This window comes from Protopterus annectens, chromosome 3.part1 (assembly GCF_019279795.1).
Source record: "Protopterus annectens isolate FY-2018-M chromosome 3.part1, PAN1.0, whole genome shotgun sequence".
NCBI lineage: Eukaryota > Metazoa > Chordata > Ceratodontiformes > Protopteridae > Protopterus > Protopterus annectens.
In genome coordinates this window covers 1,833,784,725-1,833,856,813 of record NC_056732.1, presented here as the reverse complement: position 1 = coordinate 1,833,856,813, position 72,089 = coordinate 1,833,784,725, and positions in this window count along the sequence as shown.

The window sequence follows — 72,089 nt, the reverse complement described above, 5'->3', positions numbered from 1 at the left end:
AAAAAATATACATTTGAGTTCTATGCAGATTGTCATACAGCGAATGTGGTTTACTTGGCATGCTGTAAATTATGTCTGAGTTTTTATGTTGGAAAAACTAACTGTAAGTTAAAAACAAGAATATTGCACCACTTTTCATCTATCAGATAGAAAGACAAACATGATGCATTGTATCAGCATGTTTCTAGCTTTGCAGAACATACTTTTGTTTTTATGGTTCTGCATGTTGCACAGATGAAATAAGGGGGGAATATTGTTAACTCATTAACCCCGAGTACCTCCTCATGGAATCTATGTGTATAACACCGAGCACGCCATGAGAGGATTGGAATTGCAAGCTTTTACCCTCAAGTGCTTTCAACAGGTGAGAGAAACTTTAATGCACACTTGCAATTGAGCTTTATGCAAAACACGCTGAAATTGTAACTTAACTTGTAATTTGCCATCAATAGTTACGATTCAGCATGTTGTTACATGTTGCTCACATTACACTTTTACTAGAAAATGTGGTTTTAAATTGTCAATAAAGCAAGTGGTGGCAGCCATTCGGATTCTTACAATCCACGCCACCCAACCTAATTTTCTTTTGTTTTCTCCAGATAAATAGAGGGTCCAGCAGCAGGTATTTCCTTTCTTTTTCTGATATTTGGAGATTTGCCTACTACTGTATCCCTCTATTTTACCTGGGCATGGATCGCTGTTAGAGAGCTGCACCGATTTGGATCTTACAAGCTTGGTCTGTGAACAGCTTTATTTTTTCAGGTAAGCTATTGGGTGCAGGTTGGGCAGCAATCACGTAGTTTGGTAAGAGGGAGGAGGGGAGGCCAGGTGAGGGTACTTCTTGGTGGCCAGTTGTTCGATGGGGCATAGGTATCTCCAAAGACATAAGTAAAACTGCAGTATCGGAAAGTGTCTCATACTCTTATTACCTAAGGAATAATCTGTTTTCATTTGCCACCAATGAAATTTGTTCTCTAAAATATGTATCTCTGAAGACCCAAGGATAGTGGGTTTGATTCTTGTGTTGTTTGGGCAGAGATTGCAAGTGGGTGGGGAGAGAATGAAGTGTGTGTGTATGAATGTAGAAGTGTGTGTGTGTGTGTGTGTGTGTGTGTGTGTGTGTGTGTGTGGGTGTGTGTGTGTGTGTGTGAGAGAGAGGGAGAGCAAACGGCAAAGGAGTGAATAAAGAGTGTGTGTATGAATGTAGAAATGCCTATGTATGTGTATGAGAGAGCGAACGGTAAAGGAGTGAATGAAGAGTGTGTGTATGAATGTAAAAGTGCCTGGGTGTGTGCATGAGAGAGCAAACGGTAAAGGAGTGAATGAAGAGCATGTGTATGAATGTAGAAGTGCCTGCATGTGTGTATGAGACAGCAAACTGTAGAGGAGTGAATGAAGAGTGTATGACTTTAGAAGTGCCTGTGTGTGTGTATGAGAGAGCGAACGGTAAAGGAGTGAATGAAGAGTGTGTGTGTATGAGAGAGCGAACAGTAAAGGAGTGAATGAAGAGTGTGTGTATGAATGTATGAATGAATGTAGAAGTGCCTGCTGATACTACTACACCCATCCTGAGATTGGTAGATTGGTCTTTCTTGTAGTGTAGCAGCAGCAATAAGAAGGGTCAAAGACAGGCACTACTTCTGGATTTCAGTACGTCTGCGTTTCTAGGCATGGCGGCTCTGTTGGTGTGTCTGTTAGCTTCTAGCGCGCACTGGTTTATAGTTGTGATCCCCAATACTTGTTGCCCTTTTCCATGCCCTGTAGGGCTATGGAAGGTAGGGATGAATGGGTCCTTGGAGTTGGATCATCGTTTTAAATGGTCATGTGTGGAGGTGGATGTCAAAAATAATATTGACTTTTGGACTGCATAAATATGTTTAATATATTTCCTGGGCATGAAGATAAACACAGTAGTAAAGATAATTCTGCATTTCTGATGGCATGTTTACAAATGCTGCACTTGTGTCTTTAAAGTCATGCATATTTTGAATTTGTTTGGTGCTTGTCATTCAACTTTTCCTGCTCACAGATCCTTTGAGTTTCAGTCCTGATTTCTTTTTATTGTCTTTGTGGAGTCTGGATGGATTTCTTCTTTGTGGATCTTCTCTGTGTGCTGCAGTTTCCACGATCTTCCATAAAAACTTAGTGGTTAAAATAGCTACTTTATGTGCCTGCGTGGCTGTAAAGGCTTCATAATGAACTAGATTTCTTTCATAATTATCAAGTAAAAAATATATATATATACATACATACATTATATCTGTGTGTGTATATTTGTATGCATATGAGGCGCATGTTCAAAACATTCAGTGGTAAATTGTCATGTCTGTTCAGTAATAAATTTTGTAAAATGATTTTCAGACATATTACATTTGTGCAGTTTGCTACTATAGCTATGTTCAGAATGTTACTTGTGGCACTCCATTACATTTAGTGGTGCTGTTTTACTTTTTGGGAGTGATTCTGTAGTGTAGCATTGCTGCCCCACTGCTTAGTGTAATTCTGCATTTTTACCTCCCATTCAAGCATTAAGCCTGCAGACTTTCAGTGCTGGTACCAACTACAGTGAAAAGAGGCAGGAGCAGAGTGACATTGGGGCCATACAGCCATGATACCAGAGAGCTAATGATCTTATTCTGATTATGTGCTAGCCATGATTATCTTCCTACTCCTGAAAGGCAGAATGCACATGAAAATTCTCATCTGTGTCTGATTAATGTCCTTTGATGAACATTTTTAAAAATCTTTGCTCACCATGACTGACTGTTTACCATCACCAGTGCCACCACCAGAGAAAAGAGGCAGTGTTCTTTGAACTGTATCTGTGAGACAGAAACTTTCAATAAGAAGCCACCATACAAATTCGAAATGTGTTGTGTTCAAAACTTTTCAGTGTGATGTTTGGAGAAACGCATCAAAGTACAAATATTTTATTGCTGTTTCTGTTAATGTCTACCTTGACCACTAATAAAACCCATGTTAGCTGTCAGAATGACTTCGGCCTTGGCAGTGACACAAGTTTCAGTGTTATTGGGCGTTCTTGTTGGGTTTACTTCTTGTCATGTCTTGTGTTCAGCTTCTTGAAAATTACAGGAGATGTTGTCCAACCCCTTTGCTTGCTGTGATATGGTGGTTCTGCTTGGGATAATATATTTAATCAGGCAGGTGGCTGTAGGAGAGGTAAGGGAAGAAATTGTATCTAAAGGGTGTAATCTCCCAACTTTTTTGAAATTGTCTGCAACAGATGATTTTAACAGTATTCATCTGTTTGCTTTCTCTTTTTGTCCCAGGTGCAGTATGTTTTAGCAACCAAGTTCTTTTTAATTTATATGACTTGTAATATATGACAGGGACTTCCAAGATGGCTGCACACTGATCATCAGGTTGATAAGAGCTTTCCCAGTGTGAAAACAGCAACTGTGATAATAAACCAGTTGTAGCTATTCAAATTGGTAAAATTTAGTTAGTGGCCAGTAATTATGCTGCCTGGATGCCAACAAAGAACAACTTGGAAGAAAGTAAGAAGAAAGCAAACAGAACAGTGGCAGCGGTTCTGATAAGAAGAATATTGCAGCTGTTCAGCAAAAGAATTTCAGCTTTTGGTACAGAAGATGGCTTCCAGTATTTTAGAGAGAAAATTAATCCGATATACTCAGATTTGTTTAAAATAAGTAAAACTTTGATAGAATACATTAAGGCAAACATAAAAATCCTGACAAACAGAAGAAGCTTTAACTAGCTATTCAGATGAGCTGATGAGTACAAAAATCAGAGGGTAAAATGAATAAATAAATCTGGCTGATCACGAGGCCTCTCATGGAGAGCTGCTTCAAAAAATGAAGTTACAAGACAGAACACACAGAGAAAAACCTAAGATCTTTTGCTGTAGCAGACAAACCCGAAGGAATGACCGTGTTCATTTTATGACAATGCAAATAAGCAACTGGACTGGTGCTACATAGAATTTACTAATTAAGGGGGACTTTGTGTGCATGCTCCAAATCTTGCTGGCAGGAAGATCTATATTAGTAAAGATGCAGTTATATCAACAGGAAGAGTTGCTTCTAACACAATTGTGGCATAAGGGAAAAATATTTAAAAAATTAGGGACGGCAGTGTGTGAAAAATTGTATTCAGTGTACACCAGGCCGAAGAGAATCAGGTTTATCCCACCAACCGGGGAATGTTGAGAGGCAGATGCAAGATTCAAGTTGCAGTATCCGGCTTTCTTTACAATATATATTTCCTGGAGGGTCATGGACATTTCTGGATGAAGAACTGGCTAAGAAAGAAATAAAAAAAAAAGTTGAGCCAACGGAAGCAGAAGGGGACTTAGCTTCTCTTTCTTCTGACAGTAACAAAGCCCATAGACAGACTTTGTCAGTGAAACCTTTTCCATTGTTCAAAATAATGTTTCAGTGACAGAAAAATACACATGAGCTGAATAGAAGAACCAGGAGCACCTTTGAGTTGAACAAGACTGATGTTTGGATATGGAGAGGATCAAGAACAGTAACATTGTGAAATTATTGAATAAATAGGAGACTTTAAAGCATCATTCCTATTAAATATTCAAAAAGACGTGAAATATGGCTTTGCAAGAAGTGGCTGAAGAAAGACTGGAATGTTGTGAACTGTGTTAAAACTGGTAGGTGGACTATAAAGCATATACTTACCCTGTCATTAATATTTAAAATAACACTGAAGGGACTGTAGAATTAACTGTAAACAACTACATTTTTATTCTTACTAATATTTGTGTAAGAAGTTCACGATGTAAATTGCATGTCATATTGTAAAGTGTTCTTACTGAACTGTCGGGTATTTTTAATGTGACCTGTGGATGTCTTATCATTGAGTACTGTATATATTAAAAATAACAAAGTGATAAAGTACTTTTTCTTAGTTTCAAGCTATTGAATACTGCTTCATTCTTGGTCATTTGTATTATTTTATCTTATTTTATTTTTTAGACTGGTTGTTTTGGCTCTTACTGTTGGGAGTGTTAGTTTTAAGCATTGGTCATTATTTGTACTCCTGTTTGGGCCCAGATTCTGGACCTGAGCAATACGTTTACAGTTTGGTTATCTTCTTGTGCATTGTTTTTTTGTTTTTTGTTTCTTTTATTTTTAGTACTCTTCTCTCTTAAAATGGGTTATGCTCATTTTTTGCCACCAGGTTTACTTGACTTTTACTGTGTTCCCCTCTGGTTCTGGCACATGGTGACTTGCTTTTGTTAGCATAGGCATGTGCTCCTTTTGTACTGCTAACACAGATAATGTATCTCATTGAGTCTGAGGTTCAGGACTGACCTTGAATTTTGGCCTTTTGTTGTAACATACCTTCAGTGGGATTCACTAAACTCCGTGTAGGCTTCCCGTGAAGCGTACACAGAATTTACATGTGTGCTCTGTGAGCAGCAGTATCTTCATGCTGCGCACTGTGTGTAAACATAAATAAGTGAGGTTTTGTAGCTGGCAACAGGGTTGCCGGCCAAGGCACCGTGTAAGCGAGCACAGATAACAGTCCACTTTAAATCAGAGCACTGAAGGTCTGCAGCACCTCGCTCATTGCATATTCATACAGTGCACTGCATTTAAATGTAAATAACCAAGGTTTTGTGACTGGAAACAGTGTTGCCAGCCAGGAAACCATGTAAGTGAACACACATACACTCCTGTTTAAATCAGAGCACTGAAGGTCCATGGTTTTGTGCAGAATGCCACAATGTTCACCAGGGCTTCACATATAGCTCTCAGGCTCTTAGTGCAAGATATCTGGACAAAGGCCAACATAGTGGGGGGACAATGACCCAAAAGTAAGGACATATTTGCTCTATGGAAATTTGCTAGAATAACCAGGGGTTTGTGTTAAGATACATATTCTAAAGGATTGAAACTCAAGTATATGAAATTATTGAGTTACATCATCCTGAGATTATCCTGGTGATATGACAGAAAGCCACAAATTTGGTAAAGAACACATCTGGACATTCTGGTCCAAATTACAGTACAGGACAGTGTATCTACAGTGCAGAGTATTGTGAAATCTCATTCCTGGCATTCTTCACTGACATGTACATTTGTAAGACTATATGGACTGCCATGTAAAATAAACACTCAGGGGAAGTGTGTGTATTGAATAGGGAAACACAGATGAATTGTAGGAATGAACACAGGGAAAGAGGACAGGTGAAACAACCTAATGTACAGCAAATGAGGCCATGTCAATGGAAGAAAGTTACAGCACCATCACCAATCACATGTCAATATGGTACAGTAGAGACTGCACAGTAAAAGTGTTTTATGTGACTGTAACACAAGGTGACATAACAATGAGGAAGATGTCTGTGTGAGATAATCATCCTTACATATGCAATACAGAGGACATCTGTCAGGGATCTGACCTACACTTGGGTAGGGTGCATATTGTGAAGATGTGCAAAATGAGTTGCCTGAATGAGTATAATCTCAGCAGACATCTCCAGCAAGTGGGACACATCATTTAAGGGTTCTTACTTTTGGTCTGCCTATGGATTTACTGAAATATACCTGATGTTTAGCCCTGGCAGTATCAGTATTGAAGTTGAGGTAATCTCCAAAATTTCCCCTGTCTGGACTACTGTCTTCGGGTTATGTTGTTTCAAGATCTTGTTTTTGAACACTTGAGTATATTGATTCCTTTTTGGACTTCTTGAGATTTACCATCAATGAAAGGAAACCACACTTGGTTCCAGCTCAGAGGTAAGAGATACTTTTGTGGTCTTGAATTTTAAGACAGGGAGAGTTGTTCTTGTCACTCGACTTGTACATCAGAATAAGACAAAGAGGCTGGGTGTTCATTTAAGTCTTTTATTACATACAAACACATCAGGATGGATAGCAGTAACAAATGAACTCTCTGACTACTACATACTTGGATATGCTTACACATCTTGCCTGCTTGTTATTTGTTTATGGCTTTTGTACTCACCTGCATTATATGGCTGGCTGAGAAATCAGCTAGCTCTTCGTGTATTTAAAATGATTTTTTTTTGATAAAATAGATAGGTGAACTAATGTCAAAACTACCGCAGTCTATAGCATATCACTTTCTGAAAGAAAGGAATGTATTTTAGGGTAATCCTTTGTATGTATAGTTTGTAAGATTTGGGATTTAACAAACTGAAATCATGTCCCCAAAATCAACCAGATATTTCGGACAATATTTCTACCTTTTTTAATTCTGTGTTTTATTGTAACCAGAGGGATGATTAGGCGAGATAAATGAATTACTACTTTTTGCAGCAATTCTAATACGACTCAACTGGCTAGGTTACACATTTGTGACTTTATTTCTCTTTCTGATTATACTCAGTAGTTGCCTCAGTGAGATGAAGATTATTACTTGCAGACTACAACCAGCATGGAGCTACCATATATTTTGGGCAATATTCCTGCCTTTGTTGGTCATGTATGGACTTTAGGTGGGAGGAAGGGCTCAGTAATATAATAATGAGTCTGTGTTACATAACACCTGCACCAGGAAATATAATGAAAGTCTACTCAACAGGTTATGTGCAGCAATTATCACCTGTGTCTGAGCATGCAGAACTTTGCAGCAATGATATGCAGGTCATTATCACATTAACAATAAGTGCAGTTACAATGTAACACTGAATCATTCTCACTTTTTATGTAAAACTATCAGCAGCTGTTACTGATATTCACATAAGTAGAAGTCGTTATCACATTGATGAATACATAAGCCACATTCAGTTTTTTGTCTACTTGGAGCCTACGTAGAGTCATTTCAATCCCCCCCCCCCCATTTCTTCTGTCATTTTTTCAATTTGTTGGATACACAGTAATGTACCCGTTGTAGTTACATGGATCATATTTTATATACTTTATATGTTATGTATGTATATTTATGTGTGTATATACTTACAGATATATGCATACAACCATAGAAGAAATAACATCAGTGCAGACGAGAATGTTTTCATTTAATTTAACCAGGTAATGCACATGACACATATATTAGTCTTCTAATACATCTGTCAAACATGAGTAGTAATCTGTTTGCATTTTCTTTCCTGTGCAGGTTCGTCCACCTTCTGACACTGACATGGCCTCAGGAGAACAAAAAGTGAGTGTGTGGGTATGTGGCCATTCCTACATTCACTGGACTGCCAGTCATGCCTCTAAGTGAAATCCACTACAACTTGAGCATCCCCACATCTAGTGTGAAGGTGTGCTGGATTGCCAGAAGAGGTATGCATTGGAGCAGAGTACTGCAGTTGTTGGAAGAGAAGTGTTCCATCTACCCTGAGCCCGACATTCTTGTGCTTCACATTGGAGAGAATGATGTCATCAGTCAACCATTTGGAAGGCTATGGTTTCAAATCAGAGCAATTTTTGAACACCTGCAATCATGTTGTCATTTTGTGAGGTCTGACATAATACCTCACCAGATATGGAAAACAGTAAACAGTCAACGGGCAGCGCACAAGGCCAAACATTTACCGAATGGGTTCATGCATGGCTTGATGCACAGGGTTGGTGGACCTACAATATGCCATGACAGCATCACCACAGAAGATGTTCACCTTTTCAGAAGAGATGGCGTTCACCTTACTGAGGCAGGCATTACGTTGTTCTTGACTAACCCCCACAATGGCAAGAGGAGAGCTATGCAGAATTGGTAATATGCAGCTTGTGAGAAGAATGGAAAACACTCATGACCAAGCAGGACCAGTATGGTAAGTTAAACTCTACTGTTATATTTATGAACACTGTTATCAATACTTACAACACAGAAAAAGACATGCTAGGGAACTTGTACACATGCTGAGTAACATTTCATTTTCAGATTGTAAAATAACTATCTGTATGCTGTGCATGGGTACAAATTTGGCTCTTGCTTATGATTTGTGTTGTGTAAAATATATTTTTCTAAGTTTGGCAAATAACTGTGGTAAGGAGCTGGTGAAGATGCCGAGAAAGAACTATTTCAGGAGAGTGCTACCATGTACAATCAAGTATGTCAGTAACCATCCTGCGATACTTATTTTTTTCCTTCTGCTTTTATCAGGCATGTGTAGAGTTTAGATTACAGGAAGGGCTTAGTAATTCAAAACTTGATCCCTTAGGTCCATTGCTGAATGGACACATGTAAAGAGAAAAGGCATAGGTAAGGCAACCTGCTGACAATGAAGGAAGTCGTGAGACTGTAGTGGTATCAGCTGTCTGAATGGGTAGCCAGCACAGTTGTCACACACATCAGATGCCCTTGAGTGCCACTGAAGTCCTATGCCTGTCCTGGGTTCATTAGTGGAGTGGCGGTCCTTATCTTGCTTTTTCTCTTTAGATGTACCCATTTAGCAGTCTGTTGGCTACACCAAGACTGTGTATATTTACAATTATATGTGTCTATATGGTAAAACAACTGGGTCTGAACGCTGTACACATGTATAAATATATCAGTTTGTTTAGGTTATGGAAATTATGATTTTTTTCATATTTTGGTAAATAACTTTGGAAGGGAGCATCAGAATGTGCTAAGTAATACCTCATTTTGAAGACAGTATTGATATCTCCAACATGGTAAAATAACTGTCCCTGTATGTTGTACACATGTGCAGATATCAAAGTTTGTTTCAGACTTAGGTTATGGAAATTATGATTTTATTTTTCATATTTTGGTAAATAACTTTGCAAGGGAGCTTCTGATCGTGTTAAGTAATACCTCATTGTGAAGACAGTATTGATGGTTCCGACATGGTAAAAGAATTGTGCCTGTATGTTGTACACATGTACAGATATCAAAATTTGTTTTGGAGTTAGGTTATGGAAATTATGATTTATTTCATAATTTGGTAAATACCTTTGCAAGGGTGGATCAGAGTGTGCCAAGTAATACCTCATTTTGAAGACAGTGTTACTCCTTTCACCATGGTAAAAGAACTGTGTCTGTGCACTGTACACATGTACAGATATCACTGTTGGTTTAGTCTTGTACGATTATGAAAATGATACATTTCCAATACTTCTCATTATTATGCCCATATCTTTGCAAGGGAGCATGGTGATCACACAAATGATGCATCATTTTGAAGCTAACATTGAGATGCACAACTTCTATACTGATATGTAGGCCTGTCTGTTACAGGTGATGAGATATTATGCTTTGTTTATCAATTATGATAAATATTATTTTAATCATATTTCTGTAAGTATCTCCACAAAGGAGCATCACACAGTAATAGTTAAGGTATCATTTTAAAGCTGACATTCATACTAACAAATTGTATGGGTCTACAAGGTACATTGACCAAGATGTTGTGCTGTGCTTTGCTTTTCCAAAATGGTAAAAATATGCACAATATCAACATTCCTTGCCAAATATTTAATAATGACTTTGATATGCACTATCAACATTTACACTGCTGGAAAGGTCAGTGTCTGCTGAACAACTTTCGCGTTTACAGTTTTAGTCTAGCTCTTATAGTTGAAGTGTTATGAACATTTGTTTTCCAGGACAATTGACTACAACTTCATTGTATGTTGGTGCTCATTGGTCAAAATGCTATTTGAATTTGAATGATAAAGGATTGTTTAACATTTTCTGACTCTGAAGGTGCCCCATTTTGGGTGAAAGCGCTAAGTCAGTTTTGAGTCTACTTGATACTTCATTTCACTTTGTTTCATTAAAACCTTTGGTGATTTTACCCCTGCATCACCAGTAGTTTCTTCTTAGAACTGAATCTAATCCAGCAGCAGCAAGTAATTTACGTACTAACAATGTGTCTACTGAGCCCAGTGATGTTTTTCAGAATGTTAATGTTCAACAAACTGTGAACAATGCCTCTGTGGCTACAACTACAACAATAGAAGGTTCTATGGTTGCCATGGATCCTAATAGCAGCATCTCCACTATGGCTCGGGTTGATGACATCATACTGGGAACCAAACAGCCCAGTACCAGCATGGGAGCGAGACCAAAAACCTTGCTTCCCTCTTCTTCATCTTTTTCTTTTTTTGCAGCAAGGAGCAGCTCTATGACTTTTCCAACTTTCCCAGTATCAGTAAGGAAGAAAACAGGTGAGGTCGCTCTGCACAAAGGGATGTGAAATGGCGGAGGAGTCACAAACTGAATGATTATAATGATTGTAATGTATTTAAATGTATCTAAAGTTCAATTTACTAAAGAACAAATTAATGTTTTAGGTAAAGGATTATCGTTTGTACCAAGTAAGGTTTCAGTATTAAATGAAGTCATACTGGATTTGCACATGTTTGGGTGGGATGTCATTCTAAATAACATGTTTAATGGAAGTAGCCATTATACTAATGTTATGAAACATCAGAGTACTTTTGTACCAGTCATGCACCCCAAAGTTCATACTTTTTTAAAACTTGAGAGGATGAAATAAGACTTTATCTTGACAATGCAACATGCAGGTTTAACAGTTTAACTTATTTGGAAAGGCAAGCACTGCTAGATTTAATGAATTATGATAGACTGGTTATTAAACCAGCTGATAATGGTGGGGCTGTTGCAGTTATGGATACCACAGCTGACATACAATCTTTGGATGCCCTAACTAGTGATAACAGTACTTATAGAAATATCTCACCTTTGATGGTTAAGCAATATATATGTAATGTTGGTAAGAAGTTAAGGGCTTTAAGAATAAATGGAGTGTTAGATGATAACTTGCATGCATTTTTAAGCATTGAACATCCAGTAATTCCTGTTTTTAAAGCACTACCAAAAATACATAAAAGTACCCTACCCCCATCGATGAGACCCATAGTTTCAGGGAGGGGATGGGTTACTGAATATCTATCTATGTGGGCAGAAGCAGAGTTAAAAATCTGTTTGCTCATTTTCCTAGGATTTTGAAAGACACTGCACAATTTTTATCAAAATTGTATGATGCTTGCCAAACTTCAGATATGAAGTGTGTGTTGATGGTAACCATGGACGTTAATAGTCTGTTCACGGTCATCACAGATGAATTTGGGTTAAAGGTAGTGGAAGAGGTACTGCATACATTTAATATATATGATGAGAAAACCAACATTTTAATCCTGGAAGCATTAGCACTGGTGTTAGAAAATAACATTTTTCTTTGTAATGGAACACATTACAGGCAGGTACAAGGTGTTGCCATGGGCACACCCTGTGCCAACTCTTATGCTAATTTAGTGTTAGCCTTCTGGGAAGATAAAAATATTTTTAAATGTTCAGGTAAAAATATTTTAAATGTGAACATCCATGGAAAACTTCAATATTTTTTTATGCCAGATTTGTTGATGCTATTTTCTGTTGTGGGCACAGGGCAGTGATGAACTGTTGAATTTTGTTGACTACCTGGAGAAAACTACAGATTTTCTCAGGTTTTCAGTAGATTATAGCAATGAGATGGTTGCCTTTTTAGATGTCACATTAAATAAAAATGTAACTGGCAAGATATATCCCACCTTTCATGGAAATAATGTTGGAGAAATCATTACTTGAATGCACGTAGCATGCATCCTAGGCATACTTTTCATAATATTATACAAGGGTACAGAGTTTATTGGCTGTGCACAGATAATAATGAGTTTCACAAAGAAATTGATGTGTTAAATGAACATCTTAAGGAAAAGGGGTCCCCAAAAAGAAAACTTAGAAAAAACTAAAGATAGCATAATATCTAACAGGGAAGCCAGGGCTAGACCATGGTTTTCTAATAATAAAGAACAGCAGGGAGACAAACTGAAGTCATCCAATAAATATGATATAAAACCCAAGGTAATGCTACATTACAGTAATAATGTGTATGGGATATGCGATATTATTAAGCAGAAGTGACAATCACTTGAAGGATATTTTAGATAAGAAACGTATATGAGAACAGGGACTTTTCCCTGTAGGCACTGCAAAGCATGTTCAAATGTGAATGGCTTAAATTATTTTTATACATCCTGTTACAAGCAAAAAATATTAATTTGCGTTCTATGCGGATTGCCATACAAAGAATGTGGTTTACTCAGCATGCTGTAAATTATGTCTGAGTTTTTATGTCAGAAAAACTAACTGTAAGTTAAAAACAAGAATATTGCACCACTTTTCATCTATCAGACAGAAGTACAAACATGATGCATTCTATCAGCATGTTTCTAGCTTTCCAGAACATACTTTTGTTTTTATGGTACTGCATGTTGCACAGATGAAAAAAAGGGGGGTGGGATACTGTTAATGATTCAGAGTATACAGAATTAGGATGGATCATACAGTTGGCTTTTGATAACCCTCCTGGATTAAATAGCTCTGTACTTTTATAACCAGCCTTAAAGAAAAGGAGGGTCAAGTATAGAAAGTAATTGGTTGCTTTTAGAACTGTTTTAATATTTAAAGACTGTAATGGTTATGTGAAGTTTGCCTGATGAAGGTTTTTTAACCTGAAAGCACTTATGTTTTCTAATAAAAGATTTGTTTTTGGAACTGTTTCTACAAGAGGTTCGAGAGGAGTCCTTAAGGGAAGCTAAAACGCTTGTGTTTGGTATATTTTGTATATTAACGCAAGGAACTGAGTCAAAAAACTAGAAGACACAAAAGTCAACCCACAATACAGGCTCAAAACTCTCTTGGATAAAGCCCACGGAAAAAAAGAGGTCAATCAACTCACTTGACACAACCGACCCCATTCAAACCACACTACTTCCTTTTCCCTATCAACAGGTGATTCCAAAAAATACTTTAGTGACCTCCCTAATTATGCCAGATACCCCCACCCACATTGACTGAATATCTTTCTCTCTTCCATTTCAGATGGATTTTATCGAAAGATGATATAAGACTTCTACAATAAGCACAACTAGATGGACCTCCGGGTAAAGACAGCCTCCATCCTTGGTTTATTTATCACTGTCAAGACTAAAATTACAAAACTTCTACAACACATCTTTATTCTCTATCCAAATACTAACATCATGTCTAATATCTGGAAAACTGTCATAGTAAAACCACTTCCTAAGCAAACACTTCACCATATTCCCAATCTCTATACTCCCAACCTTGTGCAAAATCTTTGCAAAGTTGTCTATCTCCAATTTAAAGATTAATATCTCAAAATAAAGTATCATTCTCTCTCTGTCAAAAACAGCATGGGCTTTGGTCAGCTATGAGTACTTCCACAATCAAATGGACACTTACAGATGACATTCTAATGTCAGTTGACAAAGTTATGCCATCTGCACTCAATTCCACAGATGTCACCAGGGCCACCACTCCTCCCTCAAAGTCCATAACCTGTCAGCCCTGATGCCACACCCTGCTTTCAGAACTATCTTACAAATATTTCAAAGTTAATTAGAACTCCGGTCACTCCCACACTTACACTCCACACAAAGGAGTTCCTCAAGGATCTACTTCTACCCCTGTGCTAGTCACTCTCTCTCTCACTGTATCCATCTATCCATCCAACCATCTATAACTTCTTTGTCCTTTTTTTGCTCATGGGGTCGAGATGTCATTTTAACAGTGACAATCATCTAGAGACAAGGTTTAAACTGCCAGGTGGCTAGCCTTGCTGAAGTAGTTCTTCCACACCACACACTTACACCAACAGCCACTCTAGTGTGTGCATGTCTTTGGAATGTGGTAGGAAATGGAACACCCACAGGAAATGATGCAAACACAGGGAGGACGTGCAGAGTCCACAAAGAATGCACCCCAGCCAAGACTCGAACCAGAGAGCCTCTTGTTGTGAAGCAACAGCACTATCGACTGCACTACTGTGCCACCAAATATAATACATCTATATAGATATAGGTATATATGGATCCCATTCAGAAGCTTGAGTTTTCAGAAACTTGAAATTCATATGGTCGAGTCCATATGATCGTTTCTGAAAACTCAAACTTTGGAAAACAACAAAAAAACTAACTTTTTTCTATGCTTTTGGGGGGGGGGCAAGCTCCCCTGTGCTCTCCCACCCCCTACACATTATATATACCAACTCTGAGATCACACTACAGTGGGGGAAAAGGGTAAATTCCCCTGATCCTCATTCTATCATGATCTCCAGTCAAACGATTTGAGTATTCAAGAAACTGATGTATGGATCTCCTCACCTTTTTCTTCTTTTTGTACACTAATTACATGGTCTTCTACTTCTCTAACCACTCATTAGACAGATTACAAGATGACCTACAATCTGATTAACTCCACTTCAATGAATGCATCAGTAAGGAAAAGCTCATTCTTAACATAAAAAGTGCTTTGACACTCATCAGATGGTCTGCAGATCCCCCAATACTATAAAAATCTATGACCATAACTAATCTTCCTTGGAGCAAGTTTCTTCTTTCTACTACCTTGGTCTCTGGTTAGACCCCTTCACTCAATTTCATCATTCATTTAGACACAAAAACACATAAAACTGAATCCCCTTTTACTCTGGATACAAAATACATTCCCTTTCTGTCACACCCAACCAGAGCTGCAAAAGTGAAAGGAATCCCACTTTATCAACTCAATTTTTGTCTCCCTCTTCTCTCCATAGCATCTGCTAAAAACTATACTATCATTAAAACACTAGAAAACAACATATGCAGATTTATCACACATTTCCTGAACAGATGAACATCTCTGTATAACTCTAAAAAAAAGCAAACTGGCTTCCAGTAGAGTAAAGAGCAGATCTACTTCTAGAATGCCAAGTGTTCAAGCTACTACATAAATATACTCTCCCTCCTTTAACCTCTAAACTAATAAGATAAGCTCCCCCATACCTCCTCAAAATCTGAATCCTACTGGTCCTTTAACACAAAAATCTTTTTGCCTCTAATCATGCATTCTCAATTCTTGGTCCCAAACTATGGCAGTCCTTCACACCTGAACTTAAAGACACTTCTTCATCTTACACCAGGTTCTATGGACCACAAAACATTTGTCAAATTAATCAAGATAAATGTTCCAGCAACTCAACAGGCCACATAACTTCAATCAAATAATCTCTCTCCACTACTGTGGATGCTTTATTAGTTTCCAATGCTTCAACTCTCCCACCTCACACTTCTAAACAGCAAGCACATGCATACACACACACTCACACACACATATATATATATTACACACACACACACATATATATATATATTATATATACACACACACATATATGTATATATATAAATACAGCTAGATAAATCTACATGCATCTATAGTCAATCTTCAATATAGTCAATAGGAGGGAGGGCGATCACATGAACACCCTGGAAACCTTTGAATTAAGGTGGATTCTAAGGCTAAAGGCTCACATACCACCAGGTCTGAATACTATAGTCAATCTTCGTCCGGCCTTAACAGGACCTAGTTAACACTTGGTCCACAATATAATGGCCACCCAGCTTTTTTAGCTTCTTTAGCTCTCTAGCTTTTTTTAGCTTTTCAGCTTGGATATGTTTAATACTTTTATGATGTAGAAGTGCATTACTTTATTTATAATACTTAAAGACCTTATAGAAGTGTCCACCATGATAGAATCTATGTAAATAAAAAGTACTGAAATAGAAAAGCATTGTAATATAATGGCCATTTAGCTTTTAACTTGGATATGGTTAATATGAATATCACATAGAAATATATTATCCTTTCTAATAACATCTAAGGATTTTATAGAGATGTCTGTTATGACAGAATTTACGTAAATAAAAAAGCACGGTTTTCCATGCTTATCAGTAACTATCATGTATATTGCATCCTAACCTAATGTAAAAATTTTTCCTGAAAATATGATGGGAACCTACATACTAGTCTTCCGGACCATCAACCTGAATGCCTGGTTTGATTTGTGCTGTAGTATAATGCATTACTTTAGAATATGTTCTTTTACATGATCATGTTTTTTTGCCCGGTTAAGAAAAAGGGGTATTATAATAGTATCAGGATAGTCAGCTTTCTGGAAAATAGGAATGATTAATTTTACTTGATATATTTTTTGGAAAAATTAATATTCTATTCTCTAGGTCTTGTATTTTCACATTTTAACTTTATGTATTTTTTGTATAATGTGAAATTATCAATTTCTTGCATTAATATGCCAGCTCATAGACTTGTTTAAATTTTTCCATGTTTCTGGACAATCGGCCAACATATATTTTTAATGGCGCTGTCTTTGTTAATGATTTTTGCTAATGATTTTCAGCATGGTTTTTGCTATATTTCTTACACAGCTGATTTTTACATGATTATATAGTTGCATATCAAATATGCCATAACCTACCAGTATAAATAATTGTTCTTAGGTTATTTAATTAATATAGTTTTAGTTAACTACGTTTATTCTTTTTTATTCTTTATGGCGATTTTCTATATTATGTATTCTGATCTGAGTTTTTTACATTTCATAGCTCTGGTATTATTTATAAAATGTATAAATTTAAGGTGAAAGCAAAGGCAGACCTAAATGGTAAAATTACTTACCTGAAATGAGACAATATCTCAGAAAAAGAACGCTGCCATGTAAGTATTCATTATTCATATGATGGCTATGTACGCTTGTTTTTCATTATTACTTTATATTTAATATTATGTATAGCTTTGGCCTGTCCATAGCATTCATTCACAATTAATATGGCTTACTTTATGATACCAGTGGATATGATACTCAGTTCTATGAGTATAATCTCCTTATATTAACAGGAATGTTTGGTTCCCGGTTTATTTTGACATAATTTTTAATCAGCAAGAGGCCAGGCATTACACAAGTATTGCCTAAGGCAATTGTAAATGCTTTTGGCGAATGTTGCGTTCTATATTTAGATATTTAAGCTCATATTTTTTAGTATTTTTAAGTATTTATCATTCTGCAATGGTTGATTTAACTATGTTATAGATTGTGCTCACATGCTCTGAATCTTGTTTCTTTAAATAGAATGACAATGAATTATAAATGAGCTTATGAAACTGGTGCCCTAACTTCTGGGAATAATGAATGTAAAGCATAAACGTACTAACAGCTTTACTTCTTCTAAAAATGGGCATTACTTCCTGTTAAGTAGGATTGTATTCAGCAATCATGCCATCAATTAAGGGAGGTTTATGCACGTTGATACAAATTTATTGCACAAACTCTGATATTATCATACTATTGAATTTATGAGTAGTTTCATTATGTTGCTTGTTTTTAAATGTTATATTTAATGTACTTGGACTAGGTATTTAGATGTTGATTCAGTAAACTAATATTGTAAATGAGTTTAAGTTAATTAACATAGTTAATTGAATTATTGTAGGTAATGGACTAATATAAAAGATGTTGGTAGCTTTGAAAGATTGTAACCTGATGAAGCGCAATTTTATTGCGTGAAAGCGCTTGTTCCTGTTTTATTTTTTGCTATTAAATGCTGTTTGACTCAATTCGTGGTGGTTTCAAGCAATTTCTTCAACATCTATAGTCAATCTGCTAATCTGTGTGTGATAGCATATATATATATATATATATATATATATATATATATATATATATATACATATATATATATATATATATATATATATATATATATATATAAAATGAGTCTACCTGAAATGTTCAAAAACCCACACTATCAAATCCAAAATGACAAAGACTGGATAAACAAAACTGCAGAAGAAATAACGAAATCTTAAAATAGCGGATGTCACAAAGTCAAAAGTATGTTAGAGACTTTTCCTAAGTAGAATCACTTAAAAAAAGAATGGTGACGCTATACGTGCATACTCCATCAGGGGGCTGTCACACAGATGTGGGTGTGCCATGGGTGTTCATCCTTTAACCTTTTCTTCAATGTAGTGCAATCACGGAGTTAATATCTTTAATTTGCAGGTGGTGGGGGGGGGTGCAGTCTCCCTGCAAAAAGATAAAATAATGTAGTTTACGGTTCAGGACTGTTGGGCGGTGGGTGTGATTAAGGGGAAGTGTGTGTAATGGTCATATAAATTTGCCAGCCGTTTTCTGTTTTTTTTTTTTTTTTTTTTTAACAGTTGTTTTTTTTTCTGCAGTTACATTTATTTCGTCTTGGTAATTTCAGATTCAATAGTATGGGTTTTTGAACATCTGAAGTAGACCCATTAATATGTATTTTATATACGTGTATATATATATATATAGAGAGAGAGAGAGATAGTTGTCTTTCATGTCCTACATATAAAGCAAGCTTTGTATTTAAATGTATATTGATATCAGTGTTATTTTATCCTCTCACTTTGCCAGTTTACATATGTTTGTATTTTATTCGCTGTCACTCCATATTTTTGTTATCTTATGTAGTCTGTATAAGTGATCATATTAACCCCACCTGGTCAGGATTGATCACTGCTCTAACCCAGTGAACACATTCAGTAAATAAATGATTCTCAGCAATATATTATTTATTTTTTTTTTTGCAGTGGTGTTAGTATTGCTGTTTTCATTTGGTTCATAGATTCATAGATAAGTACTAAGCTAACTGCCCTTGCAAGTCATTTTAAGCCTAGCCAATTATTCCTTGTGAGACTCAAACCCTACACTTTGTGTTTGTAAGGCAAACACCTTAACCATTAGGCCATCCTCCCACCCCCAGAAAACAGCAGATTGGTTTGTACTTTTTCTTTACATTTTTTTGTACGTCTTTTGAGGTTTTTCTGCTTGAGTGTAAATTTTTAGTTTGTTATAATCATATAACAAATTTGATATGCTGCCGCTGTGTTCCTTTTTAACATACCTAAAACTTTGCAATGATCTAACCCACTTTTGCAGCCTTCTAATAGTGATAATTATTTTCTTAGCCACTTTATATTTCTCTCAAAACATTTACATGGCAACACTCTACTTTCTTATTTACTATTCTGAACTTTTGTGATAATATTTATTAGTTTAGTTGCACTGTTGCATATTTAAAAAAAAAAAAAATGTATCTGCTTTTACTGTATTTGTGTTTTTTCCTACTTTATTTTGGTTTTGCGTCATCATAAAAGTACTCAATTGTATTTATTACTGCTTGGTGTAACTCATTGTAAGCCTTTTAGTTTAAGCACCTGGGCTTCAGACCAGTTTTACATTAGGAAGCTTTGTGGTCTGCACTGTAGTGGCAGAAGAGGTAGCTTACATCCTTCTAATTTGGGAACTGCTGATTGAGGGCTCAGTGTCTGTTATTCTAAAAGTGTATTAATTCTGGTTTAAGCACTTGGGCTTGAGGCCAGTTATTTTACATTAAGAGGATTCGTGTTCTGCACTCTTGTGGGAGGAGAGGCTGGACTCTGTCCTTCTGAGCTGGGAATTTCTGGTTAAAGCTTATAGTGCCTGCATATTTGAACTGCTTCTTACTGAAACTGGTACACCTCGTTTGCTGTAACATAGACTAGATACAGGCCTGCTGAATCTAGCTTTGTTTGTATAACTTGAGCACTAATCCAGGCATTCTTTAAAGTATTCAGTTGTATTTATTACTGCTGGTAGTAACTTGATTAAAGTGTAGCTATCATTTCTAAGTCTTTTGGATTAAGCACTTGGGCTTCAGACCAGTTGTTTTACATTAGGAAGGTTTGTGGCCTGCACTGTGGTGGCAGGACAGGTAGCTTACATCCTTCTAAGTTGGGAACTGCTGATTGAGAGCTCAGTGTCTGTTATTCTAAAAGTGTATTAGTTCTGGTTTAAGCACTTGGGCTTCAGGCCAGTTATTTTACGTTAAGAAGGATTGCGGTCTGCACTCTTGTGGGAGGAGAGGCTGGACTCTGCCCTTCTGAGCAGGGAATTTCTGGTTAGAGGCTTATAGTGCCTGCATATTCTAACTGTTTCTTACTGAAATTGGTACACCTTGTTTGCTGTAGCATAGACTAGCTCCAGGCCTGCTGAATCTAGCTTTATTTGTATGCTTCTTGTTTGTTTATTTCCCTGAAATGCTAATTCCACCTAAAACGTGGCCTTTTAGCACTTCTGTGGATCCCTAGTGATATCTGCATTGCTTACTGTACATATTTCCTTGTTTCACTTGAAAGAAAGTTACTGTTTGTCGTTTTTGCATTTAAGTTACCTGTAACACATTGCATTTAAGTTACCTGGCACTTGCTCACTAAAGCAATTATATAAGTCAGCTCTAAAAAATTAAAAGCACTACACCCTCACAAACTCCCCTTGAGTACCTTGTTCCCCATTGGCCCTTTTTTTCAATTATAAAGGAATTCCCAATACTATTCTAGCATGTCCAAAGGTCAGTTGTCAATCGCCTCTCCGGTCCAGCTGGTGAATCTGGGAATCTTGAGGCAATGTTACAACTGCCTCATGTACACAGACAACCCTCTCCTCCTCCCAACAAATTCCAACACATGTGAGAGATGCAACCATATAGCCAAACTGGAGGCTAAGCTCTCTCAACTCAGTACTGGCGTAACCAGTCAGGAGGAGAAGGAAACCACACTCACTACAATTCCAGTCTCACATAGACCTACCACGACAACAAACCAAACACATAAACACACAAAACATACTGGAGACTTTAAATAAAAATCTGCCTAAGGAGCAGAGACCTCAAAGCAGACACCCAAGCAACCGCTACCCCAAAACAAAACACGTGCAACACATAGCTCATAAAGCCAGTGTGCCGAACAGTCACAGCCCTTAAGGCTAAACAACACACCTGATACACTTGTAATAGGTGACTCTATCGTCAGGCACACTGCCGTCCCACTCACCAGGCTGAACAAGGAGAAGGTCACGGTGAGCTGCCTGTCGGGCGCTAGGATCCGCCACATAACACAAGCACTCAGGTCACTCCAAGGCAAGTACAAATATGACTCAGTCATTGTCCATGCTGGCGTGAATGACCTGAGACGTACCTCCCTGGACTACATGAAAAGAGACATAGAGGAGCTCTCTGAGCATGTAGCCCAGGCCGGTATGACCCTGACCTTGAGTAGCATCTTACCCTCACCAAGAATGATGCCACAATATGAAGACAAGATGATCAATTTCAACAATTGGCTTAAGTGTTGGTGTCATTCAAAGGGGATCCAATGCCTGTCAGCCTGGGATGACATGCTCGACAAGCCACGATGCTTCGCTAGGGACGGCTTGCACCTGTCACCCCTGGGCTTTTGGATATTGGCAAAGGCTCTTGCTACCCCATAGTGCCTTTTTAGTCAAGGCTCAAAAGACAAACCCACCTCCATAGGTATCACAAGGGATAAGAAACTAAGAGTAATGCTACTCAACGCCAGAAGTCTAAACCTCAAGATGCACGCACTCGAAACTCTCCTTAGCATGGAGAACATCGATATCTGTGCAGTAACAGAAACCTGGTTCAAGGCTCCCGAGAGCACCCCAGCACTACCAGGTTATACCTCATACCATGCTTTTCGCCCCAAAACTTGGACCGAACCACAAAAGGAGGGAGTATCAATATTCACAAAGATACCCACACCTCCAGGTTGGTGGCACAGCACGAAGCATCAGAGACTATCCATGTGCAACTAACTGTGGGTAAAACTGCCTTCCAGTTTATAGCCTGCTACAGACCACCCTCCCAAACACAGGAACCCCACTTGGCCTTCCAGAGAATACTGGAAAATATGAAGGTCTCTCCAAACACCATTATATTGGGCGACTTCAACTACCCAAACATAGACTGGGAGCATTACTCTAGCTCCAACACCCTAGCCCAAAGGTTCCTGGAATTTATAAACTCAAATGCTATGGAACAACTTGCTACCACTCCCCCAAGAGGGGAAAACATACTGGACCTGATCATCACCAACATGGGGACACTATGCTCCAGACCAGAAGTGTATCCCTCACTGGTAAGATCAGACCATAAACTAATCTCCCTGGATATTCACGTCCCGACCCCACCCCCTGCCCAGAAAACCACAGTGAAAAACTTCTCTAAAGCAAATTTCACACGCCTCAAAACCAAGGCGAAATCCTTCAAAGCCCCCGGGCCTGTGGAAAATACGGCCCAGACCGCAGAATCCTTTATAAACGCATTCTATGAACACCTTCAGGAATGCATGGATCATCCAATCCCAAATAAAACCAAGACCCAATCCTCCAAAGGCAGACGTCCTGTCTGGTGGACCCCAGCCATAAACAAACTATACAATAGAAGGAGGAAGCTACTACATGATAGAGCAAAATCCCAAAAAGGGAAGGCATCTCTGATCAGTATTAGCAAAAAACTACGGGCACTCATAAAATCGTCTAAGGCCAGCTTCGAGAGAAAAATTGCACAGGACACTAAGGATAATCACAAGGCTTTCTTTAGTTATGTTAGGAACCTGGGTGGGAATTCCCAGATATGCTCAGAATTAGTCCAAAATGACAAAAAATACACCAAGCCCACAGAAATTGCCAACATCCTAGCTGACAGGTTCAGTGCAAACTTCTCCCCCCTCCCACCAAAGGGCAAATATCTATCCCAACAGAGTGCTGTCCCCCTGACATCTCAGATGCTCAGGTAAGAGCCGCCCTCTCCAAAGCAAAAAACACAGCATCAATGGGACCAGATGGTGTCCCGGGCTGCTTCCTACATGAACTCCAAGAAGAGCTAAACCCAAACATAAAACTGCTGTTCAATCTTAGCCTTACTACAGGATATGTACCCAAAGAGTGGCGTACAGCAACAGTCGTCCCTCTCCACAAAGGTGGTGCCTCAACGGATCCTGGAAACTATCGCCCCATAAGCCTGACTAGCTTGGTCTGCAAAGCTATGGAAAGGATCATCATGGACCTCATAAATAAAGATATTGGGGACCTACAGACACTGGATCCTACCCAGTTTGGCTTTGTTAAGAGCAGATCCTGCCTCTTAAACATGGTCGATTTCTTTGAAACAGTCACCAAGGCCATTGATGAGGGGAAGGTGGTCCACACAGCCTACCTGGACCTCGCAAAAGCCTTCGATACAATACCCCACTCGGGCATTATAGATAAGCTCACTAGCTTAAATATAAACCCCTATGTCACTAGATGGGTTGCACACTGGCTCAAGGACAGAACCCACATGGTTAGAATTGCTGGAGCCTTGTCAGACTCCAAACCAGTTACAAGTGGCGTCCCACAAGGCTCAGTCTTGGGACCTCTCTTGTTCGGTATATATTTCTCGGCGGTACAGGCCAACACAGAAGGACTGTGGCTGACCAAGTTCGCAGATGACTGCAAACTTGGCGCCATAATCAACTCTCCAGCCAACACAAGCATCCTCCAAAAGGGCCTCATAGAAACAGACAACTGGTGCCAGAGCCATGGCCTCAAGCTAAACGCCAAAAAGTGTATAGTCATCCCCTTTGGCAAAAACAAAGTGCCCACAAATTACCACATAGGTGGTAATCCATTAAGTACAGAAGAAGTCATTAGGGACCTGGGGACCCAAGTTGATAGCAATCTCTCATTTGACAACCACGTGGCCAAAGTGGTTAGAAAAACATTTTATATAGCCCACCTAATCATGAAGGGATTCACATCTAGATCAGGGGAGGTCATCGTGCCTCTTTACTCATCCCTCATCAGGCCCATAATTGAGTACAATGCCCCTTTTGGGATGTACCTTACCAGACACCTGCAGCAACTGGAAAGACCCCAAAATTACCTCACCAAGAGGATCAAAGGGCTCAAACAGATGCCATATGCTGCCCGGTTAAAGAAACTCCAGCTCTACTCACTGGCATACCGCCTGTTCAGAGGCGATCTGTGCCTGACGTATAAAGCCATGTCCAACCCGGAATTAATGGACATGCTGCACCTCAGAAAATCCAAATCCCATCGAGCTACGCGCTCGAGAGACTTGAACCTCAGCAATGAAATAAATAGGACATGCTGGAAGGACAGATTCATAACCCAGAGGCTCCCTTCACTCTGGAATAAAATCCCAGTCCAAGTTAGGCAGAGTCCCACATTGACTCTCTTCAAGAGGAATCTTGATGAGTGGATGGGAGATCGTAGGTTTACCCCGGCTATCACTTCTGTGTCACTGTTAGACAGAGGCACAGTATACTAACCTCAAAAAAAGGCAGAGCAAAATTAATTTAAAATGGGTGGCGAAAGCCAAACACACTCTGGCTAGGCTTATAAATGCCCTAGGGCAGATAGCCTAGTATGAACCTATGAACCTTATAGAATAAGCAGATCCGTCTTAATTGCCTAAATATTGTCTTCATCTCCTTTACAAATCCTCTAACTCTCTAAAAATCCTGCTGATCATACAGTTTCTGGAGTTCTTTCTCTCATCCCTCATAAGCTAGAAATCCATTTCATTATATTAAGTAGGTAACTGTCTTCCTCAGTAAGGATTTTCTCTTTGTCAGGAGAAATTAGCTGAAAGATCACTTATGGTTATCCCTGTGGTGAAAGGAACAAGAGATGGAGAACAAACATTATGAAATCCTGATTGGTGAAATATCTTTAGTAAATGTCCTGCTTGTTTTTGCATTATATTTCATGAGTCATTGCATTAGGAGGAAGCATACTGAACATGTCTGCTATTCTAAATCACCAAATTGTTCACCTTTTAATATATATATATTTTTTATTTTTATTTTCTTCTTTTCAAAAATTTACATCTTTCTTTTTCTCTCATTCATAGATATGTATATATCATCAAATTACAAGTTAGAGTTAATATTATTTTATAGGCAAATTGCACTCTATGAGGGCACATTTTTGTTTTCCTAATTTCATGCTTTCTTATTTTAATAGCTTCCTTTTTGAGCAATTTGTATTTTTTCCCAGACCTACTGTTTATTTATCTAGATAATGATCAGTTCTGATCTGCTCAACTGATGTTCTTATTATTTATGTAGTATTTTACACTTTTCTCATTTTCTTACTCATTGCATATCTTGAGCCCAATTCCAAAAGACTTGCTGTCATTTTAAATGACCACTTAGGCTGAGAGCAGGTCTTTTGGAATCTGCTCTCAGCAGTGACACTGTTGGCAGATAGGGATTTCACTGAAGTAAGTCACTTACACCAAGAGCAGATCTTTTGGAATCGGGCCCCTGGTGTAAGCTTGTTTAAACATAGGCCTTGCACCCATGTAAGAAACTTTTACACTGAGAGCAGGTCTTTTGGAATCAGAGCAGACTTACTCTGAGAGCAAGCCTTTTGGAATCTGGCCCAATATTTGTAGACATTTTGGGTTTGCTACCCAACAGATGGAATTATTTTTTTTCTTTTATCCTCAGCTGTCAACTTTGCATATCATCCAGGAATTTTTCTTTTGTTTTTGTGGACTAGTAATTTTATTTACCACAAGGGACTCTTTCATGGCCTAAGCTAAGTGGTGCAGCGGTTAATGCTGGCGACTCACAGCAAGAGGTTCTCTGGTTCGATTCTCAGCCGGGGTGCCTTCTGTGTGGAGTTTGCATGTTCTCCCTGCGTTTGCGTGGGTTTCCTCCCACATTCTAAAGACATGCGTCTGGAGCATTTCTCCACGGGCCTCCGCTGAAAACAGGATCTGTGGAACCTAGTTGGACTTTCCCAGTCAACGAATGTTAAATAAATAAATAAATAATCTTGTGGTAGGAATGTTGCTACTATCACATAATTTCATACAGTCTCTTTTTCCAGACATGGTTCTGGCCCCCTTGTTTTTTGCCTGGAACCCATCATACAAACAGTCTCTCTTTTCACTTTCTGCCATGTTGTTTTGCACAATATATGTAGTACAGTTAACAGACATATATCAGTAATGCAGTGGTACATTGCAACAACAGAAGTCGGCATATGAAGACACTCAATGAATCTTCAAGATGCAAATGTTCTCTTCCTATGTCACTGAATTACATCACTCCATTTAAAATATATTTGTGTGTGTTCATTTATGCGCATTTCTGAATGTACTAAAAGGTGAGTTTCCCTAGAAAACTCATCTAACAACTTAGATACTTACGTGGCTTTTCCTGTATATTTCTGCACATCGTGAAAAGTACAGTTTTGTACCTACCATAAATGTAGATGTTCGAGTGTGCATACAGCTGCAGTCATCACACCTGGGTTATCCTGCCATCAGGTGGGTCCTCGGTCGGCCAAATTCCAAAGTCTAGGTCCGGCGTCGGTTGTCGTCGCTTCTTCCCTGACATCAGCACGGCAGGGGTATAAAAGAGGCAGCCGATGCCATTTTCTTCAGTTTTTCTTGCCCCAGATGTCAGGTGCCCCCAGAAAGGAAGGCAAAACATGATGTCATGCAAACATACATAAGTAGATAAATCAAAACAGTAGTTGCAAGCAAATACACCATAAAGGAATACCCCAAATAGGTTGTATGTTAAAGGTATTTGTCATAAGCCCTGTCCTAAGAGGGGATGGAGGGAGGGTAACCTGGACTGCAGCTGTATGCGCACTCGAACATCTACATTTATGGTAGGTACAAAACTGTACTATGTTCATCGTGCATACAGCTGCAGTCATCACACTTGGGTAGAATCCCAAAGCTAAGTAAGGGTGGCTGGTACTAAGCGGAATTAGGAGGGGCTAGAATGCCCTGCAGGACTGCTGTGGCAAAGCCCGCTCTAGATTTTGAGTATAGTGGTAGGTGGTAGTGCTTGGAGAAAGTGTGCACTGAACTCCAAGTAGCTGCTTCCAAAATATCCTTGGTAAGGACCCCCCTGAGGAAAGCTGCTGAGGTAGCTGTAGCCCTGGTGGAGTGGGATCTGATGTATACAGGCACTGATTTTCCATGAAATGAATAACAAAAGCGTATGCAGTGGGCTATCCATTTTGAAATAGTCTGTTTGGAAATAGCCTTTCCTTGAGCACCTGTAGCATAGGACACAAAAAGCTGCTCAGATTTTCAGAATTACTTTGTTCTGTCCAAGTAATAACGAAGTTGCCTGTGAATGTCCAATGAATGTAGTAGCCTCTCTCCTTTGTTCTGTGGGTTTGGATAAAAGGTAGGTAAATGAATAGACTGATTCAAAGCCACACTGGAGACTACCTTTGGCATGAAGGTAGGGTTGGTTCGTAAGGAAACCCTGTCCTGATGGAAGATGATGAATGGTTGCACAGCCATGAGGGCCTGTAGCTCTGAAACCCTGCGTGCTGAAGTAATAGCCAGAAGGAAGGCTGTTTTCCATGACAAGTATTGTAGCTCTGCTGAAGAAGCTGGCTCAAAAGGAGGCAGTGTCAGCTTCTCCAATACGAAGTTGAGGTCCCAAGCTGGAGTTGGTGGTTTTCGTGGGGGTTTTAAATTTTTTGCCCCTCTGAGAAACTGCCTTAATAGAAGATGTGAGAATAAAGGAAAATCCGTATTGTATTGTGCTGAAATGGCTGAAGTGTGGATCTTGATGATAGAGAAGGAGAGGCCACTGTTTAACATCTCAGTTAGGTACTGTAAAATCTGGGGTAAATTTATTACCCAAGGATTCTGACCCTTTGCTTGATTCCAGGAATAAAATCGTTTCCATTTGTCGGAGTAGATTTTTCTAGTGGAGGGTCTCCTGGCCTCCAAGATGACATCCTGTACCTCCTTGGAGAGGAGAGTTTGTTGGTAAACTAAGGTATTCTCATTGCAGCTAGATTTAGCATTCTGAGCTGGCTGTGAAGGGTCTTGTAGTTGTGCTGGGACAACAGAAGAGGAACTTGAGGAACGATCCATGGTGGTGAGTGTGAGAGGCTCTTTAGGAGAGGATACCAGTGCTGTCGTGGCCAGTCTGGAGCAATGAGAATCATTGCTCTGGTTTTTAGTAGGACTTTGGCCAGTAGAGGTAGAGGCGGGAAGGCATAGACTGTCAATGCTGTTCAATTGAAAGTGAGTGCGTCCACTTTTCAGGCCTGTGGATGATAAGTCCTTGAGCAGAATTTTTCCAACTGGTAATTTCTGTGGGTAGCAAATAGATCTATGTCTGGCTGTCCCCATGCTTGAGTTATCTTTGAGAAGACTTGAGGATGCAACTTCCATTTGTGTGGGTCTGTCATTTTTCTGCTTAAGTTGTCTGCCAGTGTGTTTTCCTTCCCTGGCAGGAATTGTGCCTGTAGTTGAATTTGTAATTCCAGTGCTGTGTTCCACAGGGTCATGGCTTGCCTGCACAGGGGGTATGAATGCGTTCCCCCCTGTTTGTTTATGTACCACAACTGTGGTGTTGTCTGTCCTTATTAATAGCTGGCCTGGATGCAGTAGGTCTTTGAAGGTCATAAGAGCATTTTGCACGGCTAGCATCTCCTTTTGGTTGATGTGTAGGTGCATCTCTTTTTGGGACCATTTTCCCTGAATACAGTGTCCTGCCATGTGTGCTCCCCAGGCGTAGTCTGAGGCGTCTGTTGTGATGATTTGAGTTGCTTGTGGTAAACTGAAAGGAAGACCTGTGTTTCTTTGGCATGCTTGAGCCCACCACAAAAATTCCTTTTGAAGGCATGGAATGAGTGGTATAATTGTTTCCAAGCTGTGGCTGTGCTGAGACCATAAGTTTTTTAGGTACCACTGTAGTTTCCTCATATGCAGCTTTGCAAATGGTAATAGCAAGATGCAAGATGCCATGAACCCCAGAGCCTGCAGGATTTTCCTTGCAGTTAGCCTGGTTAAAGTTGCCATTTTGTTGTAGTATTGAGACAGTTGCCCTTGTTTGTCTGGCGTGAGGTAGGCCATCTGGGTTGTTGTATTTAAGCTGGCACCCAGGAAAATTATCTGTTGAGAAGGTATTAGCTTTGATTTCTTTTTGTTTACTGTGTACCCCAGGCAGTTTAACAGATTTATTACAAACGCCAGATGTTGCAATAGAAGGTCCTTTCTGTCTGCCTGGATCAGGCAGTCATCCAGATATGGGTAGATTTGGATTCCTCGTTGTCTGCAGAAGGCAATTACTGATGCCAGGCATTTCGTAAACACTCTGGGTGCAGTAGATAAGCCAAAGGGCAATGCAGAGAATTGGTAATGGGTTGAACCTGCAAGAAATCTGAGGTATCTTCTGCAATCTTGTCTGATAGGGACATGCAGGTATGCCTCCTTGAGGTCCAACGTTATCAGCCAAGACTCCTTGCCCAGCATGGGAAGAAGCTGCTGCAATGTGAGCATCTTGAATTTTGGTACCTCTAGATATGCGTTTAGAATAGATAGGTCTAAGATGGGTCTCCAATCTTTGTCCTTCCTTGGTACCAGAAATAGTCTTGAATAAAAACCTTGACCTTGTTCTTTTGCAGGTACCTCTTGAATTGCTTTCATATCCATGAGAGTGGAGATTTGCCTTTGTGCCTCTGCCCATTGATTTTGTGGCAGGTTTGGCATGCCTCTCATTTTTGGAAGGGTGTGAAAATGAAACCTGTAGCCTCTGTCTATAATATCCAGAATCTATTTGTCCTGTGTAACAATGTGCCAGTTTTTTTAAAATAAGGCCAGTTTTCCGCCCAAAGGTGCTTCCATTATATCTTTGTTTGGCAGGCATAGGGGAAAGTCATTGCATCTGTTTTCTAAATGACTGTGGTCTATCTTCTCCACCTCTGGGGGTTGGTGTTTGCCACTGTCTAGCTCTGTAAGATCCTTGAGGTTGTCCTCTACCCAATGGGCGTCTGTATCTGCCCCTTTGGGGTCTGTCCGTGGCTGGAAAGGACCAATTTTTTGAAGGCCAGTTTCTGCTGAATGTGGAGGCTGCACCTGCAAGAAATCTTTAACTGTTTGCATAGACTTCGCTTTTTTCCTCCATTTTCTTTAGTACCTCCTCAGCTTTAACACCGAACAATATATCTTTTTGTAGTGGTGCATCTAATAACTTTGCTTTGACATGATCTGGTAAGGTTTGCTCTTTGAGCCAAGCATGCCTACGTATGACAGACCCTGTGACAGCGGCTCTGCATGAGGCCTCTAAAGCATCAAAACCACACTGCAAGGTATGTTCCCCCACTTGTTCTGCTCCATGCAACAAATCCTGCAACTCTTTCAAGTCTGGTTGTTCTGTTTGTGTCATTTTGCCTTTCAGCTGAGATAGCAAGAACTGTTGGTATTTTAACATATGAAATTGACAGTTTAATGCCCTCATGGTTAAAGTGGCTGAGGTATACACCTTTTTCCCCCACCTTTCTAATGCTCTAGAATCTCTCTCTGAAGGCAAAGGGTTTTTAGCAGTAGAGGCCCTAATCCCCTTGGGACCCTGTGAAATTGTTTCTGGGTCAGCAGTATGGCTTTTATAAAGGAACTGGTGAGAATCAGGAACCCGGTAATATCTGTCTGGTTTAACAGAGGCTGGAGGTAATGAGTCTGGATTAAGACTGGCTTCTGCGTACACATCATCCAAAATATCTAAGACAGGAGGAATAGCCAGGGGCCTATGCTGGGGAAGTAGTAGAAATTCCCTGAACCTTTTCTTGGAATCTGAGTAAACTTGGCCTTCCCAGTGGAAGTGCTCTCTGTGTATGCAGGGTTTCCCCAAAGGAGAAGTCCTCAGGGGGAGGAGACCGAGGGAATAGACTCCTCAGCATCAGAGTCTCCAAATGGGGAATAGGTATAATCCTGGTCATCTGAAGCTACAGAAGCCTGGTCTGAGGAAGGGTAGTCTTTCTCCAACCTGGGTCTTTTGTCTGAGGGGGGTTGAGAACCCCTGATGAGAGTAATCAAATCTTCAGCCATTTTAAGCATCTGTTTTTTAGGCATGGGGCCTTGAAAGGGGGTCTGAGGCCCTGTTTTTTTAATTTTCATTGCAGCTTTAGATTTAGTGAATGTTTTAAAAGAGGAGGTGGTAGGCCTGAAAACTCCTTCAGAAATGGCAGGCCTGGCTAAAATTTCGGTTTCCCCGCCAAGAGTGGCGTCGGTATCTGCAGTGGGAATGGAGACCGAGAATCCTGCGGCCTCGGGTACTGAAGTCGCCGGTAAAATAGTTTCATCGGTAGTCAGGGGCTGCGTAGGCACCTCGCTGAGAACCAGAGAACCGGTAGTCAGCCTAAGCTTGATCTCAGTACTCGGTGCAGGCCTTGGATGCCTATCCTTATCCTTGCGTCTTTTGCCTAAAACTGGCGTCGGAGCATCCGACGACATGATATAATTAAACTTTTTGCCAAAATAATGAAGGGCGAACTCCGCCCGGCGCTTAATAGTGCACTTGTTAAACCTAGCACAAAAACGGCAGGCCGAGACGTCGTGGTCTGGCCCTAAGCAAGGTATACAGTAAGAGTGAAAATCCTTATGCGGTATTTGCTTCCCACAAGAAATGCAATTATTAACTTTGTCTGACATCGGTCTGAGGCAAGAAAAGTTTCCCCAACGGGGTACTTAGCTTTAAAGAAGACTTCGGCTGAAATACTGTTCATAAATCTCAGGAGCTAGCCGACCGGCACTTGCGAACTGCTTCCGCTTCGGGCACCGCGCGGCAAGAAAGACTGAAGAAAATGGCGTTGGCTGCCTCTTTTATACCCCTGCCATGCTGACGTCAGGGAAGAAGCGATGACAACCGACGCCGGACCTAGACTTTAGAATTCAGCCGACCGAGGACCCGCCTGATGGCAGGATAACCCAAGTGTGATGACTGTAGCTGTATGCACGATGAACATCTGTAATAATATTCAATGCTGAACTAACATCATATCACACAGATTTATATGGCTTTACTTGTTTCAGTTTCTATAATGCTGTGGCAATAATAAAACCTGTTCTTTAAGTTAGGACCACAGCATAATTAAAGGCTATGAACTCAGCATTGTTTCAGTCATTGATATGTATGAAAAGTGTTTTTGACACCACTACAAATGCACACAGAATTGCTTCCTTCTATAAGTCATAGGTGGTGAATGTACTGGTGAGATATGCTTGGAAATTCTTTTATTTTTTTCTCATTTCTACAACTGTGTATCTTTTTTCCACAATGTTCTACTTTCTGGTATCTCATCATCATCATCATCAGCCCCAGTTTTTCCATTTTCTACATGGGGTTGGGGTATTGTGTTAACTGTCGCCATCTCTCTCAATTCAGTTCCACACTCCTGACTTCTTAAACACTCATGCCTGACTGTTACAGATCTTCTTTCACACAATCCATCCACCTCTTTGTTGGACATCCTTATTTAATTTTACCTTCTTCCTGTCTGTCCCAAATCTTCTTCATCTGATCGTCTTCTGCTTTTCTGCACATGTCCGAACCACCATAATCTGTTCTCTTTGATGTTTTCTGCAAATGGATCTACTTTGGCTTCTGCTCTTATGTTCTCATTTCTTCATCTGCTCCACAGTGTGCATCCTACCACCCTTCTCAGGCACTTCATTTCCATCACTTTTAGCTTCTGCCTCTGCTCTGCCTTTACTGCCCAAGTTTCTGTACTATTCAGTAGTACTGGTTGCACCATTGTCTTATACACCTTACTTTTCAGCATCTTTGTGGCATTCTTCTGTTATAGACTACACCTGAGACTCTATTCCAGTTGGCTGCAGCCCCTGTGATTCTAGCGCTGACCTCTTCATTCAGACTTCCCTTCTCCTCAACCATTCCTCCCAGATAGTTGAAGCTATATACCTTTTCCACTATCTTCACTTATATCTCAATTCTCAGCTTCTTCTGATTTACCCAATTTGCTGTCATTACCACTGTCTTATCTGTGCTTAGTTTCATCCCATGTGCCTTCAGTTTTACATTCCATTCCCCTATCCTTTGCTGAAGTTCTTGCTCAGAGTCTGCCTGTAATGCCACATTATCTGCATACAGTAACTTTGTTGATCTGTCCCCTCCGGTCTGTTTGCTAATGTAGTCCATCACCAGTATGAACAGCAGTGGGCTCAGAGCTGAACCCTGTACACCCACTCCCACTGGGAGCCCCTCTGCGAGGCCGAACACTGTTCTTACTTGAGACATTGGGTTCTTGTACATAGCCTGCACTAAATCAACCAATGTTTCTGGGACTTTTAACCACCACAGTACTGCCCAGATCAACTTTCATGGGACCTTGTCATTCTTTCTCTAAGTCTAGGAATGCCAATTTGGACCCACTCCTCATCCCTAGCTTCTTCTCAACTGTCTCACTGCAAATATTGTGTCAGTTGTCCTGCATCCTGATCTTAATCCAAACTGCTAATCTCTCTCACCTTACATTCTATTACTCTGCGTATCCATTTATCAATCACCCTCTCCAGAACTTTCATGCAATGTGATAGCAGACTGATTCCTCTGAACTGTCCACAGTTGTGGATTTTCCCTTTTTTCTTGTACACTGGCATGAGTATGCTTATTCTCCATTCATCCAGGATATGCCTTTCTCCCTCAGGAGCCATGTCTCCCCTATCTCACCCAACATAGGTTCATAGATTAGTACTAGGCTAACTGCCCTTGTGATCCATTTTAAGCCTAGCCAATTATTCCTTGTGAGACTTAAACCCTGCACCTTGTGTTTGTAAGGCAAACACCTTAACCATTAGGCCACCCTCCTAACCCGAACATCATTATCATATCTGCTGTGACCTCATCTGAGCTTGCTGCTTTCCATGACCTCATTTTCCTTAGTGCTATTCTTACTTCTTCTAGGATGGGCTCCTCTTCTTCTCTCATCATAGGTTGTTTCTGGGCACTACAGGTTCTATGGGGTTTTCTTCATTCAGAAGCTGCTGGAAATACTCCTTCCATCTGCCTTTGATGTCCTCTGGACTGGTGAGCAGGTTGTTGCTGGAATCCCTTATGAAGGATGTCTATCTTCTTTATCTTTCTGTCTCTGCTCTGCAACCTGATATAGTTTCTTTGTGCCACCTACTGAGTCACTTTCCAGAAGATGGAAGAGTGCCTCCATTGCCCAATTCTTGGTTATTGCAACTCCTTTCTTAGCTTCTTTGTTAGCCAACCAGTATTCCTTCCTAGCCTGGTCAGTCTTTTCTGTCTCCCATTTTTTCCTGTACTCCTTCTTTCTTTTAATCACTTCCTGGACTTCTGGATTCCACCAGCTTTCCTTATGTATGTTATTTCCATACCTGGCTCACCCATATATCTGTTCTTTAGTACTAACATATGCTGTTTTGAGGCGCTGCCATTCTTCTTCAATTCCACCTATTTTCTCCTCTTCCTGGGGTGCTAGAGCCCTGAGTAATTCCTTGAACTGTTGTACATTCGCTCCAGTCAACTTCCAGGTATTCAGACTCATCTTTGTAGACCTTAGAGCCTTCTCTGACCACTGCTTTCAGTTGATTGTGGCAACCAGTGGTTTATGCTGTGGGCCAACTGTTTCACTGGGGATGATTTTGCTATCATGGATTCTACACCAGTGCTATTTCCTCACTAGGAGGAAGTCTGAGTTGCATGTTGGTTACTCTTTTATGTGATCTTGTGACACTCTCTTTTTCTGAACCATGTGTTGGCTACTATCAAGCTATTTGCCAGACAGAAGTCTAGAATGGCTTTTCCTTCTTTAGTCCTGTTGCTCCACTCATGGAGACCCAGGCAGTCCTCATATCCTGTTATGTCCCAATATGCGTCTCTTCCTGATAGTTTATAATGTTACATTGTAGTCTCTTATCCAGATCTTTCATAGTTCACTCTCAGTATGTTTCACCAATTAAGTAGATTTTTTTTCCTTTTACCTTCAGCTACTGTATGTGGTTTTGTAGTTTTTGTCTTTGTTAACCATTGGTATTGGATGATCCCACCTGATTAATTTAGATAACATTCTTACGGGTGTGAGGTTTAAATGCAATGAATTACTGACTGATCCTGTAAATGTATAATCACAAATGTGTGAATCCTGAGTTTCAGGATAGATACTGAGTTACTGCAGGACGTTCTCTTTTCACTAACACAAAGTTATCATGGAGTTACTAAGCATCCATAGTAAAGGTTTGAGATGCATACTCCCTGTATCAAGGACTGCTGAAGCCCCCCCCCCCCCCCAAAAAAAAAACACCTTTTTATTTTTTTTTACTGATTTTTGTGTTTTCAATTACAAACTGTCTTTGGAAGTCACTATAGCTTTTGCCAACCATTTTATATGCACTGCACTATTTTAAACTGCCACTATCAGCCTTCCATTTTCAGTTTAATTTTAGTTCTCAGTAACTGTTCATGCATTAAATCATGCTTGTCACCTGGCTGTTCTTGCGGTTTTATAATGGCAGGCTTTGTCACTTTTTTCTTCTCATCATCTTTATATCCCTTCATTTGCTTTTTCACACTTTCTTTTGCTACATGTTTCTTATGCATTTGTGGCTTATGTATATATACACACCATTCTGAAATGTTTCTGCTAATTTTGCAATGGACATCATCATAGATCTATTTGTATCGTGGTTCAGAATTTTCACTATGGTTGCATATCAGGACACCTACAGATATGCATGCAACCCCACAAACTACAAAACTGTAAATGAAGATGATTTCTAGCCTGCCCACCCCTCTTCAACCATACAAATATAGACCCATACACTCATTTTATATATTATACAGCAAGCATAAACCTTTTAATGCTGTTCTGTTTTACTAATCCAGCACTTTCTGAAACAAGTCAGTTTCACCAAATTTATATCACAACAACAGATGGTTATGTAGCTTGAACTTTATTCCTAGATGTCATGGCAGTTTCCAGTATACGTTCTGAGCTTCTGAAGTATTCCTTACTAATTACTGTTCTCATTTTATTCAAACTATACTCTATTACTAAACAATAATACAGTATCTCTTTTTGTAGTACTTTGATATCACATTCTTTCACCAAGTTGATATCTTCTTGAAGTTTAAATGTTTCGTGTACTAAATAACACTTTTGTACATTCACAAGGTCATTGTTATGTTTACTGAAAATATTTTAAAAATGTGTGGTTCCAGACTTTTTGTCTGATGTATTACACAGTTTAGATCATCATCATCAAACAGAACAAAGGAGTGAATTCACAGGAATGTATTCTTGACCTCAAGGTGTATCCAAAACCCCAGCCTGCTAAATAAACTACCTAAATGAGTGCGAGTTAAGACAAAACAGCAATAGTGAGCGAGACAGAATTACACTAAAACATTTCTCATTACTCTTACACTTGGTATAGTAATTTGCCGGTTTAGTTGTAAAGCAGTATGCCACATTTCATTTAATTATAATGTAATGCATCAATGTGCCATGTATTTTATATTTTTATTTTATATATATATATATATATATATATATTTTATAAGCATTCTGCAATCTAGGAATATGAGATGATGTTGAATGTTCTTTTGTAATCTGTCTGTGCCATCCTGAGTACGTGTGTGTGTGTGTGTGTGTGTGTGTGTGTGTATATGTATGTATGTGTGTGTGTGTGTGTGTGTGTGTGTGTGTGTGTGTGTGTGTATATATATGTATATATATATATATATATATATATATATATATGAATGAAAATGTCCAAGCTGGAAGGAACACCACCAAATAACTGTTTCAAAGAACAGGATACCAAATACTCCTTCAGAAGTTTAAAACCAGAAAAGTTTAATACAATAATGTGAGCGCTTTCACGGACCACACATCCGCTTCTTCAGACATAATGAAACAAAAGAATGCTTCTACATTTGTAGTAATGGATGACCAATCAAACAAAAAAAATAATTAATTAATTAACTAATTAAAACAAATTCAAAATGAATGACATATCTTAAAACACTTCATAAAAATAATACAAAATGTGTATGCTGACATATATAAAATCAACAAAATAAATATTATACATAATAAAATATAAATATCAGTACAATTATGTAACATCAATAATATACTGAATAAATGATGTGTAGAAATACAGAAAAAACAATGTTATTAATGTTAAATAACTATTACACGGTGTAGCTATCTTAAAGTTCTAGCCTTCAAATAAGGTTTAAGAGAGACAATGTCATTCAGACCTTTGCCGTGGTGTGCAGCGAGCCTTATGATCCATTTAACCTCTGCTAATTCTGTTAAATTTATAATGTCACCCATTCGTATATTTACTTGTTGTATATGCAGCACTTGAAATTGGAACACATGCTCAATGCCTTCCTGCATTGTGTGTTTTGCCAATGCACTGTAGTCTTGCCTCCTATTGAGGCAATATGCATGGTCTCTAATACGTTCCCTAAGAGTTCTGTTGGTCTTACCAACATAGAAACGAAAACATAATAAGCAGTGTGCCACGTAGACTACATTTTTAGAATTGCATGTGCTATTGTTACGTAGCTCCCATAATCGCCCTGTATCTGGGTGTTTAAAAAAGCGTGACTCATCAATGTATTGGCATTGCATGCAACAGCCACATTTTCTAGTGCCACCAAAATTGCTGGGTGTAATGTTGTCTACGTCAGTTACAAAATTATGATAGCAAAGCTGTTGTTTCAATGTTCTCATATTACTATAAGTAAAATTAGGAACTCTCCTCTGCTGCTGACCAGAAGGCTTTTTATATTCACATGTTCATATCATTTAATTTTGTCTATATACATAAAAAATTTTAATGTGGTTTTTAAACTAATGAGATTATGATGTCATAATTAATTGTGATATTTAAATATATTGAATGGGCAGTTGCCTGTGTATTGTTTGTCTGAAGAAGGTGGGGAGAATTCCCCTACCAAAAGCGCTTACAATTAAAAGTTCCGTGCTCCGCCTTTGCTGTATTTATTCGTTATTTCCACCTTTGTTTTTGGTTACAAACCAGCATACTTATATAGAACGAGTATGCATAGTCCCATGGTTTTTAATAACATTATTAAGGGGCAGACTATGAGGTTATCCAGATTATCATGTGAGGAAACCTCTTTAAAGAACGAACTCTGTAACCTTGAAATGGGATTGAAGAAGAGGGGATACAGTCACCAGGAGATATTTATTTTATTTATTATTTATTTTACATTTGTTGACCGGGCTAGTCTAACTGGAATAAAATCCATTTTCAGTAGAGGCCCGGGGAGAAAAGCTCCAGCACAGCAAACTTTTTTTTTACAGTAAAAAATAATAAGTTCAAAGCAGAATAACAGTAGTAAAATAGCTCTAAACAGTTACAGCCATTTACATACACAATATATGACTGTAATAAATTGTTTAAAATTAAAAGAACTATAATAATAATTAAAAAGGGTCAAGCAGAATACAGACATACTGATTAGGTTCAGTTGACATTACAAGGATACCAAGGTTGTGCTGAGGTGATATGTAATGCAATAGGAATAGAAACAAATTAGTAGTTTTCATTTGGAAGCAGGATAAGAGAAAGTATATACTGTTAATAAATTATAGAAATGCATCATATGATATAGTGAGATAAAGGTATCTAAGAGGCAGCAAGAGTATGTAAAGTGGTGGAATATATTCTTGCTAGGAGCAGAGAAGATATTTAGTCAGGGTTAGTACAAGGGCAAAGCCAGTGAGAACTGAGAAATTGTTTTATTCTTAGTTTAAAGAGTCTTGTGGAGGTTAGAGCTAGGAGTTCAGAGGGAAGTTTGTTCCAGTGTTTGCCTATGGAGTTAGAGAACAGAGAATCTCCAGCTGAGTTCTTGGATTTGTTAATAGTAATAAGTGGCTTATTTGAGGAGGTGAGGTTCTTGAGATTGTTATAAGGGGTGATGAGGGTAGTCAGTATAGGTGTATAGGTGGGGTAGTACAAGCTCTTATGTATAATAGTGAGTTGTTGAGATAGTATCTGGTTTTGAAATTCAAGCCATCCTAGTTGTTTTAGGTTGTTGCAATGATGAGTACGAAAAGGAGAACCTGTGGCAAATCTAGCAATGGAGTGATAGGCAGTAGCAAGTTTGTTTAGATTATGTTTTGAGAGATTGGTGTATATGGGTGAGGCATAGAGTAAGGTAGTGATTAAATGAGTTCTAGCTATAGCGATTTTGGTTGAAGGAGTGAGGAAGGGTTTGATTCTGTAAAGGGATCCCAGTTTATTATTTACTGTTTTATAGTGATGTTAGTATGAGTGTCAAAGTTTAGATTATTGTCTATAGTAATTCCAAGAAGTTTGGTGGTTACGTCAGGAGATATGAGAGTCCCATTGTTGGATGTAAGAGTAAAGTGAAGTCCTACGAGTAGGAGTAAAAAGTAGGAGTTTGTTTTTTTTGGGTTAAGTAAAAGGCAACGGTTTAAAAACCATTGTTCCACTGTGTTAAATGCATTTTGTGTAAGAGATTGTAGCTTGGCAGGGTTATTTGCTGAGCAAATAATAGTGGAATCATCTGCATACTGAATGCAGGTGGCATGTGGGATTGCTAGGTGGAGGTCATTAATGAAAATGGAAAATAACAGTGGGCCTAAAATGGAGCCCTGGGGGACACCAAGGGAAATAGGGAGGTGAGAGGATAGGTTACCTTCCCATAGTACTGCTTGTTGTCTATTGTCTAAGTAGGATTTAAACCATTGTAATGCTAGAGAATCAAGAGAAAGAGTTTTAAGTATTTCAATAAGGAGCTGGTGATTAACCATATCAAAAGCCTTAGATAAATCAATAAAGACAGAGGAGGAAAGGGTATTGTTATTACGGTTAGAATTTATACAGTCTGTGAAGGAGAGGAGGGCTGTGGTGGTGCTGTGGTTAGGTCTAAATCCATGTTGACAATTGGCAAGTAAGTTATTATCTATTAGATGGGTGAGTACTTGCTTATGGACGCATTTTTCCATTATTTTTGCTAGTGGAGAGAGTAAGGCTATTGGTCTATAGTTTGAGATGTCGATAGAGTTACCACCTTTATGAAGGGGGATGATGTGTGAGATTTTCCAGATAGATGGGATATTTCCTTCGGATATAATTCTGTTTATGAGTATGGAAATGGGGAGGGCTATGGCTTTGGCACCTTTTTGCAGGCACTCAGCAGGTAGATGGTCAGCAGAGGGGGTGGTAGGTTTCAATTTTTCTAGTAGAGAGCAAATAAAGGATGTAGGAACTGGTTTTAGCTGAAGTAATGGAATAGGGAAAGTGGAAGAGGTGGTTAGATTGGGGGAAGTAGGAGATAATTGTTTAGCTAGAGTTAGAATGGTATCTGTAAAGAAAGAAGAATTAAAGGCATTAGCAGTTTGTGTTGGGTTTTCTTGGTTAGAGCCTAGAGGGGTAGGTGTTATAGATTGGCCTGGGTGTAGGAGTTTGTTGATGCTGGACCAAAACTTTTGTGGATTTCTTTGGTTAGTTTGTTGCAGTTGGATTTTTTTATCTAGCAGGATAGCTTTTTTAGTGGTATTCCTAAGTTGTCTAAAGGTTTGGTGGTCTGTTGGATTCCTGGTAGTGTGCCATTTTGACCACGATTTGTTTCTGAGGAGAATTTTTTGTCTAGTTTCTTTGGTGAGCCATGGGGCAGGTTTAGTGTTACTTCTAATAGAGCGTACTGGGGCATGTTGGTTAAGGATGGATAAGAATGAGGTATTAAAGTAGTCAACTGCTTTATCTAGGGAAGTGTTTTAGTGGTGACCAGTCACAGTGTTTAAGTTCTAGCTGGAAAAGTTCCGGGTTGAATGATTTTTTAGTCCTGATTGTACGATATGTAGTTGGGTTAGGTAAGTTAATTTTGTGTCTGATGATATAAGTGAGTAAGTGATCACTTAGATTATCAGGGAGGGTTTCTGCCTTGTATGTAAGATGTGGGGAGTTTGTAAGAATCCAATCTAGTATACTTTCTTTATTGTTACTTTTATCAATTCTTGTGGGGGAGGTTATAACTTGAGAGAAGCCATGAAGATTAATGTGGGTGGTGGGCTGAGGGGTACTACAGGATTTCCAATCGATAAGTCCCCAAGTATTAAGGTTTCTTGTGGAAGATTGATAGATATCCAGTTAAGAATGTTTTCAAGGGTATTAATGTTATTACCAGGGGGAAGGTAAATACAAGCAATGTTAATGGATTTGAATTTGTTGATTTGAAGTTTAGTGACTAGGATTTCTGAGTTATTAAATGTAGGTAGATTTATGTTAGATATGGTGACATGTAGATTATTTTTAAAGAGGACTGCTACACCCCCTCCCTTTTTGTTAATATGATCCCTTCTCAGGATACTGTAGGCAGGTGGGATAAGTTCATTGTCATTAATGGATGGTTTTAGCCATGTTTCGGATAGACATAGGAAATCAAAGTTGTAGAATTCTAAAAGGGCATGAAGATGGGTGGTTTTATTGTTAATGCTTCGAATGTTAAGATGTGCTATGGAAAGAGAGTTTGGAGGCTTATTAGGTATGTGTGGAGGAGTAATGTTGGAGGTAATTTGTATAGTGTCAGGAATATTGTTTGGGCCAGGATTAGGATGAATGTCTCCATCTAGTAGGACTAAGTGGAGTATTCTATATGTGGGGTTGTTAATGTTAAGGAAGTAAAAACAAAGCGTTTTCCTTGCAAGGTGAGTACTGTATTTTATGTGGGTTAGCCTGTGATATTTGGCATGGAGGTAGCAGGGAGAAGTTGTGGTGTTAAAGCTATAAAGAGAAATAGGTAGTAGTGGTGTGGAAGTGAGCTTAGAAGGCAGTAGAAGGTTTGGGTGGAGTGGTTGTTCATAAGAGGTTAATGTGTAGACAGTTGCTAGAGGAGATAGAAGTAATATAAAGGCTAAACAGTTTAGTTGAGTTAGGTAGGTAATATTGGCCATGATGTAGGTAAAAGATGGGAAGATAGATAAGGGTTTGTATTAATAGCAGGGAGGTATTAGAAGCTATAAGGGTGGGGTGGGTATTACAATTTGTTAGGAGAGGTAATTGAATAATTATGGAGGGGAGTGGCAATAAGGAGAATTTATTTGATTGGTGTTGGTAAAAGTAGGGGTGTGGTTTAGTGAAAATATATTGATGACCCCTGGGGTGGGTGGGAATTGGGGTAGGGAGAGGCGGAGTGAGCCCGCAGGGCTAACGGAGCAGGTTGAGACAGTTGAGGAGAACAATCAGTGAAATTCTGATTGTGGAGGAGGGACTGCAGGGGTAAGTAGGCTTTGTGATCTGTGTAGAAGAGTAGGGTGTAGTAGAAGTGAATTGTAAAGGCAGATAATGGGAAAGGTTTAGCAGAAGAGGTAATATGTCTGGTCAGTGGTAATAATACTAGAAAGGAGTTCAAAAAAGAAGGCAGTCTTATGAGGATGAAGGGCAACAAGAGAGGAGCAGTTAGGAGGGTGCCACCTAGTGGGCAGTAGGGTAATAACCACAGAGGTGAGGAAAAGAAAATCAGGCAAGGTTAGACTAGGGCTAGGAAGGCAATATATATGAAGGGTTAATTAATTAAACTAGAAGTATGAGAGGGAATATACGTAGTCTACTGGAGTGGGGGGGGGGATGGCTACTGGGTGTTCAGGCTGTGAGGCATACAATAATTAACAACCAGGGTTAAAGCAGAGTATTGAATTAGGTATGAGCCAAACTTACAATTGCATATACTCTCATCACTTTACGTGTGAGAACAACAGGTTTCACTTATGAAGTGATGTTACAGTTGAAAGATTGGGGGTCCTTGGGTCCCTGCTGGATAGTAATCTCTTAGTAGAGGGTAGGCAGGCTGAAATAGGCAAAAGCAGATATGTATAAAGCAGGAACAAGAGAGAAGGGGAGAAAGACAAGAAAGAGACAAAAAAGTATTAGATGGCACACTACAAAATGGTTAGGCAAGTTACTTAGTTAATCAATTAGAAGCAATCAAATCCATATCTCTAGAGTAGGAAAGACAATATAATGGTTTACTACAAACAGTTGTATCTATCAATTTTACAATAGGTTTGGTATGAGTGAAAACACTTAGATATCCAGAGTTTATTCACAAGTGGATGTTCTGAGGAGAACTAGGGCGAGACCCTATTATTTGGACAGGAACACTAATGATGCTGCAATGCCTTCTGGTCAGCAGCAGAGGAGAGAATCTATTATTCTTCCTTATAGTAATAATTTAGATAGAGTGTTTCCAATTGGAATATTTTGATGGTTGATGAGAGAGTGAGAGACATTGTTGGGCCAGTTCCTAATTTTACTTATAGTAATATGAGAACATTGAAACAACAGCTTTGCTATCATAATTTTGTAACTGACGTAGACAACATTACACCCAGCAATATTATTGATGTTACATAATTGTACTGATATTTATATTTTATTATGTATAATATTTATTTTGTTGATTTTATATATATCAGCATACACATTTTGTATTATTTTTATGAAGTGTTTTAAGATGATGGAGTTGCTTTAAGAATATGTCATTCATTTTGAATTTGTTTTAATTAGTTAATTAATTAATTCGTTTTTTTGTTTGATTGGTCAACCATTACTACAAATGTAGAAGCATTCTTTTGTTTCATTATGTCTGAAGAAGTGGATGTGTGGTCCACGAAAGTGCTCACATTATTGTATTATAACTTTTCTGGTTTTAAACTTCTGAAGGAGTATTTGGTATCCTGTTCTTTGAAACAGTTATTTGGTGGTGTTCCTTCCAGCTTTGGACATTTTCATTCATTTATTGTGTGGATTGGGTACTATTCTTCATTTTTTATATATATATATGTACATATGTACACACACACAAAGATATATAGTCGAAAACACATAACATCTAATTTCAAAATAGTGAGACCATAAGACTGAAAATTCAATGTCGAATTTCACAACATTGAAAATGTATAAAGTTGGGGGGCAGAGTCCCCCCCCCCACTTGGGGGGTGCAGGGAGGCTTGCCCCACTGCAGAAACATAGTAAAAAGTGCATTTTTTTCATTTGGTGGTGTTATAGGTGGAGGGGATGTTATTTATATTTGCTTTGTAGTATTTGCTGTTGTGAGCTTCAATGTTATGATTTTTAGATGTTTTGAATTTTCGATCTTATGGTCTCGCTGTTTTGAAATTAGATGCTATGAGTTTTTGAAGTAGAACCATATATATACACATTTATACACACAAACAGTCATATCTTGAAAAGTTAATGTAGGTGTATCAGTCAGTAAAACATTTTTTTCTGTATATATACTGAACCATATTAAATTCCTCTCTTCATTTTTCAATTTCATATTTCCTGATGTGTTTCTAATATATCTAGCACATAATCCCTCTCTCAACACATCTATTTCAGCTTTCCATAGTTCACCCTCAGTGTACACACTGTTTTGTTTTAATTTGCCTAGTTGAGGTTCATAAACTGTTTGTAATTCTTGACATTTTTAAGATTAAATATTTCCTCTGTATTGTTTTTTTTTTTCTTATGATGTGGCTGTGTATGCTCTTTTTGGAAGTCAGGATTTAACAGCCATTTTGTCTTGCTCAGGTTTATTAAACAATAGAGTTTACTGTTGAAGATACTCACAAAAGCCTGAGGATGAATTAAGGTCAATGTAATCTCCTCTTTCTTTTTTGCACTCATTCAATTTCTCCATTTGGACCATCCAATGTGCATTTTCTAATGTTTAGAAATATGAAACTTGCATGCAAACTCCTGTCGCAAGTAGATCGTTTTTATGGTTTTCTCAAGTGGACCACTTCTATGGTTTATTTCTTTATTTTCCTCAAATGTCTGGTGTCTTTACTACTGTGAAAACAATGTAACCAATTCCTAAGAGAAGACATAACTAAAGTTCATTGAATCAGTTCTTCTTCAGTCTTGGATGCTTGCCAGACATGCACTTTTCAGTAATTGCAATGTACCCAAAATGGCCACCTTCTGCAGTTCATATGGGTTACCCGTACTGCTGACAATTTTAAGTATACTTGGAAGTTCTTTTTGATTAGCCCAGTTACTCATGCTAGTAACAGAACTGTCAGATTGTCCTTCTCCAGCATTGGTCATGTTTTTGCTTGCACGTTTTGATATTTTATAACTTCAAGTCTTTCAATGAGCAGGACACTACAGTTGCTAGGTGAAGCTATTTCAATAAGCAATTCTGCATATGTCTTTTTTTCTTTAACTACAATATTTAAGTTTTCTTCCACTTTCTTAACTTCTGATATTGCATGATCACATGTGATCATTATTTCTCATTTTTTAGGGAGTTTTGTAGTTCATGTTCCCAGTGCGTCTCAGCTAATTAAGTTCATAGGTAAGTACTATGCTAGCTGTCCTTGTGGGCTATTTTAAGCCTAGCCAAGTTCCCTTTCAAAGGTGAAAATCAAACCCTGTACCTTAGGCCTATGAAGTAAACAGTGTAACCATTATACCAGCACCCATAGTCACTAGTATAACAAAAGTTGCCACCTTATACTACTGTTCAATATAAACTCCCTCAGCCATGAGTATATCATAGCAGCCTTTTCTAGTTCTGCACTGCAGAATCTTTACAGATTGTGTGAACAAGCATGTACATAAGTCCACTGTCTTCAGCTTCAATTATTAGCCTTAAATTTTTTGATTGAAGCGAACTTCTCAATAATTTGAGTCAACTACTGATCAACATATGGCTGTTGCAGCCTTTTCCTGTACCTTCTACAACTGGGGCTTTCAATTTTTCTGATGGTCAAGAATGTTATGCTATTTCTTTTGTTTATTGCATTTTCTGTTGCTACCTGTTTTTTTTTTTTTCACTTCTGGGTTGAGGTCCATATCCACTCCTGAAATGTTTTTCCTAGTCTGAACACAGATGTGATCTTATATTTCATTCCTTCATGATTTAGATTTTTCCTTATGCATGGATTCGTTCAACTATGTATGTATGTATGCATGCATGCATGCATGCTACCAACTGCATAGTTGTACATGCAGCTAAGTGTTAGGACACCTGTGCCATCTTCAGACTAACAGACATTTAAAATTATATTCAGCAATACTATATATATTACTTTAGAAGAATGAGCCAGTTTTCCTGTCTTCATATCCAAATAATCCAACATTTTTTGGTTCTAATCAGCCAATCCAATTATGTAAATTAGAACTGGAAAGAAACTTAGTTTTAGTCAGTGGCAGCTTGTGCCATCGGGCTGCAGCCCCCCAGCTGTGGAAAGAAAGTACAGTCGTGTACACTTACCATAAATGTAGATGTTTGAGTGTATTTACTGTTGCAGTCATCACACTTGGGTTATCTGCCTGCAGGTAGCCCTCAGTCGGCCTGAATACCAGAGGCTTAGTATTTCTGCGTTGGTTGCTATCACTCCAGGACTGACGTCAGGTCATCAGTGGTATAAAAACAGGCAGCAGACACCATTACATCAGTTTTTCTTGCCCCAAATAGGGAGCTACGTTATGGTGGAATAACACCATTAGTAGAAAGTAAATACCAATAGTCCTGTAAAAAAGAGTGAGGAAGAGAGAGATAGAAAAGGGGGCTGGAGGGTGGGTAACCAGGACTGCAACAGTGAATACACTTGAACATCTACATTTATGGTAAGTGTACACAACTGTACTATGTTCTTCATGTTTCACTGTTGCAGTCATCACACTTGGGTTGATTCCCAAAGCTGAAGAATGTGTGGAGGCAGTCAGAAAGAGTTGGGATTGGCTAGTATACCCTGCAGGACTGCAGTTGCAAAGCCTGCCCTGGATTTGGAAAAGATAGGCAGGTGGTAATGTTTGGTGAAGGTATGAACAGAACTCCATGCTGCAGCTTCCAAGGATGTCCCTGGTAGGGACCCCTCTGAGAAAGGCTGCAGAAGCTGAAGTTGCCCTAATGGAATGTGTTCTGACCCCCTGTGGGGGTGGTTTCTCCTGGTGTTTGTAACAGAAATGGATACAGTGTGCTATCCATTTGGAAATGGTTTGTTTTGATATGGCCTTACCCTCTGCCCCTGGTGCAAAGCTGACTAGTAACTGGTCAGATTTCCTAAAGGGCTTAGTCCTATCCAGGTAGAATCTGAGCTGTCTGTGCACATCTAGAGTGCAGGATCCTTTCCCCCTTATTTTGAGGTTTATGGAAAAAGGTTGGCAAATAAATAGATTGGTTGAGAGCCACACTGGACACCACTTTAGGCATTAAAGTTGGGTTAGTCCTGAGGGAGACCCTGTCAGCATGAAAAATGATGAAGGGTTTCACAGCCATAAGTGCTTGCAGCTCAGACAGTCTTCTAGCTGAAGTGATGACCAGAAGCAAGACTGTTTTCCAAGACAGGAATTTTAACTCTGCTGAAGCTGCAGGCTCAAAGGGGGGAGCGTGAGCTTTTCCAACACAAGGTTAAGGTCCCAAGCAGGGGTAGGGGCTCTTCTTGGTGGCCTTAAGTTGTTAGCCCCTCTAATGAACTGCTTGATAAGAGGGTGTGAAAAGAGAGGTGGCTCAGTGCTGTAATATGAAGAGATGCAGAGGCATGGATGTTAATGGAACAGAAGGATAGGTCCCTGTGGAGTATGTCTGCTAGGTACTCCGGGATGAGAGGTAAAGGAGGGTTGTGCTGGGTCAGCTCCTTTAGTCTGGACCCAGGAACAATACCTTTTCAACTTGTCAGCGTAGGATTTTCTAGTACTGGGTCATCTGGCTTCACTTATAATGTCCAGGACCTGTTTGCTTAAGCTGGCCACTGGAGAAGAAGTCAAGGATTAAGCCAGGCTGCCAGGTTCAGGGTCTGCAATTGTGGATGCAAGAACTCTCCCTCCTGCTGAGTCAGGAGAGTTGAAATGTGAGGGAGGTGCCATGGAGACAATGGTGACAGGCTGCGCAGTAGTGGGTACCAGTTTTGGTGTGGCCAGTCTGGGGCAATCAGGATTGCCCTTGGTCTTTCCTCCCTTATTTTTGAGTAATACTCTTGTGAGAAGAGGGGGGGGGGGGGACAGATTGAGAGGTTTACCCATTTGAAGGATACGGCATCCACTTTCCAGGCTTTGCTGTGAGGTTCCCTGGTGCAGAATTTGCTGAGATGGTGGTTGTTGGGTGAGGCAAATAGGTCCCACTTCGGGGTACCCCATTTCTGGGTCACAAGGTTGAAGGTGTTGTAGTTTAATTGCCACTCGTGTGGGTCTAGGAGATTTCTGCTTAAGTTGTCTGCCAGAGAGTTTTGGTTGCCTGGCAGGAATTGTGCTAGCAGGTGAATATGCATGGCTGAGGCCATGTTCCAAAGGGTCATGGCTAGCCTGCAGAGTGGGTAAGAGTGGGTTCCACCTGCTTGTTGATGTACCACATAACTGTTGTGTCGTCGGTTTTGATTAGTAGAGGCCCCACAGAGAGTAGGGATCTGAATGCTGTCAGAGCGTGCTGAACAGCTAGCATCTCTTTTTTGGCTGATGTGCAGATGAATTTGATTTGGGCTGCAGTGGCCCTGAATGCACCTGCCATCCAGGTGAGCACCCCAGGCATCTGACGCATCTGTGGTTAGGGCCTTGGTGGTGTGGGGTTGTAAAAAGGGAAGCCCCTTTTTGTGGTTGCATGCTACTGCCCACCAAAGAAAATCTTTCCTTAGACGAGGTATCATAATAGTTTCCAGGTCCTGAGAATGTTGACACCAAAGGCTTTTTAAGTACCACTGAAGTTTCCTTATATGCAGTCTGGCATATGGAATTAGTAAAATGCAGGATGCCATGAACCCTAGAGCTTGCAGGATTTTCCTTGCGGATAACTGGGTTCTGGTGGCCAGTTGAGAGAAGTAGCCTGTCAGATAGGCTTGTTTTTCTAGAGTAAGGAATGTCATCTGTAATGATGTGTCCAGGCTTGCTCCCAGGAATACAATTTTTTGACTGGGGACTAGTTTAGATTTCTTTTTATTTATGGTGTACCCCAGTGAGGTTAGGAGGTCCTTTACAAACGTCAGGTGCTGCAACAGCTTTTCCTGTCTGCCTGAATTAGGCAGTTGTCCAAGTAGGGGTATATTTGAACATTTCTTTGTCTGCAAAAGGCAATGGCTGGAGCCAGTCATTTTGTAAAAACTCTGGGAGCAGTGGATAAACCAAAGGGAAGTGCAGAGAACTGATAATGCATAGATCCTGCCCTGAAACGTAGATATTTCCTGCAAGAGTCTCTGATTGGGATGTGCAGATAGGCCTGTCTTAGGTCTAGGGTGGCTAACCAGGCATTTTTTGGACATCATAGGGAGAAGCTGCTGTAGGGTGAGCATTTTGAATTTTGGTACCATCAGGAAGGTGTTGAGAATGGACAGATCTAGGATTGGGTGCCAGGTGCCCTCTTTTCTGGGTACCAGGACAAGTCTGGAATAGAAACCTTGGCCTATGTGTTCTGCAAGAATAGGCTGAATAGCCCTCATGGAGAGCAGGGAATGAACTTGGTTTTGTGCCTCTGCCCAATGGTTTGAAGGAAGATCTGGGAACCCTTTTGGGGTTGGAAATGTGTGGAAATAAAACCTGTATCTCTGGGACACTATGTTGAGGACCCATCAATCGTTGGTGATGGAGGCCCGGTTTTTTGCATGGGAGGCAAGCTATCGTCCTAGGGGCACAGGCAGATGGGCAGAGGTGTGAGGTGGAGTTGAGAAGTCATTGTGAATTCTTTCCATAAGGGGGTGGCTTAGCACTCCCTCTTTTGGAAATGGAGGTACGCCATTGCTTAGATCTCTGCATATCCTGAGACTGCTGTCTTGGGGGGTCTGCTTCCCCTACATCTAGTCTGAGGTGGCCTTGAGGGGGCCCGGAAAGGACCAATGTTTTGAGGGGCAATGCCTACTGAATCTCAGAGACTGGACTTGCAAAAAGTCTAACTGTCTGCATAGACGTAGCTTTTTCTTCCATCTTTTTTAAAAACCTCTTCTGCTTTGGTGCCATACAGATTGTCTTTGTTCAGTGGTGCGTCCAGTAATTTTGATTCAACATGGTATGGCTAGGTCTGTTCCTTAACCCTAGCATGCCTTCTAAGTACAGAACCTGTGACTGCAGCCCTGTAGGATGCTTCTAGAGCGTCAAACCCACATTGCTGGGTATGCTTACTAACTTGGCTTGCAGAATGCATAAGCTCCTGTAATTCTTTATTTTCTGCACAGTCAGGGAAGGTAGATCATTTTTGTTTAAAAAGTTCCATAGTATGTTGCTGGTATTTCAGCATATGGAACTGACAAAGTACAGTTGTGTACCTACCATAAATGTAGATGTTCGAGTGTATTCACTGTTGCAGTCATTACAATTAGGTTATCCTGCTGGCAGATTACCCGCAGTCGGGCTGAATTCCAAAGTCTAGGTCCGGTGTTGGCTGCTATCGCCTCCTCCCTGACGTCAGTGCACCAGGGGTATAAAAGATGCAGCTGACGCCATTTTCTTCAGTTTTTCTTGCCCCAGATGTTAGGTGCCCCCAAAAGGGTAGACTAAATATATGTCAATAAAGCATGCATACACCAAGGTAAATGTTTCCTTCATCTACAAGCAAATACACCACACAGGTTGTATAGAATAGAGAAGTACAGATAAGTCCCAGCAAGGAAAAGGGGGATGGTGGGTGGGTAACCTGGACTGCAAAAGTGAATACACTCGAACATCTACATTTATGGTAGGTACACAACTGTACTATGTTCATCGTGTTTCACTGTTGCAGTCATTACAATTGGGTTGAATCCCAAAGCTAAGGTTGGGAGGCTGGAACTAAATAGAATTGGGAGCGGCTATGAGGCCCTGCAGAACTGCAGTGGCAAAGCCTGCCCTGGATTTAGAGTAGAGTGGTAAGTGATAGCGCTTTGTAAAAGTGTGCACTGAACTCCAGGTTGCAGCCTCTAAAATGTAGTAAACGTACACAAAACTCAAAAACCAAAAAATAAACTGCAGAAATGAATTCTTCGGATAAACGCTGTCAAACTGCTGAAGATGAATTCCAAATTCTAACTGCTAGCAAGTTCAGCTACTCCAAGTACAAAGATGCAAAAAAACGGAGCCAAGATGAATCCAAACTAAGAAATTTATTAACAAAATCCACAACACAGCTTTAAGCCTGGTCTTACCAGGCTTTTTCAAGTGTAAATAATGATTACTTGACTCCATATAAAGTGCTTGAGTAATGCCCATAGGTTAATTAATTAATGACATTAAATAATTCAATTAGCCTGGCATTTAAAAATTGGTTAAAAATACATTTAAAATAAGTTAAACTAAACTTCATTGCAATTCTTTAAAAACAAATTGTAAAAATGACAAAATACATTAAATGTAAGAGGTTGGCTGCATATAATTAATTCAGATGAATACAAATATCTAAGAATCCAAAATTAATTTAACATTTCACAGTGCATTTGGACAAAATCAGTACTGAGGTGATGTCAAAAGTGAACATCAAAGTGTGCAACTTCCTTATGTTATTTATAAAAGAATTGAGCTCAATACCAGGTGTGTGACCCTGTCCCAGCTACTTTAAAGAAAGAAATCAATTACAAATGTAAAACAACCCAAACCCCCCTTGTCCTAAACCAATAACAGGTACTGATGTAATAAAAGTGTGAAAGGGAAAAGAGAAGTGCAAAACAACAGGGTTTGGTCACCATAGCAAACAATCCCACCAGAAGGAGGGGGGGGGGGGATGAAAACAACCTCAGAAGGTGAGAAAAAGTAGGTCATCCAACATACTTGGGACCACTGCAAAGATCAAAGTGCATAACTTTTAACTTTCAGAATGCTTGCTAAGCTTATACTATCATTCAAACCTGGAGCTTTTGTTGCGTTCAATCTTAATTGCCAGAAGAGTTCTCTTGAGGCCAATGCAGTTTCCCAATCCCTCCTCTGATCTTGAATGACTTTTTCAAGGACAAAAAACTGGATAGACATGCTAGGACATACTACAGAGTGTCTAACAAAGGCATTGGTGTCTTTCTTGTTTTTGATGTCATAGACATGTTCGTATATCCTACGTTTCAATGCCCTTTCTGTTTTTCCCACGCAGCCAGCTGTGCATCCTCGCAGAAACCTAAGTATACCACCCCTGTAGAGTAACAAGAGTAGTGTTCACTGGCTGTAAGTGTGATGTTACGGGCTGGAACATGTAACTTGTGGGTGTTAGAGATGAAAGGGCATTGATGACATCTGCCACATTTAAATGTACCCTTCCTTTTCTGGCAACTAAAGTGTTCTGAACTACCCCTTGCGCTGTATTCAAAAATGCCCTTCAGGTTCGTATTCCTTTTTCTAATAAAGGAAATGTGAGGAGGAAAAAAGCTGCCAAATTCCTCATGTGAAGTGACCACGGGCCTAAAGAACTTCATGGTTCTTTCTATGTACCCAGCATCAGCTGCGTAGGTGTAAACAAAACTCCTGGAATTGGTCTGGTGTTCTTTGTCTTGGGCTCTAGGAAATGGTGATCCTGTGCTTAATAGTGCTGGGAAGCATCTGTCTCTCTTGGTTAGGATCTCATTGAGTATATTCTGAAACAAACCGGGTGGATAACCTCTATTAAGAAATGACGACCTGAGAAATTCTATTTCCTCCTGAAAATAGTCTATGGTGCTACACATTCTGCAGGCTCTAACTAGTTGTCCCTTAATAATACCTTTTTTAACATGCAGAGGGTGCCCACTATCGAAATGAAGGAAAGAATTAGAGTGTGTACTCTTTCTGTGCACCTTTGAACAAAACCTGTGCTGTTTGTTTTTTATCAAATAAACATCTAAATATTGCAAGTTCATGTTGCTAATATTATAGGTGAATTTGAGAAAACTAGTCGTGTTGTTCAAATAGTCCATAAACAAGAGGAATTGTTCTTCAGTACCCTCCCATAAAATACAGATATCATCCAGGTATCTTTTGTAAAATTTAATGAAATTCTTCCACCTAGTTGCATGAATGAAACCGCTTCCCATTTGTGTAACACTATGTTAGCATGCACTAGCACTAGGCTCATGGCAACCCTCTCTTTTGGCGAAAAAATTACTTTAAAGTAGATAAAATTGTTGGATAAAACCATGGTCATAAATTCTATGACTAAACTTATTAAAGCGTTGTTTAACTTGGATTCTCTGCATAACATTTCACTAAACCATTCCATACCAGTACTGTGCGGAATGCTGGGAAACAGTTCTACTATGTCTATGGTCACCATGAGTAGATTTGAATAATCAATACTTTGGTCCAAACACGTTAAAAATTCCCAAGAATCTTTGCATATGTAAGTTAAACTAGCAATATAGTTTTTCAAATGGAAGTCCACATATTTGCTCAAGGGTTCTGTTATGCTCCCCGCTCCTGCTACAATAGGGCGAAATTTTAAAGGGTCAACTCCTTTGTGGACCTTCGGTATGCCAAAAAGGATAGGAGTTTTGGGTTTAGGTACCAGCAAATAGTTGTAAGTTTTTTCATTAATGGCACCTTGCAAAAGTAGATCATATAAGCAGTGTTTTATATCTGTTAATGCAATGTTTAGTTCATTCAGAGAGATGGGTTCATAAGTGCTGTCATTTAGTAGTAATTCATGAATGCAATTCTCATAGTCTAACTGATGCATTAAAACAATCCCCCCTCCCTTGTCAGGTTTCATTACCCGGATCTTTTCTTTCTTTAGGGTATCAACAACCACCTGCAACTTTGGGGAAAAATTAGTAGGGTGAGCCACCCTCTTATAATCCATATTTTCTCTCAAGGTGTTTTCAATAAGTTCTTCATAAATTTTTAAAGTGGGATGCAAAGGGGGGTTGAAAGTGCTGCTTCTATGCAAAGATTCTACCTGCTCAGTTTGGTTCTTAAAAAGCCATGATAAATTTAAATTCCTAGTAAATAATTTTAACTCAATCAAGAGTTTGGGGAGATAACTAGATTTGTATGGGACATAATGTAAGCCTTTAGTAAAGAGCTCGAAAAAATCTAAAGTAGCTTCCAGCTCAGTAAAGTTGTAAATGGTAAAGTTGTCTGTAGTCCTAATCTTACAAGCCCCTTGCTCCTCCTCAATAAAAAACTGTGCAGTATTTGTCATAGCTCCTTTACCACCAGCTATTACCTCCTCTCCCAGGAATTCATCTTCAGCAGTTTGACAGCCTCTAAAATGTCTTTGGTTGGTACTCCTCTGAGGAAGGCTGCTGAAGTGGCTGCTGCTCTGGTTGAATGTGGCCTAATGCCCTTAGGCATTGATTTGCCATGTTATGAATAGCAGAAATGAATGCAGTGGCCTATCCACTTTGAAATAGTCTGCTTTGAGATAACTTTTCCTTGTGATGCTGCAGCATATGCTACCAATAATTGCTCAGTCTTTCTGAAAGCTTTGGTTCTGTCCAAGCAGAAGCGCAGCTGTCTGTGTATGTCCAAAGTATGCAGAAGTCTCTCACCCTTATTCTGTGGGTTTGGATAAAAAGTAGGCAAATGAATAGTTTTGGTTGAGGGCCACACTGGAGACTACCTTAGGCATAAATGTCGGGTTTGTCCTTAGAGAAACCCTATCTGGATGGAAAATGATAAAAGGTTCCACAGCCATGAGTGCCTGTAGCTCTGAGACTCATCTTGCACAGGTTATTGCTAGGAGCAGAGCTGTTTTCCATGATAAAAATGTTATATCAGCTGTAGTGGCTGACTCAAAAGGAGGCAGGGTGAGTTTTTCCAAGACATAATTGAGGTTCCATGCAGGTATTGGTGATCTCCTTGGAGGCCGTAAGTTTTTGGCTCCTCTGAGGTACTGCCTTAATAAAGGATGAGAAAAATAGGTGGCTTTGTATTGTAATGGGCTGAAATGGCAGAGGCATGAATCTTAACTGATGAAAAGGATAGGCCTTTGTCCAGCACCTCAGTTAAATATTGCAAAATCTGAGGGATATTTGGTACAATCATGTCAATTCCTTGTGCCTGGTTCCAAGCACAGAATCTCTTCCATTTTTCTGCATAAGATTTTCTGGTACTGGGCCTCCTGACCTCCAAAATAACATCCATCACCGCTTTAGAGAGAGGTGTGTTTTGAAAAGCTACATTATCCGCCATGCTTCCAGATTTAAGGTCCTGAGTTGGCTGTGCAGGATCTGATAGTTTTGTTGGGTCAGTAAGTGAGGAATTTGAGGTAATGTCCATGCTGGGCATTAAGACATGTTCCTTAGGATTGGGTACCAGTACTGGCGGGGCCAGTCTGGGGCAATTAGTACCATTTTTGGTTTCTCTTGTCTGACCTTTAGGAGTACCTTGGGGAGGAGAGGCAGTGGAGGAAAGGCATATACTGTTAGGTTTTTCCAGTTGAAAATAGAGCATCCACTTTCCATGCTTGCTTGTGATAAGTCCTTGTGCAGAATCTCTGTAGTTGGCAGTTAGGCAAATAGATCTATGTCCGGGCATCCCCAATTCTTTGTTATGTTGAAGACTTGTCGATCCAATTTCCACTCGTGAGGATCCATGAGGTTTCTGCTTAGTTCGTCTGCCAGAGTATTTATCTTTCCTGGCAGGAATTGTGCTTGCAGATGTACTTGGTAAGTCAATGCTGTGTCCCACAAAGTCATGGCTAGTCTGCAAAAGGGGGTAGGAATGTGTGCCTCCCTGCTTGTTTATGTACCACATGACTGTAGTATTGCCCATCTTTATCAGTAGTTGTCCTGGATGAAGTAGATTCTTGAAGGCTGTCAGGGCATTCTGAACAGCTAGCATCTCTTTTTGATCGATATGTAGATGCATTTGGCCTGTAGACCATGTGCCCTGAATACATCTTCCTGCCATGTGGGCCCCCCCAAGCATAATCTGATGCATATGTTGTTAATGTCTGCCTGGCTGGGGGTATAGTGAATGGCTGCCCCTTGTTGTGGTGACAGGCCTTTGCCCACCATCAAAACTCCTGTTGCAGCAGGAAATGACAGTAATTATTGTTTCCAGGCTGTGGCAATGTTGAGTCCAAACACTTTTTAGATACCATTGTAGTTTCCTCATATGCAGTCTTGCATATGGAATTAGCAGAATGCAGGATGCCATGAAGCACAGAGCCTGCAGAATTTGTCTTGCAGATAACTGGGTCTTTGCAGCAGCTGGAGAGGCCACAAAAGTTCCTCACCAAAAGGATAAAGGGTCTCAAAAATCTGTCCTATGCTGCCCGACTGAAAGAACTCCAGCTCTATTCAGTAAACGCAGCTTGCTCAGAGGTGACCTTTGCCTGACATACAAGGCCATGTCAAACCCAGATTTGATGAATATGCTTCACCTCAAAAAATCTAGATCAGTCAGAGCCACAAGGGCGGGAGACTTAAACCTCGACACGCTATTAATAGGACGTGCTGGAGGGATAGATTCATCACCCAAAGACTCTATGCTGTGGAACAAAATCCCGGTATATGTGAGGCAGAGCACCTCGCTGGCCTTGTTCAAGAGAAATCTTGACCAATGGATGGGAGATCGCAGATATACCCCAGGGATTACCTCAGTGTCACTGCTCGACAGAGGCACAGTAAAATAATGGGTATAGTTCCCCATACTAAAGGGGTGGTGTAAGCCACAAAACTATGGGCTAGGCTTGTAAATGCCCTCGGGCAGATAGCCTAGTATGAACCTATGAACCTATGAACATTTTGAAATAAGTAGTCAGTTGCCTTTGTTTGTCTGGAGTGAGATAAGCCATCTGGGCAGTTGTATTTAAGCTTGCACCCAGGAATATTATCTCTTGAGAGGGTACTAGTTTTGATTTCTTTTCATTTACTGCGTACCCTAGGCATGTTAGTAATCTTTTTACAAACGCCAAATGCTGTAGTAGAATGTCCTTGTTCTCTGCTTGAATACGGCAGTCGTCCAAGTAAGGACGTATTTGTATTTCTCTTTGTCTGCAAAATGCAATTACTGGTGCCAGGCATTTTGTGAAGACCCCGGGCGCAGTAGATAAGCCAAAGGGCAGTGCAGAGAATTAGTAGTGCATTGAGCCAGCTATGAATCTGAGGCATCTTCTGCATGATTGTCTGATCGGGACATGCAGGTATGCCTCTTTTAGGTCTAAAGTTACAAGTCAAGCCTTCTTGCCCAGCATGGGCAGAAGCTGTTGCAGAGTCAACATTTTGAATTTTGGAATATCCAGGTATGTGTTTAGAATAGATAGGTCCAGTATTGGCCTCCAGGCTTTGCCCTTTCTGGGCACCAAGAAAAGTCTTGAGTAAAATCCTTGTCCCTGCTCTTGCTGTGGTACTTGCTGAATGGCGCTCATGTCCATGAGGGTTGAAACTTGCTTTTGTGCCTCTGCCCACTGGTTTTTTGGCAGGTCTGGCATACCGTTTGCCCTTGGCAGGGTGTGAAAGTGGAACCTGTAACCTTGTGATAATATGTTAAAGTCCCATTTGTCCTGGGTGATTAGGTGCCAGTTTTGAGAAAAAAGTGCTAGTTTTCCCCCTAAAGGAGCTGCCAGAAGATAAGTGCTTGGTGCTGGCAGGGGGAAGTCATTGAGACTGTTTCCTGTATGGATGTGATTTATCTTCTCCGCTTTTGGAGGTAGAAGCACCCCATTGTTTAGACCTGTATGAGCCTTGGGGCTGGGATCTGCCTCTAGGGTGTCTGTATCTGCCTCTTTGTGGCCTGTCTGACACTGGAAAGGACCAATTCTTTGTAGGCCAGTGCCTGCTAAATCTTGGAGGCTAAACAGTACAGTTGTGTACACTTACCATAAATGTAGATGTTCGAGTGTCTTCACTGTTGCAATCATGACTGTAGGGTTCTCCCCTGCCGGCAGGCAGTCCACGGTCGGCCAGAATCCCAAAGTCTGGGTCCGGCGTCGGCTGCTCAGCCATGCTCCCTGACGTCAGAGCTCCAGGAGTACAAAGCGGGCAGCCGACGCCATGTTCTCCAGTTTTTCTTGCCCCAGATGTCAGGTGTTCCAAAATGAGTAAAATCCCATACCCTTTGCAAATACACCTCAGAAGAAGGGTGAAGAAGGGAAACACACAAAAGAGAAAATAAGAGGGGACAGGAGGGAGGGTAACCCAGACTGCAACAGTGAAGACACTCGAACATCTACATTTATGGTAAGTGTACACAACTGTACTATGTTCATCGTGTTTCACTGTTGCAGTCATGACTGTAGGGTTGAATCCCAAAGCAGAAGAAAAGGGAGGTGGTCATAAAGTAGAGGGGGCAGCTAAAAGGCCCTGCAAGACTGCAAAAGCAAAGCCTGCCCTAGACTTAGAGAGGAAGATTGTAGTGCTTAGAAAAGTATGCACTGAACTCCAAGTTGCAGCTTCCAAAATATCTTTGGTAGGAGCTCCCTGAGGAAGGCAGCTGAAGTGACAGCAGCTCTGGTAGAGTGAGTCCTTATACTCCCTGGGATTTGCTTTCCATGGTGTGAATAACAAAATCTGATTCCATGAGCAATCCATTTAGAAATGGTCTGTTTTGAAATGGCTTTACCTTGGGAACTTGAAGCATAAGAAACAAACAATTGCTCTGATTTCCTGATGTCCTTGGTTCTGTCCAGGTAAAAACGTAGTTGTCTGTGTACATCCAAGGAATGCAAGATCCTTTCCCCCCTATTTTGAGGACTGGGGAAAAAAGTTGGCAGGTGAATAGTTTGATTTAAAGCCACTTTGGAAACCACCTTAGGCATGAAAGTAGGATTAGTCCTTAAAGACACCCTGTCTTGGTGAAAAATAATATAAGGTTCTACAGCCATGAGAGCTTGCAACTCCAAAACTCTCCTGGCAGAGGTCAGAGCTAACAGGATGGCTGCCTTCCAAGATAAAAACTTGATGTCAGATGTGGCAGCAGGCTCAAAGGGAGGTAAGGTGAGTTTTTCCAAAACATAGTTGAGATCCCAGGCAGGAATGGGTGGAGATCTAGGGAGCCTTAAGTTCTTAGCTCCTCTGAGAAACTGTCTCATGAGCTGGTGGGAAAAGATTGGAGGGTCTGTATTATAATGAGCAGAAATAGCAGAGGCATGTATCTTTATTGAAGAGAAAGAAAGACCCTTATGTAAGAGGTCTGTCAGATGAAGTAAAATCAGAGGAATGTTAGGAATAAGAGGATCCGAATCCTGAGCCTGCATCCAGGTGCAAAATCTTTTCCATTTTCCTGCATAAGATTTTCTAGTGCTAGGACGTCTGGCTTCTAAAATGACATCCATAACCTGCTTGGGTAGGAGAGAATGAATCATAGACCCTGGATTAACCAGGCAGCCAGGCTGAGAGTTTTGACATGGGAGTGCAGAACTTGACCCTGGTGTTGGGAAAGAAGGTTCGGAGTCTGAGGTAAAACCCCAGGGGGGTCCAGAGAAAGGTTTTTCAGATTTGGGTACCAAAACTGTCGAGGCCAATTTGGGGCCAGTAAAATTATCATCTTGGGCTTGTCCTGTTTGATCTTTAATAACACCCGTGGAAGAAGAGGTAGAGGCGGGAAGGCATACCCAGAGAGGTTTATCCAACTGAATGACAGTGCATCCACTTTCCAAGCTAGTTCGTGGAATGTCCTTGTGCAAAAAATCTGTAGTTGATGATTGAGGTGGGATGCAAAGAGGTCTATGTGAGGACATCCCCAGACTGCTGTAATCATCTTGAATATTTCGGTGTCCAGCATCCATTCATGTGGGTCTGACAGGTTCCTGCTCAGACTGTCTGCCAGGATGTTTTGCTTCCCACGTAGAAACTGAGCTTGAAGGTCCAGTTTGTAAGCTAGAGCTGTGTTCCATAGATTCATGGCTAGTCTGCAAAGGGGATAGGAATGTGATCCCCCTTGCTTGTTTATGTACCACATAACTGTGGTGTTGTCTGTCCGTATCAGTAGTTGTCCTAGTTGTAGAAGATTCCTGAAGGCCAATAGAGCGTTCTGAACGGCTAACATTTCCTTTAAATTGATATGCAGGTGCTTCTGATCCTTTGTCCAAAGGTCCTGCAGACAGTTGCCCTGCAAATGGGCTCCCCATGCATAATCCGAGGCGTCCGTGGTTAGTATCTGACTGGTTGGAGGCAGACTGAAGGCCTTCCCTTTGTTTTGAGTACATGCCTTGGACCACCAAAGGAATTCCTTTTGAAGACAAGGCAGGACGGTGATCTGTATGTCTAAACTGTGGCAATGCTAAGACCATACACTTTTTAGGTACCACTATTTTCCTCATATGTAGTCTTGCATATGGTACGAGAAGGATGCAGGAGGCCATGTAACCCAAAGCCTGCAGGAATTTCCTTGCAGATAGTTGAGTTAATGATGCCAAGGTTTTGAAAGTTGAAGCCAGCTGTAATTGTTTTTCGTATGTCAGAAATGCCATCTGGATTGTTGTGTTTAGAAGAGCACCCAGAAAAGTTATCTGTTGTGAGGGTGTCAAATTTGACTTTTTTATGTTTACAGTGAATCCCAGGAACTTGAGAAGTTTTTGAACAAATTCTAGATGCTGGAGTAAGACATCCTTGCTGTCTGCCTGAATAAGACAGTCGTCCAGATAAGGGTAAATTTGAATTCCCTTGAGTCTGCAATAAGCTACTACTGGAGCCAGGCATTTGGTGAAGACCCTGGGCGCAGTAGACAAACCAAAGGGCAGCGCAGAAAATTGATAGTGCCTCGATCCGGCCTTGAACCTGAGGTATTTTATGCACTCCTGCCTGATGGGAATGTGTAAATAAGCCTCCTTTAAATCCAAAGTTATCATCCATGCATTTTTGGTCAGCATTGGAAGAAGCTGCTGTACAGTAAGCATCTTGAATTTTGGTATCTCGAGAAAAGTGTTCAAGAATGACAGATCCAGAATGGGTCTCCATGAATTTTGCTTTCTGGGGACTAGAAAGAGCCTCGAGTAAAAACCTTGTCCCATTTCTGAAAGTGGAACCAGTTCTATGGCTTTCATAGCCAAGAGGGCTTCCACCTGGTTTAAGGCCTCTAACCATTAATGTTTTGGTAGATCCGGCCATCCGCTTGGTCTTGGGTAGGGTATGAAAATGGAATTTGTAACCTCTTGAAACCACATCCAGAACCCACTTGTCTTGGGTTATAGGAGTCCAATTTAGGTGAAAAAGAGAAAGTGTTCCTCCGAGAGGGGCTTCCAGGCAAGAAGTTCCTGCAGCCCAACAGGGGGAGTCATTGAGCCTGTTTTCTATGAGCTTGCGACCTGTCCTCTCCCCTAGGGGTGGAAGCAGTCCACTGTCTTGGTCTATAAGAGGCTTGCGTTTGGGGCCTTCCTCGAGCCGTCTGTATCTACCCCTCTGAGGCCTGTCTGAATCGGGAAAGGACCAATTTTTAGTAGGCCAATTCCTACTAAATCTGGGTGGCTGTACTTGTAAGAAATCCTTAACCGTTTGCATGGATTTTGCCTTGTCCTCCATATTCTTTATCACCTCTTCAGCCTTAGATCCAAACAAAACATTATGTTGAACAGGAGCATCCAATAACTTAGCTTTTACTTGATCTGGCAAGTTTTGTTCCTTTAACCAAGCATGCCTTCTAATGACTGTGCCAGAGGCAGCAGCCCTACAAGAAGCCTCCAAGGCATCAAAACCAGTGTAAACCATGCTTCCCTACTTGTTCAGTGGCATGCATTAAGTCATGTAATTCCTTATCATCTGCACAAGCGGAAATGGAAGTTAGCTTTTGTTTCAAAACAGACAGAAGAAATTGCTGATATTTCAGCATATGAACTTGACAGTTTAAAGCCCTAATGGATAAAGTTGCAGAAGTGTAACATTTTTGCCCAGTCTTTCTAAGGGTCTGGAATCCTTCTCAGTGGGAATGGGTTATTTAGCAGTAGCGGCCTTAACCCCCTTAGGGCCCTGAGAAATGGTTTCAGGATCAGCAGTAGGATTCTTGTATAAAAACTGGTGGGAATCAGGAACCCTATAATATCTGTCTGGCTTAACAGGAGCTGGAGGAAAAGAGTCAGAAGTTAGCCTCCGAAAAAGCATCATCCACAATATCCAAAATAGGAGGGATAGCCAGGGGTCTATGTTGGGGAAGAAGAAGAAAATCCCTAAGTCTCTTCTTAGATTCCGAGTACTCCTGTCCTTCCCAGTGAAAATGTTCCCTCATTTCATGTAAAGTTTCCCAAAAGAAAAATCCTCAGGGGGAGAAGCTGAAGGAATGGATTCCTCAGCATCAGAATCCTCATAAGGAGGGAAAGAATAATCCTGGTCAGAAGAAGAAACTGAAGAAACAGAAGCCTGATCAGAGGAGTCATAATACAATTCCTGCCTTGGCCTTTTATCTGGAGGGGGATGTGAACCCCTAATCATAGTAAGTAAGTCCTCCGCCATTTTAAGTAACTGTTTCTGAGACTTGGGTCCCGGATCAGAAGAGGCCTGGGCTGTAGGGCTGTAGTCTTTGATTTGGAAGGAGTCTTTGCCTTTATCAGAAGCTGAGTAGGCCTGAAAACCCCTTTGGAAGCCGGTACCTGCACAGCGGCTCCGGACCCATTCGAAGGAGCATTGTCCGAAGGTCCTGCAACTGAAATATTCAAAGGCCTAGTTGGCTCCTCGTGGGAGTCCGTTTTGGCCACCGGTACTGAAATGGCTGATGACAGAGGCTGCAAAAGCGCCTCACTGACAACTGCCGAACCTGAAGCTGGCTCTGCTTGTACAATATCGTCTGATTTGGACCTCGGAGGCCTGTCTTTATCCTTGCGTCGTTTGTGAACTCCGGTAGCCGGAAGCGTGTCCGACGACATTTTGTAATTAAAACGCCTACAGAAGTAATGAAATGCAAAATCGTACCTTCGTTTAATAGTACGTTGATTAAATCTAGCACAAAACCGACAACTAGCTACGTCGTGGTCAGGGCCTAAGCAAGGAATACAGTAAGAATGAAAATCCTTATGAGGTATTTGCTTCCCACATGAAATACAATTATTAACTTTTTCTGACATCGGACTGGAGCAAGAAAAAAGTTTCCCCAATGGGGTACTTAGCTTTGAGTAGGAGAAGAAAGTCTTCGGACTGAAGTACGTTTAGAAAAAATTCAGGAGTCAGCCGACCGGCACTTGCGAACTGCTATCACTGCACGGCAAGAAGGACTGGAGAACATGGCGTCGGCTGCCAGCTTTGTACTCCTGGCACTCTGACGTCAGGGAGCATGGCTGAGCAGCCGATGCCGGACCCAGACTTTGGGATTCTGTCCGACCGAGGACTGCCTGCCGGCGGGGGAGAACCCTACAGTCATGACTGCAACAGTGAAACACGATGAACATCTGTAAGAAATCCTTGACTGTTTGCATAGATTTAGCTTTGTCTTCCATTTTATTCAAAACCTCTTCTGCTTTAACACCAAACAATGTATCATGCTGTAATGGAGCATCTAATAATTTTGCTTTAACATGATCAGGCAGATTCTGTTCCTTTAACCAAGCATGCCTCCTAATGACAGAACCAGTAACAGCGGCCCTGCAGGAGGCCTCCAGAGAATCAAAACCACATTGCAAAGTATGATTTCCCACTTGTTCAGCTGCATGCAATAAATCCTGCATTTCTTTGTTTTCTGCACATTCAGAATTTGTCAACATTTTCTGTTTAAGCAGTGACATAATATATTGCTGATATTTAAGCATATGAAACTGACAATTTAAAGCTCTTATAGCCAATGTAGCAGAAGTGTAAATCTTTTTCCCCCCATCTGTCCAGTTCCCTAGAATCCCTGTCAGAGTGGGGTAGGGTTTTTTGCAGTGGAAGCCTTTACCCCTTTGGGACCCTGAGAGAGAGTTTCTGGGTCAGCAGCAGGGTTTTTAAAAAGAAATTTGTGTGAATCAGGAACCCTGTAGTATCTGTCTGGCTTAGCAGGAGCTGGAGGTAGAGTCAGGAGTCAAACTGGACTCTGAAAATACATCATCTACAATGTCTAACACAGGTGGAATGGCAAGGGGCCTGGTGCTGAGGTAGTAGAAGGAAGTCTCTGAGCCTTTTCTTAGATTCTGAATAATCTTGGCTCTCCCAGTGGAAATGCCCCCTCATGGTATGCAGGGTTTCCCCAAAAGAATAATCCTCAGGAGGAGAGGCTGAAGGGAAAGATTCTTCAGCATCAGAATCCTCATAGGGAGGAAGAGATTATTCCTGTTCAGAATAGGAATCAGAAGAAATGGAAACCTGATCTGAAGATTCATATTCTGTCTCTTGCCTAGGCCTCTTATCAGGAGGGGGATGGGGAACCCCTGATGAAAGTAATTAGGTCTTCGGCCATCTTGAGCATCTGTTTTTTAGGCATGGAGGCCTTCCATGGGGCTGTTATACTTGTTTCTTTGTCTTTAGAGGTGCTTTAGTCTTTGCCTTTGAAGCTGAAGTCGTTTTAACATATAACTGTGTAGGCCTGAAAACACCCTCAGAAGCCGATGCCTGCGCAGCGGTTCTGGACCCATCTGAGGGAATAGTTTCAGAGGTTCCAATACCTTGAGTTTCCAGTGGCCTAGTCGGCTCCATGTGGGAGTCGGTAGTGGCCTGTGGCTCTAAAGTAGCAGGCGGCAGGGGCTGCGAAAGCACCTCACTGGGAACTGGCGAACCGATGACTAGCTTAGAAGAAGCCTCGTCGTCAGTTTTGGACCTCAGATGCCTGTCCATTTCTTTGCGTTTCTTGTGAATTGCGGTAGTCGGATGGCTATCTGATGACATTGTGTAATTAAATCTTCTGCCAAAATAGTGAAATGCAAAATCGTACCAACGCTTTAGAGTGCGTTGGTTAAATCTAGCACAAAATCGACAATTAGCAACATTGTAAGTCGGCCGACTGGCACTTGTGAACTGCTTTTGCTTCGGGCACCGCGCGGCGGGAAAGACTGAAGAAGATGGTGTCGGCTGCATCTTTTATACCCCTGGCACACTGATGTCAGGGAGGAGGTGACAGCAGCCGATGCCGGACCTAGACTTTGGAATTCAGGCCGACTGCAGGTAGCCTGCCTACAGGATAACCCAACTGTAATGACTGCAACAGTGAAACACGATGAACATTTGCTTTAATGGCAAGAGTTGCAGAGGTGTACACTTTTTTTACCCCATTTGTCTAAAGCTCCAGAATCCCTGTCCGAAGGGGTGGGATTCTTAACTGTGGTTGCTTTTATTCCTTTAGGTCTTTGGGAGATGACCTCTAGGTCAGCATTAGGATTTTTGAAAAGAAATGTGTGAGTCAGGAACTCTGTAGTACAGGTCAGGTTTCCTGGGAGCAGGCGGCAGAGTATCAGGAGTTACACTGGATTCCATAAAAACATCATCCACAACATCCAGAACAGGAGGAATAGCTAAGGGTCTGTGTTGTGGTAAATCTAAAAATTCCCTGAGTCTTTTTTTGGACTGAGGATAATCCTGGCATTCCCAAGGGAAATGCTCTCTCAAAGTATGTAGGGTTTCACCAAAAGAAAAATCCTCTGGAGAAGAGGCAGAAGGAATGTATTCCTCTGCATTTGAATCCTCACAAGCAGATAGGCATGTCTTCATAATCAGAAACCTCAGAGTCGCTGGGGACAAGTCTATTTTCCTTTCAGCAGGGGTAGGCTGGCTTCCCCTAATCAGCATGATAAGGTCTTCTGCCATTTTAAGCATCTGAGACTGAGGCATGAAAGCAGGCGCTTGAGGTTGGGTCATCAATTTTTTTTAGCCGTAGTTCATACTCTGGGCCTTAGAAACTTGGTAGTTTTAGAAAGAACTGAAGATACAAAAGAAGTCGTTGGTTTGTGCCGAATATCGTTAGTGCAAAGAACTTCCTCATAAGCTGGTGCCTGCACAGCGGCTCTGGACCCATCCAAGGTAGATACATCCGCGCACAGAACAGGTTCCATAGTCAAAGAAGAGCCTCGCGGCAAACCGGACGCCGAATGGGTCTCGGTAGAAGCCTGTGAATCCACAGAAGCGGGCATCAGGGGCTGCAAAAGCGCCTCACTAAGTACCGGCAAACTGGCAACTAGCTTAACGGAAGCATTGTCAGCATTTTTGGACCTGCGCGGTCTGTCTCTGTCTTTATCCTTACATTTTTCAGAAGATCGGTAGTCAGATGGCTTACCGAAGCCATTTTGGAATATGGAGATCGAGAGCAAAAGTATTTAGCTACGATAAGGTCCCAATGACGTATAGTTCTAGCGTTGAACAAAGCACAAAACCGACAGTGAGGGACATCGTGGTCTGGGCCTAAACAGGTGACGCAGTAAGAATGGAAATTTCGGTGTGGTATTTGCTTTCCAAAGGCGAGACAATTGTTAACTTTTTCTTACATTAGTTAGAGCAAGAAAAAAGGATCCCCAACAGGGTACTTAGCTTTAGAAGACTTCAACTTCAATTTCGGAAACGAAAACTCAGGTAGCAGCCGACCGGCACTCATGCAAACTGCTTCTGCTTTGGGCTCCTCGGCAAGAAAGACTGATGTAATGGCATCATCTGCCTGTTTTTGTACCACGGATGACTTGACGTCAATCCTGGAGCAACAGCAACCGACACAGAAATACTAAGCCTCTGGGTATTCGGGCCAACTGAGGACTACCCCTGGCAGGATAACACAAGTGTGATGACTGCAACAGTGAAACACAAAGAACATAAATAATTCCAAAAAATAAAATATTTATTTTTATTTTTGTAGTCTACTCCTACTACGTACTCCGTACTGGCTGGCTGCTGCTTAGCTGTCCGACTGATCAGAATCGTGCTGTTATTAGTCCCAGAACTCAATTGCGCATTTTGTAAATCCGTACTGCTGTAAAAGCAGTCCACATTAAAGAGAAAAGGCATCCGTGTAATGCCCAGAGTCTATGCGGTTTGTAACTGCAGCAAAGTGGAAGGAGATGGGACTGCCATGTCCACAGTCATGCATGTGATGTGTATGACTGGATGGGTACTATTTTGTTCTCGCGCTCTTCTCTTCCCATGCTTTGCATGCTGGGAAAACAGAGAGAAACAGTCAGTACTTTAGTTTACAGTTTACTCACTGAGTTGAAGTTCATAGTTTTGATCATGGAGGATCTAATTTGGACAGTGACTGAGGCGCTGAGAGAGCTGACTGAGAGACTCAGTACTCGGTAATAATATAACTTTAGCTACCTACAGAACAGAATTCATTTCAATGTGCACTGCTTGCTTAGTTTGCTGCATTTTTGATGTCAGATCTCACCCTAAGCAGTCAAATCTGCCTATAAATAGTAAATGTAAAACAGGAAACTGTGTCAGTAAAAGGCAAAGCTAGGGCCCGGCTAGCAGCATAAACATTTGTTAAAAAAGACTCCAGCCTTGTAGTCTAGAACTGGGTAAAGCAGTTATTGAAGTGTCTGGGTGCATGATACATGTAATATTCTTAAACTGTACCATTTAAAGTAAATGTCGCTACCCACTGCATGGTTCTATTGTATTACTGCAGAACAAAATCGAGGCTGAATCTATTGTTTTTAAAACTGCATAATGAAAAAAAAAATACAAGTAAAGAATGAGATAAGCCACTATGAGTCTTAAGTGAAAACATATGCTACTTTTCCCTGCTGCCCTGCAGTATTAACAAGTGCACGAAAGTATTACTCTGATGACTATAACTACTTTCTTATGTAGGAACCAATGTTTGATCACAATTATGGACTCCAGATTATATATTACAGACAGCGCGATAACAAGGCTTGTTGGTCACTTACTTTATAATGTTGAGTCCGTATAGAATACACACAGTCACCAATTTCAGACCATGTGCAGCTCTGAACTGAAATGCCGTCCCTTCAATCATATATTCCCAATAAGCTACAACTTATGTCATGTTAAAATACATTAGTAAGGGTAATGGGGCCCTTGATACCACTTGCTGAATGTAGAAAAACATGACTGGCTTGTTGTAGATAAAATAATTAGGGCCAGTAGTCCAGACGAAGAATGCAAACCAGGTTTAGAGAGCAAGAGGAAGGTGGGCTGGATGATGGCCAAGAACTGTTTGTATTTTTATCACAGATGATGTGACTTTGCTAGAAAAGTTTCACTTGTCAACAGCATTGTTGTGAACATATAGATGTTTTCACCTGGGGAGATGGTTGATCTTCAGGTCTGCAGAAGTGTGTGTGTATGCGTGCGCATGTGTCTGTGTGTGTACAGATTTTTGCATCACATTTTTGGTCCATTTTTCATAAAATTGTGGTTTTCTGGCAAATTACTAGCAAATCATTAAAGACTGAAGTTAGAAAATAATGACAGACATTTGAGTTTCAGATTTCCTACCTTTCAGAAAATTCATACTAATGCAAGACCTACTATTTTATTAACCTTCTATGTTTGTAAGAGCAATATTTAAAAATTGTCCTTATTCCTTTGTCCCACTTATATTTATGGCTTTGTCTAGATTTCTTGCTCAGAGGTTGAGAGTATGACAAATGTGTCATGACCATCACCGCCAGCCAGAGACATTTCAAATTGTGACATACTTGTATCCCACTCCCCCATGTAGTGACTTTGGATGTGTCCAAGCAAGGCAAGGAGCAGTTATGCAATGTAAGTGTGCAGAGAGAGTACCCCTCCCCATCCAAGGTAGACACAAGTACTACAGTGGCTTTTCATCTGTCCTTGATTTTTCAGAATTTCTGGTTTTCTGTCATATTTTTGCACTGTTGATTTATGCTTCTTATTCAGAAAATGCATGCTGTTGCAGTGCCTGTTGCTCTGTGTTTAAGTAGCAATGCTTTAATGGCCATCAGGTAAGCTTGTCTGAGATTGTAAGATGCAAGTAAGCTTTAATAGGCATACTGTTAAGGATTACAAACATCAAAACCCTTTTTGTTGTTGACATGCAGAAAATATTTACATAACTAGATAACGTATAAGTCTTAGGTATGGAAATGCATATAACAGTCATTCTAATAAAGGACATGATTACAGTATTTTTAGAATCTCATTACATTTGTTGGAGACTTTCAGCCATCTTTGCAGGCTTTACCCGTAAACTAAACAGAATGCCAATCTATCATGTGTGGTCCATAACCTGTGCAGTAATCCTTTAAGCAATTTATCTTGAACTTGTTACTTGTTTGCTGTTCATTTTTTACTTTGATCATGTTTTCCCCATGAAACAAGTAGATAGTTGCTGTCAGGCAGCAGGCCTTTTTTGGATAAGAAACATTTTTACAAGTGGGGATATCAAAGAGATTGCTACTTTCAGCATGCTACTTGGTGCTTTTATAAAGCTGAATATAAATTATAATTAGAACTTCAGTGGAAGGAGAAGTAGTTGGAGTTGAGTGCTGTTTGTTTTTTAATAATTGACTTTGACTGGCATTCCAATAATGTATTTAAAAAGTAATTTATTTTTTCATGCCTCACAACCTTTTTATCTATCCATCTAGATATCAAGTAAGCTGTCATGTAGGCAATGCAATGAAATATTTTTTTCTTCTCCAATCCATTATGTCTTGATTGGACTCTCATAATGACAGTTTGGCACCCAGGGCAGTGCATTTAATTAAAGTCCCAGTTTTTGTGGTTTTGAGCATAGCCCTGCCCCTTTCAGACTGGCCACACCCCCTTCCCATTGGCCACATCCATTCATAGGTTCATAGATATGTACTAGGCTAATGGCCCTGGAGCCTTTACAAGCCTAGCCATAGAAGTGCCCTGGCATCGTGCCACCTGATGTTAGTTCCCAGTGCCTTTATCAAGTAGAGCCACTGGAGTGATCCCCGAGGTGATCTTTTTATTACCCATCCACTCATCAAGATTTCTCTTGAAGAGGGACAGCGAGGTACTCTGCTTGACATGTATGGGAAGTCTATTCCAGAGCATTGGCAGTCTCTGGGTGAGGAACCTGCCCCTCCAGCATATTCTGTTTATTGTGGTATTAAGGTTGAGGTCTCTGAAGCGTGTGGTGTGGAGGGATTGAGATTTCTTTAGATGTAGCATTTCTAACAGAGCTCAGCTGTCTCCTGCAGCCCCCCAATGATTTGAAGTCACCAGCCACCATTGCTTTTGGTGTGCATTTTCTCATGTTAAAAGGGTAGTTTTTAGTGAAAACGCCACTTGTAGCACATTTGTGTGATTTCTCTGCGCTGTGAATTTTTTCATGTTTTGGAAGGTAATTCTTATATGTAAAGCTCTAGGTGGAACATATATATGGTTTCTCTCTCTCGTAATTTTTCCAAATCTTTTGGGTTTCTAATACCATGATGGGAATGGACTCCATTCCTAAGTCAAAGTACAATGAAAGTTCATGGAATTAGTGCTCTTCGCAGCACCCGCAATGTGTCCAGTAATGACGCCGTCTGCAATTTGCACAGAGTTACATGTATTGGTAACATATCTAAATAAGATTGTAGATTATTTTTATAAGACCTGTTGCTCTTTTACTATTGGAACGGTCTAGTATCTTTCTTCTTCTGGGTCTTGTGAGGTCAGTAGATATATATACAGTCCTACTATCACAGACCTATACATGTAATCAATTTTGAGGAAGCCCATACCTCCTTCAGAACGGGGAATATATAATCTTGGTAAGCACCGATTTTCCTCTTTTTAATTTCTCCAAATCTTTTGGGTTTCTAATACTGTGACAGGAATGGACCCCATTCCTAATTTAAAGTCCTATTAAAGTTCATGAAATTAGTATTGTTTCAGTCTTTGATGTCAGTCAGAAGTGCTCTTTGTAGCACCCACAGTATGCCCAATAATGACTCATTCTGCAATTTGTATGGAGTTACATGCATTGGTAACATGTCTACATATGATTGTAGATTCTTTTTTTTAAGACCCATTGCTCCTACTACTGCTGGAACTATGTGGGTATCTTTCTTCCACATTGCTCTCTTTCCTGCCTACAAATCCTGATGTTCTATGACTTTTTGTCTCTTTGTATGCAAGACACTGTAGTCACTGAATGTGGTGAGTTTAATGATCAATGCTACTTTTATCTTCTTTTCTTGGACCAATGTGTCTGGTTTTCTAGCATTTATCTTTTAAACTGTTGGTAATGGATGATCCCATGTGATGTAGGCTTCATTTTCTATGATGCTTTGTATCTCATGTTTCCAGTGTTTTTCAACTACTTCAATACCATAATGTTTGCACAATCCTCAGTACCACATTATTATGCCTTTCAGTATACAGTCCCTTCTGCCATTATTATGTTGCAATTAGCAATGAGGTGTGCAACTGTTGATAATTCTGTTTTACAAAACCTACATTTTTATGTTTCTCCCGCATATCCTGAGCCGCAAATAACCTTTCATCTTTTTGTTTAAATTCACCTCTCCTTAACCATTCCTACATTCAATCCTGTCAACATGAGGTTGTTCCAAGAATTTCCTGTATTTGCAACTATATTTATGCATTTTCCACATTTCTTGCCTTCTCATGTGATCCTTCACCTTATATTCTCTCTTTTGATTTTTGGCACATTCAGTTGCTACCTGATTTTTATCTACTTCTGGTTTGATTTCCATTCACTCTTGACGCTAATATGCTTCTGCTAAACTAAGCAGGGAAGTCATCTTAGACGTGTTCTCCTCATGTGTCAAAACTTTCACCACATTTGGGTCTTGTGAGGTCAGCAGATATGTAGGCAGTCCCACTATTGCAGATCTACACATGTAATCAAATTAAAGGAGGCCAATATCTCCTTCAGAACGGGAAATATAGTCTTGGCATGCACTAATTTTTATAAATCATTTGATGAACATGAAGCATCCTTCTT